The sequence below is a fragment of the Pistacia vera genome, unplaced genomic scaffold (genome assembly GCF_008641045.1).
Source record: "Pistacia vera cultivar Batoury unplaced genomic scaffold, PisVer_v2 Contig820, whole genome shotgun sequence".
NCBI lineage: Eukaryota > Viridiplantae > Streptophyta > Magnoliopsida > Sapindales > Anacardiaceae > Pistacia > Pistacia vera.
In genome coordinates this window covers 544,688-615,725 of record NW_022196691.1, presented here as the reverse complement: position 1 = coordinate 615,725, position 71,038 = coordinate 544,688, and the positions used below count along the sequence as shown (strand labels likewise).

Below are 71,038 nucleotides of genomic sequence, written 5' to 3'. Positions count from 1 at the left end.
ATGTGGTGGTTGAGCATGGGTGGTTGACGAATATATTTCATTTGCCTACACTCAAACATCGAATCGGAATCTCGTAGTGGCTTGTCAGAGCTAGATAGTCATTGTTGGCTTCAACAGTGATTGCCATAGTGCAATCCAATTTTTATAATGTAAAAAAATAATAATTAACTTAATTTATTTGTTTAATTTGATTTTTTAATAAGATTACCTTATAATTTGACCTTATTTGTCAGTCTTTTTTTCAAAATCAGTTTTTAAAATATCTTACAAAGGGCTTTATTTGCGATGGTATACAACGACGACTGAGGAAAAAAAATACGGTTGAAAAGACTTCAATTCAAAGACATTCTCTGTAGAGGGACTGAAGACCAACATTCTTAGATCCAATCCATCTCTCTGCAATCATCAAATTAAATCAACATTTCTTCAACATTCAGTGGCGATGAAACTGCTCTTTTCTTTGGCTTCCTCGGCGCTGCTACTGCCCTCGTCATCTCCTGTAAGAACCAAACACATATCAAATTAATCCAGTTTTTTAGTGATTGATTTGGCTTTTCGATCTGGGGTTTTAATTGGGTGTATCGCAGGTATGGGAGTTGCATATGAAACAACGAAAAGTGGAGTAGGTGTGGCGGTGATGAGGCCAGAACTGGTGATGAAGTCTATTGTGCCGGTGGTCATGGCTGGAGTGTTGGGTGTTTACGGATTGATTATTGCTGTTATTATTAGTACTAGGATTAACCCTATCTTATTGCCTCTTTGATGGCTATGCCCATCTTTCTTCTGGTCTCGCTCATGGCCTCACTGGTGTCTCTACGGGTATGGCGATCGGAATCGTTGGTGATGCTGGTGTTAGGTGTAATCATTCTTTCCAATCTCCGTCATCTACCTGAAAAATTAAATTGGTAAATTTCTTTAATTTGGATTGCTTATAGTGTAGAATGGTTGATTTTTTGTAGCACTGTAACTTTGATTAGATATTATGTATTGATTAAATATGTGTCGTGTTTCACTTCCTTTGTGAACTCAATGACTTTCTATTTAGAATTATCTCATTGTGATCCGAATGCTTTGTGCTATGAGTAAACATAGCTATTTAAGTACCGTTTGGTGCGGCTTAAAGAACCACCAAAAATGGCCACAAAAGATCAGGTCACTATTTTGATATGTCTTCTGTAAAGTTTTGCTTGTTTGGTTCATGAGTTGCAATGCTTAAAATGTGAATTTCATTTAGTAAATTATAGAGGCTAGAGGGTGAGTACTTCATGTCATTTTACAAGCTTTGCATTTCTGCTCTTCATTTATTGTTTTATTTGTTTTGTTTTTCTTTTCTTTTCCATGTTGTAATAAGGCTTTATGGGAAAATTTTTAATCTTTTCAGAGGTTTAACCAAAGACATGAGTGGGTGAAAGGGGACCTGGAGGCTATTGCATAGATACATCACATATTCCTTCAATGCATGGAAGAGATCAAATGGTCAAATTACAACCAATGATGCGCTATTAATGGAAGCAGCATACACAGGAATAAAAGTAAATACAACAATTCTCTTGATAAGAAAGCTTGAAGAGATTCAGAAGGATTTGGGGGAAATCCCGATGGGAATGCTGATTACCCTCTTCTGTCATAAACTGAACCTGCAATTGACAGAACTAGATGATGAATAGAAGGTCAAGTTTGATGATTCAAACTTGTTTACTAAGAATGTTTTACAAAGAATGGAGATGATTGGAGCAAGGAAAAACGGGAAGTGGGAGTTAATTCCTCCTAAAGGTCAATTAAAAGAGGATGCAACTGAATCATCAAGTGGGGATCCTTTGGACTTTAGAAAGAGGATTAGAATGGAGGCTGGATCGAGTTTGTTGCCTCCATGACTGGCTAATGAGATATTTGAGAGAGTTGCATCACAGTTTGATGCAAAGTTTGATAGGCTGGACAAGGCAGTTACAGACAAATTCCTCCTCCTAACTAATCATATATCCGAAATCTCAAATGACCTTCAAACCTTCCAAGCCTCTATGCCATCCTTTCCTCAACTCAACCTTAGTCAAACGTACTTTGAGTCAATCTTTTTTATATATTGATTTCTATTTTTTTATGCACATGGGAAACATATGTGTCCTTTTGGACACTTGAACTTATGGTTTACTTTTGTTTTTGTTCTCATGTTTGTGAATGTTATAATGAATTTCTTTTCATCACTCTTACCTGTCATTGTGTGCTATCTTTTTGCTTCAGAACAAAAAAGGGGAGAGACAAGATAAAATTGAGAAATTGTTTTTGAACTACTTGTGGTCGTTCTTCTTTGTCGTTGTGTTGATGTGTTGGTATTTGCTATCTTTTTGCTTAATGACAAAAAAGAGGAGAGATAAGATAAAATTGAGAAATTGTTTGTGATCTTGTTGTGGTTGTTCTTCTATGATCTTCAAAGTGAGCTTTATGCTCTTATTTGAGAAGAAGAATAATGGTTGTGTGTTAGGAGTATGCTTGGTGTAAGGAGAAGCAATTATGATCACTCTATTTTGGAATATGCATGTTTTAAGAGGAAGCTTTTCAATTTTTGTTTTTGGCATTGTTTATGAATTTGTACTTTCATGTGAAACTCAATTTTTGTTCAGTTTTATCATCAATAAAAAATGGGGAGATTGTGGAGCCTTCATGTGTTTTGATGTGAAAAACTAATCAAAAATTGAGTAGTATTTTATCAAACATGTAAAGGTATGACAAGAAGTCATAACCAAAAACAAAAATGCAATTTTTTCCAGTTGGTATGACGGTGCAGGACGAAAGAACAACTATTCCTACTTTCATAGAATTGCCCGGATGATGTTCCTCATAGCACAACCACATTCCATATGATCATGTACTCTTCTACCCAAAATGATATCAAGTCACTCGCAATGGCACGATCAAACTGCACTCTCGTTCTAACTAGGTCAAAAGCTAAAGTACTCAAATTCAAACGATTTCATGCCTTTGACAAAAGTCATAGTTCACACAATGTTTAGCTAAGATATAAACTGAAATTTTTATTACCATTAATTCAAGATAAAAATTGGAAAAACAAAGTGAAAGAATTTGTTAACTCATCACCAAAATTAATCTCCATGTTACAGTAATAAAAAAACTGCTGCAATTTGTTAATCCCTCTACGAGGTACCTAAAATTGCGAAAACACCATCTCCTAATTGTTCTTTCCTTATCAAGGATTCTCGAGGACTTCAGCGTTGTCTCATTGTCTGGTGCCAAAATTGGACTCTGCTGAATATACCAGCAAGCTTAAGTTGCGCTCACTTTCTTCCGGACAATCCTCTTCCTTTGAGATTTTGGAGCCCGTGCTTCACCATCATCAACAATTCCTTGTTTGATTCCAAGGAGACCGAGCCCAGAAACGATGGCATTCTTCGATATAAACCATTTTGATGATGACCTCACAGCATCCTCAGATGGTCTGTTGTAAGCAGCCTTCAAAAGCTCGTCTGATTGAACCACAGGATCTGCCTCTACACCTAGCCAAGCCAGCCTTGATCTTTCTCCTAATTGAACGTGTAAAATCCTGCATGAAACCACACGAAAAGACAACAAAAAGATCAACAGAAGTAGCAGGTAAATAAGATATCCTATTCGCCTGTTATAGCACCCTAAAACTGGGTTTGTCAAAGCCTACCAAATAGTAAAATCAATTCCACTACTCAAGCAATTCCAAACCAAGTTAGGATTTTGCACCATTTTTTAAACAATTTAGCGTTAATAACAGTAACCAAGAAAAAATCTAACTACATACTGCGTCCTTTAATTACCAAAGAAGTCAGGAATTTGATGAGGACTACTTTAAGTCTACAAATTTTAAGATACCTAGAAGGGAGTTTAATACCTAAAACCTTAGCTAAGAAGATATGGTTTCATACAAAACCCATTAATATCATATCCAAAGAATAAAAAAATGAATTGTTTCCCAAACACAGTATTGTATATACAAATCTAATATAAGAAAAATTTGGAATGTCAAAAAAATTATATCTATATTTATTACAATAGACATACAAATATAGATGATCAGTTAAGAGAGAGAGAGACCTCAAAGCCATGCTCAAGAACAGCGTGACTCCAATAACATCAAAATGGTTGATCACTGCTCTATCAAATCCACAAAACAGCTGATATCTCAAATTTGCATAAAGTCCAAGGAAAGCACCATAACCAAGCGCATTAGTACTCACAGTTGGGATTGTCACGGATAACCTGTCACAATTTGAAGGATGCCAAACTTAAACAAAAATCTGACTGACATACACAGTAAAGAAACAACTTCTAACTTTTCATTGTTTTACAAAAATATGAACACCGCAACAAAAGAGAAAGAAAAAATTACTTTTCAACATTGATTACCTTTCCTTCTTTTTACCAGCCAAAACATTCGACAAGGAACCCTGCACTGCTCCAGCAGTTAATCCCACCATACATAACTCTGCAGCCTTAAAGAAAAGGGAGTGGATTCTCTTTTGCAAATCAAATTCTCTAAGTGGGTAACTATTTTCAAATATATTGTTTGGGAGCTTCTGCAATGTATTTTGCAAGTCAAACCGGAATGTGTTTCCATAAGAACGACAAGGGGCAAGTGACCAAACAACAAAAGCATTGCATGCTGATACTGTTAGCACATTAATAAGGGCAAGATCCCATTCTTGCTTTATCCTGCAATTCCCAAAAGAAAAAAAAAAAAAAAACATTTATAAGTTCAATTATATATAAAACAGAAGCACAGGCAAACTGGATAGTGTTACAAGCAAAACAAAAGAATACCTCTCCTTACGATTCTGGAACTCCCACCAAGCAGTGCAACCAATAGTAGCAGCCTGCTCTAAAAGAAGCTTATATAAAAAGGCAGGATCTGCAATCATCCTGTGGCAACAATAATTTACAAAAGAAATCTGATGACAAACCAAAAATATACTAATTTAATACTCATTACTGAACTGGAAAAGATATACATATGCATATACCTATGTTATAAATATCTTACATTTTGGAAAAGAAAGATCAGAATTCAGGACAGCAAAATCCACACTAGAGTTCAAATGTATTATCAAAGAAACAAGTGTTCTTAGGACATAACAAAGTTCAATGTTCTTGACTAAATAGAAGACAAATTGAAACTTTAATTCACGGTACAAGAATAGAATGAAAGAAGTCCAATATTTTCCAAGTTTAGTCAAAAAGAGAAACAAATCAATTCTGTTCCTAGACTAAGTTTTAACTGTTCGAACTTCAAGCTTTTCAGTCTTATCATTGATTCAAAACACATCCTAGATTATTTAAAAACCAAAAGGAAAGAGAGGGATGGGGAGAGATAAGGAACAATTTAATAGATAGTTCACATGAATAACTTGGTTGATTAAAAAGAAAATAATGTGAAGCAGAAAATTCACAAAAATGTTCAAGACATAAGTCATAATGCAATCCCGAAGAAAATACAGAAAATTATAAATAAATAGCTCTAGGAAACTATTCCAAATAATTCTAGGGCAAACCAAGACATTACCTGCCAATAAATGCCCTGGAAATTCCTTCAGGAAGTGCTCGCGAAATAAATCTGGTACTGGTTGGTCTAGCATTGATTGCTAGGAATTTTACCAATTGAGCAAAGCTGACTAATCCCTAGAAGCAATATTATAAAAAGTTTCCAGCCATAAGAGCCAACAGACAAATAAATAAATGATCGGAGAGAGACTACACCATTTCATAAGCTTGTCGGAAACCAGTAGGTAGATCCATCATTGTCTTCTGCCATTCATTCAACACCGCTTCTAAGAATTTTCGATCAAAGAGCTGGTAGAAATTAAATAAATTAGTGACATCTAGGAACTTAAGTAAAAAACATTTGAGGAGGAGAGATTTATTTATTTATAAGTGAGAATTATTTAATCAACAATTCTTCAGTAAGTTTAATTGGGCCTATAGGGCTCCAACGTCTTCAAGAAGCATCCGCCTCCGGAAAAGTCCATTCTCATCTCCCTCATCACCATCATCAAAATCATCAAAGTAGTCATCATCATCACCATCATCATCACCTCCATCACCACCACCATGGTTGATTTTCTTTCCAATATCACCACCACCTCCACCAACTGCAAGCTATAATTTGAAATGAGTTAGCCACTTTGCTCAAACCGTTCAACAGTATAGAAGAAAATAATGAAATAATCCAACTTGAAGATGAAATAATTAAGTTTAGATGTTACATAAAAACAAAACTCTGAACCTTAGTTCTGTGAATTTTTTAAGTGTCCAACTCACAAATTAATGATGAAGGTCCAAGGATATGAACACTACACCTAAGATATTGTAAGTATAAAAAACAGAACATTGGACGATAAATTAAAGTATGAAACATATTATTTTCAGGATATAAATTTTAAACCCCAAAAAGTACAATAAATATTACTACACGTGTTCATGACAATTAGTAAGGAAAAAGGAATTAGAATGTCAGCAACATTAATTCTTTTTTTAAAAATGATATAGCTGGAGAGTAGGAAAAAGTGAACCACTAAGTATTCACAACCTCGCAATTACAGTCAATGGCCTCCACTATTGCTTATCTTGCTGTTGAACTTCAATCATAGGACCTATAATTCCAAAAATGGTGTGACTGGTCGGTGTTTCAAATTGTAGAGATATTATCCCACACCTTCAGACTGACTGCACTTTTATATTCCAGAGAGCATTGTTAGACAGTTGAGGCCTTTGAGGCATTTCATTTTTAATTTAGAAATGGAGTTGGGACTGAAAGTATTTTGGTGAAGGGAGAATAGTACAAATCTGTACAGGAAGGTGATGACTCGTAATAACTCTTGGTTGTTCAATTTCTAGAATTTCTTCTTATAGTGGGCTTATAAGGCAATAAACTGGATAGGGGCGAGTTTGTCAAAAAGGGTTAGGGCACCTTAAATAATTTTATGAGTCAGAAAACTCCGTGTAGAAGATAGAAGTATAGGATAAGGATGACAACAGTTTCAAACATGGAACAGACAGGTGCTCAATTTGTGTCTTAAGTTTGTGAAGAAAGTTCGAAATTCGGTTTTGACATGTTCTGAACCTTCAAAATGGCAAAAGTTATTCATAATTTATCAAGTATTAAAAAAAAAAAAAAATGAATTCAGAAAATCTTATAAGGCTCGTATAAGGCAAGTAAGTGTCAGAGTTGAGATTGAATGTGGCAAAAGGGATAGAAGACTGCCGAAGTATGCCTACAAGAAAGCTTGATAAAGTGGGCAGAAATGAGGGCCAAAGAATATCAAGCAAAAGAGAGAAATTTGTATTTTCGTATTATGTATTCTGTAATGTACATTGGCCAATTTATACAGTGGCTTTAAATACAATAAGGAAAGGAAATAATACTGTAAAGGAAAAAAAAAAACTCTTAATTACAAAATATTACAATCAATCAAATCAATCACTGCTTGATTCCAGCATGGATATCCTCAACATTCCATATTTCATCACTCTCCCTCAAGTTGGTGGTTTGTAGATATCGAAAACCCCAAGCTCGTGTAATAAATAAGAATGCTAACGACTAAACAAAGGCTTCGTGAATATGTCCGCTGGTTGTTCTGATGTTCATATGTGCCTAGTCTTGATAATCCCTTCCTCAATTTTCTCCCTGACAAAATGATGGTCAATTTCTATGTGTTTAGTTCTTTCATGGAAAACTGGATTTGCCGCGATATCAATAGCAGCTTTGTTATCACAGTACAAAGTGACTGGTTTTCCTGTTTTTACTCCCAAGTCTTTGACTAATCCAAGAATCCAGACAATCTCACAAGTTGTTTTTGCCATTGCTCTATATTCTGCTTTAGCTGAAGAAAGTGATATTGTTGATTGCCTTTTTGTTTTCCATGATATAAGAGATCCTCCAATTTTGATGCAAAATCCTGTAAGAGACTTTCTGGTCATGGGACAAGTACCCCAATCTGAATCGCAGTAAGCTGTGATGTCGAAATTCCCATCTCGAGGTCAGAGAAGTCCTAATTCAGGACATCCTTTTAAATATTTAAGCACCTTGATTGCTGCATCCATATGGGATTGTTTGGGTTGATGCATGAACTGACTTAGTATATAAACTGCATAACTTATGTCAGGCCTTGTCATGGTGAGACAGATAAGTCTTCCTACGAGTCTCTGGTAGGGAGTTGGATCTTATAACAGAGGGTCATTTTCTGAAGAGGCTGTCTCACAGTCATATTGCTGTGATGTGAGTTTGATGTTTTGTTCCACAGGAATGATGCTGGGTTTGCATGCTGATAAACTAGAGTCGGATACAAGTTCTAAAACAAATTTCCGTTAACTTAGAGAAATACCTGTCGGGGATCGTGCAATCTCAATGCCTAAGAAATATTTTGGTTCCCCCAAATCTTTTATACAGAAATGTTTGTTGAGATGTTCTTTTAGGGTGCAAATGCTACTCTCATCGTTCCTAGTGAATAAGATATCATCAACATAAATAATAAGAGCAATGACAGTGGTACCTTTGTGCCATGTGAAGAGAGAGTAGTCATGCTTGGATTGAGTGAATCCCATATTAGTTAGAGCCTCTGTGAACTTTGCATTCCATTGCCATGATGCTTGCTTCAAACCATATAAGGACTTGCGGAGACGACATACCATATTCTCCCCCTGTCTACGAAGTCCGGGAGGAGGGTCCATATAAATTTCTTCATGAAGATCTTCGTGAAGAAAGGCATTATGGACATCCATTTGGTGAAGGGACCAATCACGGAGGGCAACAATGGACAAGAAGGTCCGAACAGTGACATGCTTGGCTACGGGAGAAAATGTGTCTTGGTAATCAAAACCTTCTCTCTGGGTGAAACCTTTGGCAACGAGACGAGCCTTGTAACACTCAATGGAGCCATCAGCACGGTGCTTGACCTTGTAAACCCATTTGCAACCAATGGGTTTCCTATGAGAGGGACGAGGAACAAGATTCCAGGTGTGATTCTGAGAGAGGGCACTGAGCTCATCGGCCATGGCCTGACGCCAATGTGAATGGGAAATAGCTTCAGAGTAACATGATGGTTCTTGGTGTGTGGAAATCTGACTAATGCAAATCCTATGGGCAGGGGATAGTTGATCATAAGTAACATAGTTGGAAGTAGGGTAAGTAGTACCTGTGGTAGGTTGGAGGGTAGGATAGACATAGTCATCTGTCCAAACAGGTGGGCGAGTGACCCTTGTGGAACATCTCTAAGGGGGGGGGGGGGGGGGGGGGGGGGGGGGGGGGGGGGGGGGGGGGGGGGGGGGGGGGGGCAGGAACAATGGGTGTATTGTCCAAGGGAGGTGGATCAGAAAACTGGTTCTCTGGAGATGAAGTATGAGAAGGACCAGGAAGCTGTGTCTCTGTAGAAACTGGTTCAGAGGTGGACTGGAAGGGTCCCATGTTTGGAATGGGATGCATGGTATAAAAGGGGCTGAACAAGTCTGCTGTGGAAGTATCTTCGAAAAGAATGGAAGACTGTTGGGAGTCGTCAAAGGGAGACCTGTCTAAAAATGGAAAAGAATCTTCATGAAAAACCACATCCCTAGAAACTAGAAAGTTCTCTGCGGTGAGATCATATAGGCGATAACCTTTCTGATGCATTGGGTAACCCATAAAAACACAGGGAATAGCCTGAGGAGAAAATTTATCATTCCCCTTTAAATTTGTAGAGTAGCATAGACACCCAAATACTTGGAGATGATCAACTGTAGGTGGTTTACCAAAAAGTACCTCATAAGGTGTCTTACCATCTAGAGTTCGACTCGGCATTCTATTGATCAGGTATGTGGCCGTGACCACACATTTGCCCCAAAGGGTAGTAGGGATGTGGGCTTGGTGTTTAAGGGCACAGGCGACCTCTAAAAGATGTCGATGTTTCCGTTCAACAATGCCATTCTGTTGAGGGGTATAGACACATGAGCTTTCATGGATAATACCAAGAGAGGAAAAAAGTTCCGAACATTGGGTGTTGAAGAAATCCCTAGCATTATCTGTCCGGACTCATTGAACTGAAACATCAAATCGGGTTTTGACCACGAACATGAAATGTCTGATATGAGTGAGTGTCTGGGTTTTAGAGTGCATGAGGTAGACCTAGGTTCCCCGAGAGTAATCATCGACAATGGTAAGAAAATATCTAGAGCCATCATGATTGGCTGTGTGATATGGACCCCATATGTCCATATGAATTAAGGAAAAAATACGGTTTGTGGAAGGCGTGTGTTTGGGAAATTTTGTGCGGGACTGTTTTGCAAGAAGGCAAATGGGACAATTGGGTTGTGGAATAGATGCACTATGACCCAGGCGTTGATGCAAAATAAAAGAAGTTTTATTAATGTTAAAAAGACTGTTACAAGACATTGAAGTTTTAGCATCAGGAGCACCTATCCAGTAATAAAGGCCTTGGTGAACTTTACCCGAGCCCATCAGTTTCCCAGTCAAACGGTCCTGAAATTCACATTTGTTGGGAAAAAATTTTAAGAGACAGACATTATCTTGACAAAGTTTCGAAATAGAGATGAGATTGAACCGGAAAGCAGGAACAAACAAGACATTATGCAGAATTAAATGTTTATTTAGACGAACAGTTCCTAATTGGGTAGCTGGTGCATGTGTCCCATTTGGCATGCGGACCGATGTGTATGGTATGGGAAATGTTTTTGAAAAATGCTTGGGATCGCAAACAATGTGGTCACTGGCTCCTGAATCAATTATCCAAAAATTCTCTTTTGTAATATTGGAACAAAAGGATATACCTGCATAGGATGTGGAATTGGGCTGCAGACTTTGATTGAGCAGTTGCAGAATCTGACGATATTGTTCTTGGCTAAACATAGGGACCGTAGCGGTACTCTCAGAATTGACAGGGTGACTTACTTGATTGGCGGTGGCAGATCCCGACCGTTTGATTTTGGTTGTGGCCATGGAGTTTCCAACAAGTTTCTCTTGTGGTTCCTCCGTTTGCAAAAATCGCAATAACGATTTTTGGTTGGACTTGAATGACCCTTGGGAAGAATTAAATTTGTGAAGTGGGCCAGATTACTGCCTGAGTTTGGGTCAGTGTAAAAATGTGGCTATTTCTGGGTTTGGGCTGGGAACCAAATTTGGGCCCAAACGATTATTACCATTTGGACTTGAGCCGTTGGATGAGGGGATCACATCGGGTGTTGATTCCCCCATATAAATTATTGTTTTCACCACATTTGCCCTAGCCTCCCTTTGTCATGTCCATTGTTCGTTTCATTCTTCGCCCGTTGGGAATGGACAGAGAAGGCAGCCGCTTCAGTTTTGGATTGGGAGTCGACAAGCCGATCTCTGGCTTTCGTCTTGACGGCCATTTGATAGGTGCGCCGAAGAGATGGCACAGAGACGTAGCCAATACTGCATTCGAAAAGCCAGAAAACTTCATTTAAACCAAGTAAAAATTGTATTAACCTGTTTTGGTCTTTAGGTGTTGTCTGGTGAAGATCCGCGGATGGCCCTTCAATCGGTTCTTCAATGCATCAAGCTCATTCCAAATCGCTGAAAGGCGATTGAAATAAACCTGACTGAAGATTGTGTTGTTTGATTTCCAGGAGGTTTTTACGCAAAGTGAAAGCTTTGCTAAATGAGTTGGCCGTACATCTCACGGAGTTCGTCCATCTCATGACGTTTTCTCTGTCTGTGGCAAGCCGCAACAATCTCCTGGGTCAGGGAGTTGCTGTCTAGGCACGAACAAGGGTGTTGCATCGAATCCAGTATGGATTAGATGCTGTTCAGTGGGTTGGAGAAGGGTTCCATCGATGAACCCTTCTTTGTTTTTTGTTACCGAGCACGCTGGAAATCTCTGGCCCAAGTGGCAGTAGTTTTGAGATCGGCCAACTTGTTTGACGAGTCCAGTTCGATCCATCGGAAACGGCGAGAAAAGGGCATCCCCTGGTTCGGTCGGCCGTGGCGCTGGAAGAATTGGAACAAACGTAGGGATTTTGACCATCGGGTTAGGGCTTTGACCATAAACCTGAATGGGAATGGCCGGGTTGAAAACTGGATCCGGTTGTTGTTGGGCTCGGGTGGAGGATTTGGATCAGTGTGGTGTTTGGGCCTGGTGGAGGATTTGGACCAGTGTGGGTGTTGGGCCTGGTGGAATTTGGTTGTGGGCCTTCATTTGTGGCTATGGATGTGAGTCTGGTATGTGGGTTGGGTTCTTTGTGATAAAAAAAAAAAAAAAACTAATTTGTTGCTTGTTTTGCAGGTTTAGGAAACAGTGGTTTGGAGAGGATTGTGCGGAAGCAAAGGTTAGCTCTGATACCATGTCAAGTTTGAGATTGAATTGGCAAAAGGGACAGAAGACTGCCGAGTATGCCTACAAGAAAGCTTGATAAAGAGGTAGAAATGAGGGCCAAAGAATATCAGCAAAGAGAGAAATTTGTATTTTGTATTATGTATTCTATAATGCCATTGCCATTTATACAGTGGCTTTGAATAATAAGGAAAGGAAATAATACTGTAAAGGAAAAACAATAACTCTTAATTACAAAATATTACAATCAATCAATCAATCACTGCTGGATTTCAGATGGATATCCTCAGCATTCTATATTTCATAGAAGACCTTGATTTTCCCTGAATGGAATTTGGTTCACCTACGCACTACCTAATGTGGCTTTCTTTTTTATTTTTAGTGACAACTACTCGACATAATATAGCCGTAGACAACTTGATTATAGGAAATTTATTTAAAATTGTGATATATATATGTAAGAAGGCATCCATGGACCAGCGTTTATTACACATTCTTGGTTCCTTGGCAGTAATAGTTCAAGTTCCTCAGCATGGAGGTTATCTTTCAGTTTTCTCAATCGCTGAAAAACTGCAAGGAATATTTGGAAAGAAGAAAAGGATGGCTAGGAAAGTTCACCTTTCATCCATGTGCATTTGACAAAAGAAATAGGAAACTTCAATGGTGACGGGGAGTCTCTTGATTAGATAAATCAAAAACTTTTAGGGGCCATTCTCTTCCATAGATATTTTCTTTTCTTTTTTTCTACTTCAATTTTTTTTCTCATTATTTTCTTACAGATTATCCAGAACTTCTATCTTATTCTCTTGTTGATTCAAGAGGTAGACTTGCTAATATTTTTAACCATGTTCTCATTTCATTAATTATCTTAACTTATGTTTTCACCTAAAGAAACCATGACACCAGAGGGACTCTATTAACCATGCAGTACATCAAGTATTTAGGTGCCTTGACAATTATGGAAATTCTAAAATTGGATAAAGCATCTACCTAGAATAACCAGAAGATGCACATGATTCTTCATTCATTCACTTTGAAAATTCTGCAGCCAATAACTAAGAGCTCTGTTCCGGAAAAATATTCGATTTACCAAGCCACGAAAGGAAACCCTATAATTTAAGTGTCATCGAGACATTCGTCAGGAATCTTCTTTTAATCTCATCATATGACTAAAGCATATTCATTACCCTCTTAGTTACGAAAGCACATTCTGTGCCTATTTTGGCAATCAAAATTAACATTAAAAAAAAGCAACAAAAACAAAATTTTCTAAAGTCTCATCATAATGCATCTTCTCTGATATTTTATTAGAATTTCTAAAATATACAATACTAGTGTGCAACATGCATAATTGAACGCATTGAAAGATAAAATAAGATCAGTGGATAATATGTTAATCGTATCTGTAGGAAGTACATAATACAATGTGACAGGGAACAAAACTATAAGAAAGACATGTAACACTATAAGAAGTACAGTGCTATATTTGTCTGCATGCTTTCTGACGTTAACTAAATCCATAATCATTTAAAAGACGGAATATTCAAGTTCTTTCCATAGGAATACGCAAATGATGCAAGCCAAGGAAATAAAATGAGAAATCAACTTAGTTCAGAGATGAGGCTCGTGGTCCTTGCATTACTCTCTTCAAAAAATCATGTTTTTTATCTTTTTTCGTTGGGTCACACTTCACTATTCAGATTACATAAAATTTTAACTTTATTGGTCCAAAGTGTTAAGAAAATCATACTATTTTGGCCTAATTTTTAGTAATAGTCCATGATTTTAAATTCATGATCTTCCAAGATTTTAAATTACAATTTAGAATTAGAGCATCTAATCATGGGTTTAAAAGCTTCTCAAAGGGTCAGAAGATAAGCTCTTTTCAAGTTATATTAGTTGGTTAGAAATAATTTAAAATTATTTTTTATTCTTGAAAATTCATTTAACTTGAAACTCACAGGTATTTATAGCTTCTCTAAACAGCTTGTAATGAAATTTTAAGATACCAAAAGCACCTTAATAGCACTTACATGATTATAAATCAAACAAACACAGCTATTACTAATAATCCTTACTTGTAAAAACTCAAAAAAGAAACACATGTACTCTAAATTCTTATCAAGAGAAAAAACCTCAACTCAAAATCCATATTTGAAAATCTAGCCTCACCCCCTTGCTGATTCATTCTTCTCTCTTTTACCTCACATAGCCAACAGCAGCACCAGGAAAGTACTTTTAGGCATACTTAAATCCTCCTATTCCACTCTATTACTTGTCTATAAGCCATTCAGCATACAAATTTACCTAATCATACGTTTCTAATCAACACTTAAAACCATTCCCCTACTAGCAGAGGGTTTTCCTAACATTTTGATATCAATACTCTATAAGACTAAGTTGCCTGAAGCAGCAACTAAATATAGCTACACAAACTTTCAAACAATATTAGAATAACACATCATGAACATAACAACTGTGAACTTTTACCCCCATCCCATCCCCCCCCCCTCCCCCCCCCCCCCCCCCCCCCCCCCCCCCCCCCCCCCCCCCCCCCGCCCAAAAAAAAAAAAGAGTTGAAGTTTCAGACAGGAATTCCTAACAAAGAATTATAATATATATTAGTCCTAGGTCATTATAAATGAGATAATTTTAAGGCAATGTGGAGGTCTATAAATTCCTAAATTGCTTTTACATTTAAAACATGGCTTCAATATAAACTTCCGTGTGCGCATCCACCATGTAAACCTCCAAGAAAAGCTTTTTTAAAGTTATATTTTCAATGAAGTTATTACTGCTCACAAAACCTAATCCACAATATTCATGGTTGGCAATACTCGTGTCCTTGTTGTTTGAGTGCACTCTCCCTAAATTATAGAAAAACCATCCTTACAAAATATCTTCAACTTTAACAAATCCTCACAAGAAACATATCCCTAGATTTAAAATCCAGAATATATAAGTTTCATTTCATTAACCTGCCTTGAAATTTCTCTCTATCACAGAAAGAAAACCACTGAAAAATCTGAAGTAAACTTCTTACGGGAGACTTTAGACATAAAAAAGTAAACCAATGGAAACCTCTGCATGGTCAATGAAATTATCCCAATTAAATTAATCAAATTACCCTAACACAACACTTCCTATGAACCCTAACACAACACTTCCTATGAAATTAACATACTTCAATCAACAATAAGTAATTAAAAGTTTAAAACAAAAGAATTTAACCCGTAAAAATAAGAAATTTAGTGAGGTCCAAGTTTGGTTTATATAATTGACACCAACTAACATATTGTGGTAATAGACGACAGAATTGACGGCCCTTTATATCTTTTTATATAGACCTTTCGAATACCAATACAATGCTTATTTATTTTGCTGAATATAAAGAGACTAACTTCAATCTTTAAATCTTTTTATTTAGACATTTGGAATCCCAATGCAATGCACTTATATAAAAATCCAACATGTCAAGATGAGCAATTATGGAGGTCATTAAACCACACATCCAACGTGTCAAAATAGAGAATTTCTAGAGCTGCTTCTCAAATCCTATGTGCCAATCAACTAGGCAAGGGCTTCAAGATTATATAGATATATAGATGTTGTTTCACCATCACTCTATTATCTATTTGTTTTATGATTTTAAACTATTTTTCAAACATTAAAATTATATAAGTTTAATAATTTCCCCTTGAGATTTCCTTAATATATATATATATATTTTTAATTAGGGTGTTTGAGTTAGCTTGTGCGCACCTCAACTAATCCCCGAGGTTCATTGAACACCCACAACCTACAAGTCTAACGGGTCAAGTAAGTCACAAATGTGGTAGGTGGCCACTTTATAAGATTCAAACACAAGATATTTGGGTAACCCACCCAGATAACTAAAGTCTTGCCATCTGGCCAAAAGCAAGTGGTTATTAAAATCAGAAATAACAATTTGCCCCATTGCCATTGTTTTATTTGGATTTTCATTTAAGTGATTTGTCCATCTATAGTTAATCCGTTAAATTAAATACCTAAACCTTAAAAGAATACTAACGTTAGGGAGTAAATTGATATTTGTAACGCCCCGCTTAAGGTACGTAGTAAATTATGTTGTATGCTTGAATGTTTGTTGATGTGTTATCTTTTGAGCTTGCATGTTGTTATTTTTGGTTGGTTGGCCCTTGGTTGGATTGATGAGTTGGTTTGGTTGAGTGTTTGCCTTGATTTTGGTTAAGTCTTGGCGAATTTTGGAATTTTGGTCTTCGCCAGGGTGAAGAATAGTCTTCGCCGCGGCAACGTTGGCTCTGTAATTTTTCGCCAGGTGACGGAAAAGCTTCGCCACGGCGACGGACCGCTTGAATTGTGTAGTGAAGTTTCTAGAGGATTTTTCCATAGGGGCAAAATGACCTTTCTATCCTTAATTAGCAGGAAAAGTGGGGAGTGAAATGTAAGAGAATTTCATGGAAAATGTGTTGGAGTTGGGGGTGTGAGTGTAAGGAATTAAAGGACAAAGATGAAATTTCTAAGAAAGAGCAAGGGCAAAATGGAAGGCATGTGTTAATTGTAAGCTAATAAGGGTTTGGGTTTAGAAAACCCTTCATTCCTCTTCTCCACCGCCATTCCCATTCATCACCTCCTCTCAACTCTTCTTTCAAGATTTCAAGGATTTTAGAGAGTTTTTGAGTAGTTTGGGGTAGAAAATTAATCTAAAGCATCATAAGGTAAGGATTCTTGCTTTAGATGTGAAATTTTGCTTGTTTATGTATCTTCAAGTCTTATTATTTTATTGTGTAAAGTTGTGGAGAAGGGACAAGTTACTAAAGGAAAGGAAAGTGCTAGTGAGATCTCTCCATTACAAGGTAAGTAAATCCAACCAAGTTGAGATTTGAGAAATCTTTTGTGTAGAGATTTCTTTATGCATGTATGTATTATGCATGTATGTATTATGTTATGTTATTGAGAAATGAGATGGAGATGAATAATTGCTTTGTGGTTGTTAAATACACTTCAATTATGAGAAGTGTGATGTGTGATGAGAATGTAGTTTGAGATGAAATTGCAGGAGATTGAGAAATCTCTTTGGAAGCGTTATGTTATGACAAGAATTATAGCTTTGTGAGGGAGTTTCCTCCCTTTTTGGATGGTTCAAGAGAGGAGTAGAACTATAGATAAAGTAGAGTTTATGTATGCACATTAGTTGTTTGATGAAATGCCTAAGAGAATCATGAGCATGAGTAATAAACCTTAATTCTTGCAACATTGCATGTTGGCATTTCATGAGTGCATTAGTGGAGATGAACCATCCATATGCATTAATTGGGCATTGAGAAGTGGCTTGAGAAAGAGTAGAGAACTGTGTGAATGAGCTACTCTAAGAGTAGAGAGAATGAGAAGAGCACTAAAAGCGGGTTGGTACTTTTTGATCTCCACCCGGTAGTCATTAAGGGCGGGTTGGTGCTTTGTGATCTCCAACCGGCAGTTACTAAGGGCGGGTCGGTGCTTTGTGATCTCCACCCGGTAGTCATTAAGAGCGGGTTGGTGCTTTGTGAACTCCACCCGACAGTCACGAAGAGTGGAATGGTGCTTTGTGAACTCCACCCAACCGTGCCTCCGGTAAGATGAGGCCGTGACATCAAGTGAAAAGGAATGAGTAAACATGAGAAAGAACAAATAGAGAACGAGTAAAGTCACGAAGAGTGGGTTGGTGCTATGTGAACTCCACGCGGCCGTGCCTCCGGTAAGATGAGGCCGTGACATATAGCAGAAGTTAATAAAAGAAAGCTGTGTGAAAGAGAAACAGAAACAGAAAAGTGTGAGGAAAGAATTAAGAGAAAGAGTTACGGGGACAGACGAGTAAAGGATTTACTTACTGAGCATTATTTTGTGCTCACCTTGTTGTTTTCTTTATGGTTGTAGGATCTTGGTGAGGATGTAGTCAGATGGGCGTCGGCAAGTGGGGAGCAATAGCTATATTGTCCACTGTTTTTGAATGGCATTTTGTAAATGATACTCTCTTTTGTACAAAGAATGATCATATGTAATAAAAAGAAAATTTTGGGCCCATTTACTTTTATTATAATACATGTATTTTACTAGTATACAACAGTTATTACAATATTTACAACTTGAGGGGAGAAAATGTTATTAGAAAAAAATTTGGAGAAAATATTAACCTCAAATTATATTTGAAAAATAGTTTTAAAAATATTCAATCCATTTTGATTAATCATAGTTCTTAAACTTTCTTACATCTTTGTTTCCAGAAACAGAACACAATTTAAATTTTATGTTGAAGAAGCTTCTGATTCTTAATCTATATTAGATACCGAGAAATGTGGGTGTCCTTAATAACTAGGTGAAGTGAACTCAGACCAATCATTTATAAATCACGAACTAAAATATAAGCCCAACTAAAGCCCAAAAAATAGATAAATATAAAAACTCGGGCCGGGCCAAATAGAATTCTGGTGAATATCCAACCCAAAGCGAAAAGAGTCCTCAACGCACTTGGCTCTTGTCGTCGCTCTCTACAAAACCCTAGCTCGCTTCTCTCATCTCTCTCTCTCTTTTAACTCGCACAAACAAAAAAATGCTCACACTCATAGGTCCTTCTCTCTCTTTCTCTTTTCCCATCCAATTCTCAATATTTAATTCTTCACAAAAGAGAATTGTGAAATATTTTGCAATTTTTTTTAGTTCGTTAGTTAGTTGGATTTGATTTGCTGTTTTGTGATGTTTGTGTGTGCAGATCTCAAATTTGAACGGAACTTTTCTTCGTTAAGCCATGGCTCTGGTGAGGTTCTACGCGACTTTGCTCAATTTTTATGTGTTCTTTGTAAAATATAAGCTTAAAGGATTAGACTTAGATTGAAACTAGACCAAAGTGAAAGTATTTCTATTTGTTAATAATTGAGTGTAAATTGTGAAAACAGATTCATATGTGTAATGTTGTTCGTTTAATGTGTTTCATTTCATTGATTGAATGTTGGATCGGATTGGATTAAGAGTGAGTATTGAAATATATCAATGCATAGAATGATTTTATTAAGAACTGTGCAGTTAAAAGCTTTGGAGGAGACCATGTAGGCTTTGAAAATACCATTAATTGTGATTTTTGTTTTGATATTTATGCATGCAAATAGGCTTATTTTCTGATACTGTTGTATCGGGTTAGACCATGGCTAAAAAAATTGTATAGATCAATAATAATTAATTTCAAAGTAGGTAAAGTGATTTGGAAATATTTATTTGAACTATCAACCAATTATTTGTAGGTTTAGATTTTCAGAATGTGTTTTGTTGCATAGTTGCACATTGAAAAGAGAAAGGAAACCTCATTTTCCTATTTGATTCACTCTGCAGGTCTTGCATGGTTTGAAAGGACACAAAAGTCCATTCAAGGCACTCATTGTTGCAGAGTACAATGGTGTGCAAGTCAAATTGGTCGATAATTTTAAGTTGGGTGTCACAAATAAGAGCCCTGAGTTTCTCAAATTGAACCCAATTGGGAAGGTAATGTGTAGATTACAGTGTATAGTTGCTGTAGACAATGGGTTTTGTGAATTTCCTGATTTTGTTTTAACCTTTGAGTAATGATATTTGATTTTCAAGTTCCTGTGTTGGAGACTCCTGATGGTCCTGTATTTGAGAGCAATGCCATAGCACGTTATGGTTAGACCTCTCTCATTCACTCCTTTTCAGTTTCTCTGCTGTAATGCTTGTAATGCATATTCTATTGCTATTGCAAAATTTAGTTTTCTGACTTTAGATCTGTGTTGTACTTGTTTTTATAGATGAAGTGAAATCTCATTTTTATTTCCAGGATTGACTCTTTTTGTTTTTGCTCTCTGACTTGATTTGTTTTTCAACAGGTCTACCCAAGTTCCATTTCTATTGAAGGAACATTGGGAAATTTCAGACTTCGTGATATGTCTCTTGGTGCAGATCACTGTTGGGGTTGGCTTTGTGATATACGCAATCCTGGGGTTGAATCCCTTATCAAGGTAAATTTGTCAATTTTTTGATGGCCAGTTGATGTGGAAGGATTAAAGATTTTTTAAACTATTTGAGCTTTGCCGTGCTAATGCAGTTTTGAACAAATTGAACTCTAGCTTTATTATAGGGACATTCAATTATCGGGTTTGAACTCAAACAATGTAGTGTTTGTCTTGATGCTTGTTGATGAGCAACCAAGGGGAAAGGTTTACCGTAGGAAGAAGTGGGGTAAGAAGCAGGGGAATAATTGACAATTAGGAGGTTAGAAGAATTTGTTATGAAGGGACAGGTGGCCTGAGGAGATTGGAGAGAGGAGAAATTCTGTTAGGAGTAAACGTAGGTGCCAGGAGGGAATAAAAGGGGAAGAAGGGAAAAGGGAGAGGCATTGAAGAAGTTGATTAAGGAAGGGGAGGTTACTGACCCTCGAAGTCAGTATTATCGTTTTGTTTTCTCTTTTATACTTAGCTTATTTGTTGGTTTCTCAATTGTGGAATATTGTAACAGGGTCTGGATATATTTTCGGATGTACTGTTTTGCTGCTGTTAATATAGAGATTCCTTGTTTTGATTGTGATTTGGATTGGAACTGTAGCTAGATTGTTGTGTATTTGATAAGTTGCAGGTCAGGATCTCATCAAGTGGTATCAGAGCACTGAGTTCTGGGTTATGGTCTTGACAAGAATGGAGTCCAGAATTGATAACGTGGAAAAAGAAGTTACGAAGTTAGGATTTGAGATGGGTACCATTTGAGAATGTTTGGTTGAGATACAGTCATGGGTGCGAAGAAAGGATGAGGAAGAAGCAGGGAGAACTGAGATGCGTTCATCGGAGAATCTTCGGTCCTAGCAAGAAGAAAATACAAATGGAGCAAGTGGGTCTGGCAACAGTAACCAAAACCATAATGAAGTGACAGGAAGAAAGTTGGAAATGTCGATATTTTCCTGTGAAGATCCTTACGGATGGATCTTTAGAGTAGAGCGCTACTTCCACCTCAATGGAATTACTGAGGAAGGAAAATTGACAGCAGCAGTTGTCTGTATGGAGGGTGAAGCTATTAATTGGTTCCAGTGGATGGAATCCAGAGCTCCGGCAAGTTCATGGGCTATGTTTAAACTGGCACTACTTCAAAGATTTATTAGATCTCAAGAGCTTAACCCGTACGAGTCATTAATGGCATGAAGCAGACTGGTTTAGTTATGGAGTTTTGACGTCAATTTGAAGCTGTCGTGGCACTGCTGGTAGGGGAGAAGGAAGAGATACTGCAAGCAGCATTTATCAATGGGTTAAAAATTGAACTAAGGGCTGAAGTCCGTTTAGCCCAGCCCACAACATTAATGCAAATAATAGACCTGGCCCAACGAATTGAAGAAAGGAATCAAGCAATAGAGGAGGCCCAAATGGGAACAATTAAACCCACACACATTATGGGGCTTGGACCTTCAAATGGACCCAGACCCACGACCCGAGTGGATAGCCCTAACTTGACCCGATTTGAAAGTAGCTCAAACCCAAAATTCCCTAACACGAACAGATTCAAAAATCATCTAAACCCAAAATTCCCTAACACGTCTGAATCCTTAAAATCACACCAATCTTCCAACTTCATTCGACGCTCACCGGAAACCTCAGTACAAGGCTCATCGGCGCAGTTCCCTAGTCGCGACTTCAACCCATCGTCTTTTCGCCCCTATGAACGACCAAACTTCCAGAGAAGAGACTTCCTATTTCGAAAAATGACAGACGCAGAGATCCAAAGGAAAAAAGAGAAAGGTCTTTGCTTTAGATGTGATGGTAAGTTTTCGTTTGGGCACAAATGTGGTGAGAAGCAATTTCAAATCATTTTAGTGGATGAAGAGGAGGATGATTCAGACCCGATTGGTGGTGGGGAGTCTGTGGAATCTGAAATGGAGCAACGGCAGGAATAAGTTGAGCTTTCTCTGAGCTTGGTGGTGGGGATTCATGGCCCAAAAACAATGAAACTCAAGGGAAGAATCCAAGGTAAGGAACTAATTGTGTTGATTGATAGTGGGGCTTCCCACAATTTTATTAGTTCAAAGGTGGTTGCAGGCTTGGGAATTTCTGTGATGGGAACTCAATCTTTTGGGGTCAGAGTAGGTGATGGTTATAGCGTGAGATGTGAAGGGGAATGTAGAAATGTTTGTATAGAGCTACAAGGGATAACGATTATTCATAATTTTTTTCCATTTGATATGAGCAGTGTAGATGTTGTTCTGGGAATCGCATGGTTGGAAACGTTAGGGGAGACCACCACAGACTGGAGGAAGCAGATCATGAGATTTAAGCTGGACGATCAGATTGTATGTCTGCGTGGGGACCCATCTCTGAATAAGACCATGGTTTCGTTCAAGGCTATGATCAAGGCATTACGGAGTGAGGGACAAGGGTGTTTGATAGAGTTCGGTCAGATTCAAAAACAGTGTGATGACAGTGGGGATGTGATGATCAGGTGCTGAAGGTGTTACAGATATTTAGTCGGGTGTTCGAGCCACTTTTGGGGTTACCACCTGCCGGGTCCAGAGACCATGCCATTCAGTTAGTTCCAGGGGCTCAACCACCAAAGTTGCGGTCGTATCGGTACCCTTACTATCAAAAGAACGAAATCGAACATCTCGTCAAGGAAATGTCAGCGTCAGGAATTATTAAACCCAGTATCAGCCCCTTCTCGAGCCCAGTTTTGTTGGTTAAAAAAAAGATGGTGGGTGGAGATTCTGTGTGGATTATAGGGCAGTTAACTAGGTGACCATTCCGGACAAGTTCCCCATTCCAGCCATTGATGAATTATTTGATGAATTGGCAGGCGCGACAGTGTTTTCGAAACTTGATTTGAAGTCCGGTTATCACCAAATCTGAGTGAAACTAGAGGATACACACAAAACTGTATTTAGGACACATGAGGGGCACTATAAGTTTGTGGTAATGCCATTCGGCCTCACCAATGCACCAGCTACTTTCCAAGCAGTGATGAATGACGTGTTCAAACCGTATTTACGAAAATTTCTGCTGGTTTTCTTTAATGATATACTCATATATAGTAAAGAGATGGGCGACCATGTGAAGCACCTCAGCCTTACTCTACAGATCCTCTTAGACAATCAATTGGTGGTCAATAAAAAAAAAAATGTAAGTTTGGGCAGTCACAGTTGGAATACTTGGGGCATGTGGTCTCAGCTCAAGGTGTCTCGGTTGATCCTTCTAAGATTGAGAGTATCATCAAATGGCCGGAACCGAGAGACATCAGGGCACTCAGAGGGTTTTTGGGATTGACGGGGTGTTACCGTCGATTCGTTCAAGATTACGAAAAAATTACCTTGCCACTCACTGCCCTATTAAAGAAAGATTCGTTTGTGTGGAATACAGCAGCTAAGGGGCTTTTGAGGAATTAAAACGAGTCATGACCAGTGTTCTTGTTCTTCGGATGCCTAACTTTACGCAAGAATTTGTCTTGGAGACCAATGCTTCCGGAAGTGGATTAGGGGCTGTGCTGATGCAAGAAGGACATCCGATTGCTTTCCTTAGCAAAGGTTTGTTTTTAAACTCTAAGTTGAAGTCAGTTTATGAAAGGGAATTAATGGCGATTGTACTGGCTGTGCAAAAGTGGCGGCATTACTTGTTGTGTAGACGTTTTATGATTCGGACGGACCAACGTAGTCTTCACTTCCTCACTGAGCAGAAATTACTGAGTGAAAATCAGCAACAATGGGTTATCAAATTGTTGGGGTTAGACTTCATCATTCAGTATAAACCAGGTGCTCAGAACAAGGCAGTAGATGCCCTTTCGCGGATGCCAGACACGGTAGACCTTCATGCTGTTTCTGTGAGTTACTTTTCGGGACTAGAGTGTTTGGAAGATGCCATTCAAGGTGATGATAAGTTACAGGGTATAATACAGCAGCTCCTAATAGACCCCAATAGTCATCATCCTTTTAGGTTACTGGGCCGCCATCTGCTATACCATAACAGATTGGTACTGCCGAAATTTGGACCTCACATCCATAAAATTTTACAAGAATTTCATGCATCGCCCATCGAGGGCCATTCGGGATTCTTCCGGACATATAAGCGGCTAACAAGTGTGGTATTTTGGGAAGGAATGAAGCATGATATCAAAGAATTTGTGGCCGCTTGCCTGGTTTGCCAACAAAATAAGTATGATGGCATGAGTCCAGCGGGTTTGCTTCAGTCGCTGCCGATTCCTAACCAAGTGTGGGAAGACATATCTATGGATTTCATCATGGGGCTCCCGAAAGCTAATGGGGTTGATACCATTTTGGTCGTAGTGGATTGTTTGACTAAATATAGTCACTTTTTAACCCTCAAACATCCCTACACAGCCAAGATAGTCGCTGATTTGTTTATCAAAGAGGTGGTTCGCCTACATGGGTTTCCTCGTACTATTGTCTCCGATCGAGATAGATTCTTCATGAGCAGCTTTTGGAGTGAACTGTTTAAACAATCAACGACCCAATTACACATGACTTCGGCATACCACCCACAGACAGACAGTCAGACAAAGGTAGTAAACCGTTGCTTGGAAACGTATCTCAAATGTTTTGTCAATGGTCAACACCGATCATGGCCAAAATGGGTTCTATGGGCAGAATTTTGGTTCAACACTACGTATAACCGCTCCACCGGCATGTGTCCTTTTAAGGCTCTCTATGGCCGAGAAACCCCAATAGTGTTGCGTTATTCAGACCACACTTCCGTTGTCAATGAAGTTGACTAGCAACTCCAGCAGCGTAACCAGGTTCTTGACGAGTTAAAAGACTATCTCATCAAGGCCCAACATCGCATGAAGACTGCCGCGGACATTCATCGTTGAGAAGTTACATTTGAGGTAGGGGAATCTGTGTATTTAAAGTTATAGCCATACCGATTACGGTCCCTAGCCCGTCGATATAATGAGAAGCTCAATCCGCGGTTTTATGGTCCATTTGTCATCATAGAAAAAATTGGGGCAGTTGCATATAGGCTGGCACTCCCATCCTCAGCACGTATTCATGATGTCTTTCATGTTTCGCAGCTAAAAAAGGCTACGTTCCCTATAACCAATAGTCAGCCTTTGCTAGTAGGCCTCAATGAAGACCTCATTCTACAACTTGAACCTGAAGCTGTTCTTCAGAAAAGGAAACTCCTAAATGGACAGTGGGAGGTGCTGATTCAATGGAAAGGTTTACCTTCCTTTGAAAACACTTGGGAAGATTTTGAAACTATTCTCAACCAGTTTCCTTCCTTCCACCTTGAGGACAAGGTGGTTCTACTTGGGGAGGGTAACGATGAGCAACCAAGGGGAAAGGTTTACCGTAGGAAGAAGTAGGGTAAGAAGAAGGGGAATAATTGACAATTAGGAGGTTAGAAGAATTTGTTATGAAGGGACAGGTGGCCTGAGGAGATTGGAGAGAGGAGAAATTCTGTTAGAAGTAAACGTAGGTGCCAGGAGGGAATAAAAGGGGAAGAAGGGAAAAGAGAAAGGCATTGAAGAAGTTGATTAAGAATGGGAAGGGGAGGTTACTGACCCTCGAAGTCAGTATTATCATTTTGTTTTCTCTTTTATACTTAGCTTATTTATTGGATTCTCAATTGTGGAATATTGTAACAGGGTCTGGATATATTTTCGGATGTACTGTTTTGCTACTGTTAATATAGAGATTCCTTGTTTTGATTGTGATTTGGATTGGAACTGTAGCTAGATTGTTGTGTATTTGATAAGTTGCAGGTCAGGATCTCATCACTTGTTAAGAATATCAAGTTATATACTCCATCCTTCTGAAATTGTTTGACCCTTAGAGAAATATAACTTTCTAAGGGAATTCATATATTGCGTTTCCGCAGATCCTTCTGAAATTGTTTGACCCTTTTAGAAATATAATTTTCTAAGACAATTCATATATTGCATTTCCGCAGATCTTAATTGGTGTTGATTTTTGCCGTTAGATGAATGTTTTGTAAATTAAAAAAAAAAAAAAAAAAGAAAGACAGTGAGGCAAATTTAGTATACATATAAGATATCATGCTTTGACTTCAAAAGTGAGTAAACAATTTGGAACCGAGGGAGTGTACATATGTATACACACACATATTTTAATAATATTATACATAGTATTTGTAGATAAAATAATTATGTTTTATTTATGGATGCTTGAGTTTACGTTTGAAGTTTACTTACATTATTTCAATACAAGCTTGATAATAATTTTTGATGCTCTATTGAACTTGATATGCTTGGGCTCGACTTGTTTGAATCATTAGATGCAAACTTCTTATATCTTATATAGTTGTTTGCCTTTCTATTGTACTTTGACATGTCCTTTATCTCTTTTCTTTTTCTTTCAGTTCAAATTTGACTCTTATAATGCTGAAGATGACGATTATGACGGATATGACTACAGCTTGTCTGGTCGGCTTTCAGGTGTTCGCATTGTTTTCCTCTATAGGTTTGTCCAGGAGGTATGTAAGCAGACAACTTGTAAATATTTTAACTAGCATCAAAGAAAAATCTATGCTACTCTGTTGGGTCGTGGGGAATGGAGAGAGAGAGAGAGAGAGCTGCTGTTAGGCTTTTTGAATAACAGTCAACTATCTAAACAACATGGTTAATAGTTTATGTTTTCTAATTATTTTAATTCTCTAATGATTGCTCAACTGATATATGCAGTTTGAGTTGTTTCTTATTTTTAAATGGTTTCTTGTAATTTTAAGATTTGGTGTTTTGACTGCTGGAGCTTAAATACTACTGATTACTTTTCTTGTATCTTTTGTTTACTTAAAACTGAGTTTATGACTAACTTGGTTGAAACATACTTCTCCAGATATCTGCTTACTTCATGGAACTTGCTACCCCACATTCTGAAGAAGTTATAAAACTTGTTGATAAAGTTGGAGGCTTTGAGTGGTTAATTAAAAAATATGAGATGGATGGAGCTACTGCATTGAAGCTGGACCTCTCGCTTGACACTCCTATAATTATTGTTCCTAGGAATTCATTGAGCAAAGAGTTAGTGCATTTGCCCTCTGATTCTTATTATATGATGCAATTCTTTTTTTTTTTTTTAAAAAAAAATAAGAAACTGAAAATTATAGATGATACCTATTTGATTGTCTTAGAATTTCACAGTTTCACTTCTTAGCAATAACTCTTCCTACAGATCTTGCAGATAAAGACATTTTTACGTCTTGAAAACTTGAAACTTCCAAAGAAGCTTTACTTGATTTTATTAACTTCAAGCTAATTTCTTCTTGTTTACTGTATAATAACCTCTTCTATCTTGTGTCAAGTAAATAATTAGATACAAAGTAATAATTGGAATTTGCAGCAAACTTTAATGGATGTGTATATCTGATATGGATATAAATAATTCGCATGTTTTTTTACATCTGCTTTTACTTCTTGCACTTTATTGTAGAAAACCTTCTTATCTAATATCCAGTTTCCTCCATTGATTGGTGTTCATTATTTTCCCCTGGTCAAGTAACAATCCTCCCTCTAATTCAATGTAATGATGATTGGTCTTCCTTTCTTCAAAACAAATAGGTTCATTTATTTGACCTCAGTGGTAGGCTTCTGATACGACCCCTACTACTCGTGTTTACAAAAGGAACAAGAAGGCCAGTCAGTGGGTGCGCGCAATGGGGAGTTAGTTATCCACGTGGCAGGAAACATGCTTTGGGCGTGACGTTGCAGATATAAATTGGGGAATTTCAATTGTAAAAGCATGTCAATATTTGAGTATGATTTTGGGAGGAACTAGCCCCTCGAAGAGCTAGATATCGTTGTGTTTACCATACTGGGTTTTTATACCTTTTCTTTACTGTAATTTCTGTTCTAGTCAAGCAATCAATACAACAATATTTCTATAAGCATTGTTATATTTCTTTTCTGTTTGGAGTTTGAACATTGTGGTTGAGTGCCGAATTACAATCCATTGAGGGTGTTGCGTTGAGGGCCCAGGTTCTCAACAAATTGGTATCAGAGCAGGTGGGTTATGGTGAATAGAATAATGGAGGTGAGAATGGAAGGGATTGAGAGAGAAGTGGGGAGTGTTAAGGAAGATATCAGTGGAGTTAAGGAGGACGTCGGTAACATCAAGGAATACCTACTGGAGTTAAGGGAATGGATTAGGATGAAGGATGAGAAAGAGGGAAGTGTGAACCCAGGAAAAGAGAAGGGAGAGTTGTCCGAGATCTAAGCAAATCGAGACGATCGTAACCAGAGTTCATCAAAATCAAACGAGGGAGGTGGAGGGGAAGATCGGAGAGTGAGGAAATTGGAACTACATGTGTTTAACGGAGAGGATCCTCATGGGTGGATCTTCAGAGGCGATAGGTATTTTCAGATCAACAAGTTTGATGAAGGGGAAAAACTGGAAGCCGCGGCAGTGTGCACGGAGGGGTGCCCCTTGAACTGGTTCCAATGGGTGGATTCTCGGGTTCCGTTTATAGACCAGCGCACCTACAAGAAAGCGCTGATTAAGCAATTTTGACCCTCGTACAAGGGGTCAGCTTTTGAATCATTGGTGACGTTGAAACAAACCACCACCGTGACCGACTACCGAGAGCAGTTTGAGCTGCTGGTTGCACCCATGCAGCAGGTTGAAGAAGAGCTCTTAATGGGCACTTTTATCAGTGGGCTGAAAGAAGAGATACGGGCTGAATTGAGGTTAGCCAGGCCCAAAAACCTTTTTGAACTAATGGACCAAGCCCATAGGATTGAGGAAAGGAATTGGGTGTTAGACAAAAATAAATGGAAAGTGGGCCGAGCCCAATGGACCAATAAGGGAGGGGAATACACTAGATTCGCACCAGGCCCAGAACCACTTAAAATTGGGTGGGTACCCAACTCCTTCAAACCTTTAGATCGCATCCTACCATTTCAAATGAAAAATGGAAAACAGGAGAGGGGGCATGAGTTAACGGCGACGATCTCCAAAGACAACCATTTCCGGCGACTTACCGATGTAGAGCTATAGTACAAGAGGGAGAGAGGGCTTTGTTACAAGTGCGATGAGAAGTTCGGGCCAGCTCACCGATGCAAAAATCGCACCCTCCAGGTTTTGTTAGTCACGGATGCAGAGGAAGAACAGAGGGAAGCTGAAACAATGGTGATAACTGAAGAAGAAAGTCATACCGAAGAAGATCTGGTAGCTCTATCTATGCACTCTATAGTGGGTTTGATGTCATCCACCACTCTGAAGCTTCGGGGAGATTTGCAAGGCTCTGAAGTCATCGTGATGGTAGACAGCGGGGCTTCACACAACTTCATCTCTCACGATCTAGTTCGACAGCTAGGTTTAAGGGTACAAGAAACATGGGCTTTTGTGTTATGGTTGGGAATGGGTATACAATGCAGAGTATAGGGGTGTGTAAGGGGTTAGAGTTAGTCATGCCAAGACTTACAGTGGTACAGGATTTTTTTCCTTTTGATTTGGGAGGGGCTGACGTTGTACTCGGGGTTACTTGGTTAAGTACGTTAGGCGATGTTTGTGCAAATTGGAAGTGTCTTACCATGAAGTTCGAGGTGGAAGGGAAACCGGTAGTACTCAGGGGTGATCCGTCATTGGTGAAAGCTGTTGTGTCATTAAAGGCTATGCAGAAGTCGTTACACCAAGAGGACTAGGGGTTTATGGTGGAGTTTTGCTCCATTGTACAGCAGGGGGTTGAGGAAGTAATGATCGTGAACCCTGGAGTTGAAACTCTCTTAACTGAATTTGCACCCATTTTCGATCAACCCGCGAGACTTCCTCCACTTAGGCGTCAGGACCATTCAATCATCTTGAAGGATGGGGTCTCCATTCCGAATATCCAGCCTTATCGTTATTCATATACTCAGAAAAATGAAATTGAAAGGTTAGTTGGGGAAATGTTGGCCGCCGACATTATTCAGCCTAGTATTAGTCCTTTCTCTAGTCTGGTGTAGTTAGTTCGGAAGAAAGACAACAGCTGGCGTTTCTATGTGGATTACAGGGCCTTGAACGACATCACAGTGCCCGATAAATTCCCAATACCTGCCATCGACGAACTGCTGGATGAATTGGGAAATGCCGCCATATTCTCTAAATTGGATCTCAAATCGGGATATCATCAGATTCGGGTTTGTGAGATAGATGTCCCTAAAACAGCCTTTGGGACACACGAAAGGCATTACAAATTCTTAGTGATGCCTTTCGGGTTGACTAATGCACCATCAACCTTCCAAGCTCTTATGAATGACATCTTCAGGCCATTTCTCCGCAAATTTGTGTTGGTATTTTTTGATGATATATTAATTCACAGTCCTAACTTTTCTGTTCATCTCCTGCAATTGCGCCAGGTTTTTTAAATTTTCTGACAGCATAAGTTAGTGGTCAATAAAAAGAAATGCCAGTTCGCTTAAGCTAAACTGGAATATTTGGGCCACATCATATCCGGAAACGGCATCGAAGCTGATCTTGCTAAGATTGACTGCATGTTGTCTTGGCCTATTCCAACGACAGTGAAGAGTTTACGTGGCTTCCTGGGTCTTACCGGATACTACAGAAAATTTGTTCAGAATTATGGTTAGATCGCCCAGCCATTAACACAATTACTGAAGAAAGACTCCTTCAAATAGAACCTTGCGGCATAGCAGGCTTTCGAGTCTTTGCAGCAAGCGATGGTTTTGGTTCCAGTGTTGGCTACTCCCAATTTTAATGAGCCTTTTGAAATACAGACTGACGCATCCGGCGTCGGTATGGGAGCTGTCTTGGTGCAACACGGACGCCCCATTGCTTTTCTCAGTAAAGCCTTTTCTTCCTCTACCAGACAAAAATCCGTATACGAGAGGGAGCTCATGGCTATTGTGTTTGCATTACATAAATGGAGCCACTACCTGATCGGCAGCAAATTCATCGTTAAGACAGACCAGCGGAGTTTACAGTTCTTGACAAGACAAAGGCCAATCACTCCGGAACAGCATAAATGGATTTCAAAGTTACTCGGGTATAAGTTTGAGATTCAGTACAACCCAGGCAGCTCTAACAAAGTAGCAGATGCTCTCTCTCAACGTGAATCTGAACCTAAATTGCATGCCTTATCTACAGTTATTTTTCCTGGATATGAAGACTTGGCCTCTGAAGCCTTCCAAGATGCTAAACTCAAACAGATTATACAAGACCTCATTGCAAAGCCTACTTCTCGAGCTCACTATACATTACATCGTGGCTGTCTCTTGTACAAAGGCCGGTTGGTTCTCCCAAAACATCTAAATTCGTTCCCCGAATACTGGAGGAATTCCACAGCACACCCAGCGGCGGCCATTCCAGTTTTTTTTTTTTTTGCATATATAAACGAATTTCTGGTGTTATTTTCTGGGAGGGAATCAAGCAAGATATCAAGGAGTTTGTCAATGCATGTGGGGTGTGTCAGCAAAACAAACACCTATCCTTAAAACCTGTCGGGTTGCTACAGCCCTTACCAATTCCAGATTTGGCTTTCGATGACCTCTCCATGGATTTCATTGACACCATCCTGGTGGTTATGGACCGATTGACGAAGTACAGTCATTTTATGCTATTGTGTCATCCTTATACGGCAACTGAAGTTGCGGCCCTATTTGTAACGGAAGTGGTCCACTTGCATGGCTTTCCTAAGTCTATTGTTTCTGACCGGGACTGTCTATTCTTGAGTAAATTTTGGACAGAATTGTTTCGCTTGGCAGGTACCACTCTCAAATTCAGCTCCGCATACCACCCCCAAACGGATGGTCAAACAGAGGTGGTTAATCATTGTATCGAGACCTATCTTTGTTGTTTCACAAGAAACAAACCCAAGCAGTGGCCGAAATGGATTCATTGGGCTGAATTTTGGTTTAACACGTCCTACCGCAACTCTACCAAAATGTCCCCTTTCCAAGCTCTTTATGGTCGGCCCCTTCCCACACTCTTGAAATTTACAGAGGTCCATTCCTCGGTGGAGACAGTTAATCAACAAATGATCAACCGAAATGCACTGTTGGATGAATTGAAAGCCAATCTCACTGCCGCACAGGACCGTATGCACACCCAAGCCAATGCTCATCGCCGGGATGTGTCTTTTGATCCAGGTGATTTTGTTTACTTGAAACTTCAACCTTATAAATTTCGCTCCTTGGCTCTCAAGCTCAATGAAAAACTCAGCCCTTGCTTTTACGAATCCTTTCAAATTCTGGAAAAGATTGGTGCTGTAGCCTATCGCCTCGCCTTACCTAACACTTCCGGGATTCACCCAGTCTTCCATGTTTCTCAATTGAAGCGGAGCCTTCATCCTTCTGTCCCAGTTCAACCCCTGCCGGACTGCCTTACTGATGAATTAGAGCTGATGGTCCAGCCTGCTGCCGTACGTTTTGTTCGAACCTTGCTGGATGGCTCTCGCGAGGTCTTAATCCACTGGAAGGATTTACCTTCTCATGAGGCCACATGGGAATCCTTTGACATTATTGATCGGCAGTTCCCTCACTTCCACCTTGAGGACAAGGTGAGTCTTTTTGGGGAGTTAGTTATCCACGTGGCAGGAAACATGCTTTGGGCGTGACGTTGCAGATATAAATTGGGGAATTTCAATTGTAAAAGCATGTCAATATTTGAGTATGAATTTGGGAGGAACTAGCCCCTCGAAGAGCTAGATATCGTTGTGTTTACCATACTGGGTTTTTATACCTTTTCTTTACTGTAATTTATGTTCCAGTCAAGCAATCAATACAGCAATATTTCTATAAGCATTGTTAAATTTCTTTTCTGTTTGGAGTTTGAACATTGTGGTTGAGTGCCGAATTACAATCCATTGAGGGTGTTGCCTTGAGGGCCCAGGTTCTCAACAGCTTCATTTGTTATATATATGAGTTAACTAAGGGTGTTCCCATCTTTTTGAAAACAGAGAAGGGTTCTTTTTCTTAGTGTTATTTTCAGAGAGGCTTTTATTTAACTGCTTCGAGGCTGTTAAATCCTTGCATCTTTCTGTTCAGTTTTTCTACCCCTAAAAAGTTGTTAGATTTGTTGTTTCCTTAACTGGAATTAATTTGTGCATCTGATTTAAACTTGAAAAATTGTAATTGCCTTTTTTATGCTTTGATTGTTCATGCAGTTTCATTCAACTTGATTTGGGCCACCTAAAGGTGACAAATGAAATAAATTGGCATGGAAGCTCAGAGAAGGATCCTTCAGCTGTCCATATTGATGTTCTTCATGCTGAGGTAGATCTTTCCAGGACTTTTTTTGGAATTTCATTATTCTAATTAAGAATTCTAGTTGACTTCAGGTTATATTTGCAGATTATGGGGATCAACATGTCTGTAGGAATCAATGGTTCTGTCGGTAAACCAATGATACAGGATGGGCAAGGACTTGATATTTTTGTTCGTCGGAGTTTGAGGGATGTTTTCAGGAAAGTCCCAACATTTTCTCTCGAAGTTAAGGTATTTTATGTGATTGAAAATTTTTGCAATCTGTAATTATATACTTCTGAATTTCAAATTGAAGGAATTTTAATCGCACCTTTGGTGGGTGGTGCTGATGTTTGTGATGGTTGTGTGCTTGAAAATTAGGAGCTGCATGATGGTCTTATTATATATGAATGAACTTTATTGTTCCTTCCTTTGTCCGTAGTAATTTTAATTTTTTTTGGACTAGAGTCTAGACAGTTTTCTTTTCTAATTTAGAAAGATTTGGTTTGCTTAATTGTTTTGGGCTTTCTTTTGAGCAGGTGGGTTCATTGCATGGTGTGATGTCTGACAAAGAATATGATGTTATTTTAAATTGTACATTTATGAATTTAAATGAAGCACCCAATCTTCCTCCAAGTTTTCGTGGCAGCAAGTCTGATTCCAATGACACAATGCGCTTGTTGGTCCATAAGTTCAATTTGAATAGTCAGATGCTACTGTCCCATAGTGTTACCATAATAGCAGTTGAAGTTGACTATGCCCTCTTGGAGCTGTGCACTGGCATTATTGAGGAGTCACCTTTAGCTCATGTTGCTGTGAGTATCTTTGTTTGTTCTAGCTCAGTTGTTATTGCTTTTGGTCAATGTTACGATTTAAATCACAACTAACTAGCTTATTTTTGGTCACTATTACATATTTAAATTACAAATAACTAGCTTATTTAATTTGCTTTTTATTTCAAATAATTTTTCTTCTTAAATGAGAATGACACTGTTTATTTAAAGTATTATTTGGGTTTACTTATATTTTTATCTCTTAACTCTTTCAGCTGGAAGGACTTTGGGTGTCATATCGGATGACTTCATCATCTGAAATAGATCTCTATGTTACAATTCCTAAGTTTTCAATCATGGACATTCGCCCTAGTACAAAACCTGAAATGCGTCTGATGCTTGGATCATCCACTGATGCTTCCAAGCAACCTTCTAGCGGAAAATCACCCCTTTTCTTAAATGAGGGAAGTTTTAAGAGACCAAATTCTGAAGTCGGCCTGGACATAGATGTACCTGTTTCGACAATGTTCTTGATGGACTACAGATGGCGAGCATCCTCTCAGTCATATGTGGTTTGGGTTCAGCAGCCTCGTGTCCTGGTTGTTCCAGATTTCCTACTCGCTATTGGTGAGTTTTTTGTGCCAGCTTTGGGAGCAATAATTGGAAGAGATGAAACAATGGATCCTAAGAATGACCCTATAAGTAGAAACAATAGCATAGTACTCTCTGGACCTGTTTACACGCAGAGTGAAGATGTGGTGCATTTGTCTCCTGGTAGACAGTTAATCGCTGATGCTGTTGGTGTGGATGAATATACATATGATGGTTGTGGAAAGATTATCTGTTTAAGTGAAGAGAAACATATGAAGGATTTCCAGTTAGCAAAATATTGACCAATTATAATCATTGGACGTGGCAAGAGATTGCGGTTTGTAAATGTCAAAATTGAGGCACGCATTCGTTCTTCTTTCTGAGTTTGTTTATATTGTTTCTTGCTGTTGGCTTATATCTTTATAAATTGTTTGGACAATATCTTCGTCTGCTCTTATCTTCACCCATATATTCTAGATTTTTTTTTTCTTTTTTTTCCAAAACAAGATCACCTATTTTTTATCCATACTTAAACTGGCATTAGCAACATTTCCTTAGTACTAGTTGTATTTTCTGGCTATCTAACTGTTTGTATTTTTATTTGTGATATTTTTCTGTCAGAATGGTTCCCTTATAAGGAGGTATACCTACTTGAGTAATGATAGCAGCTACTCGGTTGCAGTAGAAAATGGTGTTGACATCTTGGTTCTGGATAATGTGTCATCTGATGATGACAAGAAGGATCTGGATCACATGCATGAATTTTCTGATACCTCTAATGTGTCTTCACATTCCCAAAGTGTTAGCAAAAGAGTGCATTTGTAAGTTTTGAGAACAGAACTGAGTTAGTTTGTAATAATAGAAATCTCCTATACGGTGCATTTTGAGCACTCTAACTACAAAAGTGTTTCTCTCCTGTAAAAAACTTTTCACTTAATAAAAATTCCCAGTTTTTTCGTGTTTATGTCTGATACTTTCCTCTCTACTGTTCCTTAATTTGTTTCTTTAATTCAAGAAAAATCTTCATGGTATCAGAGCTGTAGACCAACGTCCATGGCTAATCCGAGTCCTAAACTGTCAAATTCAACTCCAAGACCAGAGATTGAACAAGATCAGAGCACAAACGTGCTGAGTTCAGCTCTTCACTCAACACTTCTGATGAGCTCAGTGAAGCTATCGGAGAAGAATTATAGCTACTGGCGATCGCAAATTCTTCCAGCATTGATATCTCACGATCTTGATGGATTTGTTACTGGTGAGAATCTATGTCCTCCTATGTTTCATTTTGATAAATCAGGAGAATCAAATGAGTTGACTAAGAAACCAAACCCTAGGTATTTCATTTGGAAAAAGACAGACCAATTCCTAGTAAGCTGGTTGTTCTCAGCTATATCAGAGTCCATGTTTAGACATGTTGCTAAGTGTACTAGTGCCTATGAGATCTGGAATACCTTAGAACTTCATTTTCAGTCTTTCTCAAAAGCAAGAACATTGCACTTAAGAAATCTGTTACAGACTACTAAGAAAGAGTCTTTGAGTATTAATGACTATATTTTGAAGATGAAAGAATTAGGTGATGAGCTAACAACAAATGGAGTCAAAATTGGTGATGAAGAGTTGCTGCTGTACATATTAGATGGTCTAGGTCCTGAATACGATGCTGTAGTTGCAAATTTGACATTTAATAGTAGTACTGCAACTCTTCAAGAAGCTCAATTTGTGTTACATAAGCATGAAATGAGACTTGAAAGACAGAACAATGCCCTGTTAAGCTTTCATGAACAGTTAAGGTCTACTCTAATAGCCACTAAACAAGGACCTATTGACTCTGTAACTTCACAAAATTCAGGAGCTGGTTTTCAACATGCCTCACATATGTTGAAACCAGGAGTACTAAATAGTCAGTCCCCCGAAATGATCTTTCAACAAGGACAAAATGTCTTAGCCAATGTACCTTCACAAGCTGTCTTTGGGGCTTTTGATCTTGGTAATGCTGGATATTCAGGAAGTGGTACTAACAGGTTGTCTTATCCAAATGGTTCTCAGTTTATGCCTACTGGTTTTAATCAATTTAATAACAATATAATGAGAGGAAGAGGGAGAGGCCGAGGCTACTTCAAGCCTAAATTGATCTGTCAGGTTTGTGGCAAGATAGGTCACTCTGCCCTGCAATGCTACCATAGATTTGATCAAGATTTTCAGGGTTTCAACTACAATCACTCAGTTCAGGCCTCTACTTATAATCCTTCTGTTTCCTCTCAAACTAACCTTGCTGGTGTTCCTGATGGCTTTGTTCAGGCATTGTTTGCTGGTTAGTTTGTTCCTAACACTGGCTTGCATCCCAATTATGGCTTCCATAACTCAGTTCTGGGCTTACATGATTAGTCAGCTACCTAGGATCACAGATGCCTCAATATCCTACTGCAAACTTTCAAACTCCTGATTATAGACATAGAATGAGTCCACAACCTCAACCTACCACTGTAGGAGTAGTTGGAGCTAATCCTACCAAGGCTGAAACTGGAATACTGTCATCCTCAGGCACTTCCTACCAAGCTGTAGCTACTCCACAAACTGTACATGATCAGTCTTGGTATATGGATTCTGGAGCATCTAACCACATGACAACAGATGCTTCCAATCTGATGCACAAGTCTAGTTATCCAGGGAACTCTAAAGTTCAAGTTGGCAATGGGGATGCTATTCCTATCACTCACACAGGTATGTTACTTGTTCCTTCACATGCCTCACAAAGAATACTTCAACTTAAGAATATTTTATGTGTTTCGAAAATTGCAAAGAATCTAGTTAGTATTTCTCAAATTACCAAGGATAATAATGTCATAGTTGAATTTCATTTTGATCATTGCTTGGTAAAGGATAAGAGCAGCAAAGCTGTCTTGTTGCAAGGCTCAGTGAAAGGTGGCCTGTATCAACTGGAATTATCAAGCAATGTCTCTCCTTATGCATCATCCATTCCTTCTGCTTCACATCATGTAACTGGGAATGTGGTTCATGAAGCTAATGTTTCTACTTCAGATAGTATTACTAATGTTGTTCATGGGAATTCTGATGTTAAGACTAATAATGTACCTTCAGATTCTGCATTGTTGTGGCATGCCCGATTAGGACATCCAAATGTTAAAACTCTTCAGTATGTTTTGAATAAGTTGCATGTAAAACAATCTGCTGCTAGTAATAAAAGTTCCTTTTGTGAGGCTTGTCAATTTGGAAAATTGAAGCAATGTAGTTTTCCTATTTCATCCTCAAGAGCTAGTTGTCCATTAGAATTGGTGCATTCTGATCTGTGGGGACCAGCCCTTGTTATGTCTAGAGAAGGGTATAGATACTATGTGATTTTTGTTGATGATTTTAGTAGATACACATGGATATATCCTTTGAAACTCAAGTCTGAAGCATATACTGTTTTTGTGCAATTTCATAAGTTTGTGGAAAGACAATTGGATATCAAATTAAAGTGCTTGCAAACTGATTGGGGTTGAGAGTTTAGGTCCTTTTCAAGTTATCTTCAGGAAAATGGAATCATGTTTAGACATCCTTGTCCCTACCTTCACCAACAAAATGGAAGAGTAGAGCGAAAACATAGGTCCATCACAGAATATGGGTTGTCAATATTAGCTCATGCCACTATGCCTTTAAATTTTTGGTGGTCAGCTTTTAGCACAGCAACCTTTCTCCTGAATAGGTTACCTTCAGCACCTCTTGAGTTTGAGTCACCATATTACACTTTGTTTCATAAAGAGCCTAAGTATACTGATTTTAAAGTATTTGGATATAGTTGATATCCATATCTCAGGCCATATCAAAGACACAAACTGTCATATCATACAGAAAAGTGTATTTTTCTGGGATACAGTCTTTCCCATAAAGGTTATTTATGCCTAGCGTCTTGTGGTCGATTATATATTGCTCAGCAGGTGAAATTTAATGAAACAAATTTTCCATTCAAGAATGAGAAGAATGAATCTGAAAATTCTGCAAATAATAGTGACAATTCTGTTCAGTCTTCTCTTGATAAATCCTGGTGCATTCCTACCTCTGTATTATCTTCAAGAATTGATCCTGGCACAACAGTATTATCTTCAAGAATTGATCCTGGCACAACAGTATTATCTTCAAGAATTGATCTTAGCACAGCCTCATTTGAGCTCACATTGAATGATACTCCTAACTTACCATCAGCAAGAGTAGCACACAACCTTAGTCCAACCAATGTAATCCCACACACTGATATTCAGGCCTCAAATAGATCTACATCTAGCTCCTCTACTCACACTCTATCCAGCTTTCCTGATGAGTTCACTAATCAAGAATGTGACCATCCTATCACCTCTATTGATCCTGATAGTCACCAGGAAGCTTTACTACCTTGTACAACCCAACAATCCACAAATACTCACCCTATGATTACTAGAGCTAAGGCTGATTACTCTGCAAAAGCTAAAGTTGATCCTGATTTTACTTATCAGGCTTTATTGACCACGAATACCATTCTTAGTGAACCAAAAAATATAACTGAAGCTCTACTTATACCTGAATGGAAGCAGGCTATGGAGAGTGAATACCAAGCTCTTTTGAAGAATCAGACTTGGGAATTAGTAACTTATAAAGAAGGTATGCATATAGTTGGAAGTAAATGGGTTTTCAGGACTACGTTAAACTCAGATGGGACTCTATAAAAATACAAAGCCAGGCTGGTAGCCAAAGACTTTCAACAGACACCTGGATTGGACTACTTTGACACTTTTTCTCGAGTTGTGAAGGCTGCAACAATTCAAATTATGATTTCTTTGGCAGTCCATCAAAGGTTGGCAAATTCAGCAACTTGATGTAAATAACGCATTCTTGAATGGAGAGCTATCAGAGAAAGTTTTTATGTTGCCCCCTGAAGGTTTCTCTCCTGCCTCTTCTTCTTTTAATTCAAGGCTGGTGTGCAAATTACATAAGGCTCTCTATGGTCTTAAGCAAGCTCCAAGAGCTTGGTTCGATAAACTGAAAAATGCATTATTAGAATGGGGATTTGTTAACACTACCGCAGATATTAGTTTGTTCTTTTACAAGAGAGAATCCCAAGTGATGTATCTTCTAGTATATGTGGATGACATCTTGGTGACAGGAAATGATAGTCATCTTATTTCACAGCTTATAGCTGATCTTAACAGCAAGTTTGCTCTAAAAACTTTGGGAGAAGTTCAGTATTTTCTTGGTTTTGAGGTTAAAAGAAATTCTTCTGGTTTACTGCTTACACAAACCAAGTATGCCCAGGAGCTTTTGTGTAAAGCTGGTATGGAGGATTCTAAACCATGTTCTACCCCTATGGCCACTGGTTTAAAACTTGGAAAAGAAGACAGTGAGCAATTTAATCAGCCTTCTCTTTACATGAGTATCATTGGGGGATTGCAATATTTGACTTTGTCTAGACCTGATTTGGCTTTCTCAGTGAATAAACTAAGTCAATTCTTGCAGAATCCTACTACAACTCACTGGACAGCCTGCAAAAGAGTGTTGCGGTATGTTAAAGGTACTTTATCCCATGGGATTCTCTTCACAAAAAGGAAACCATTTACTCTAGAAGCCTTTGTTGATGCTGACTGGGCAGGAGACACAATTGATAGAAAATCCACTAGTGCTTGTAGCGTTTTTCTTGGTGGTAATCTAATCCAATGGGCTTCAAGGAAACAAAAGGTTGTTTCTTTGTCATCAACAGAGGCGGAGTATAGGTCTCTTAGCCAAGCTGCAACTGAAGTAGTTTGGGTCCAGAATTTGTTTAAAGAACTTGATATTCACATTAAAAACAACTCTGTTATCTGGTGTGATAACATGAGTGCTGGTGCTTTGTCCTCAAACCCTGTTTTCCATGCAAGGACAAAGCACATTGAGATTGATGTCCATTATGTGAGGGAACTTGTTGCAAATAAAACATTAAATGTCCAATACATAGCTACTGAATATCAGATAGCTGACATTCTTACTAAAGCTCTTCCTAGCTCAAGGTTTGCTTTATTAAGAGAAAAATTGTGTGTTGCAGCTGAACTTCCTGAATCACTATCTGATTGATCAAGTAAACTGTGCAGACTGTAGTAGTTGCAAGAGCTGTGTGTGTAGACTGGCAGAATACATGACTGAAGCAGTAGTTGTTCTGTTTTCTGTAATCTGTAAAGAGTAGAATTGAGATGATTGTAAGCAAGAGTTTAAGTAATTCTAAATGGAAGTAAAATGTGCAGACTGCAGTAGTTTCAAGTAAAGTGTGTAGCCTGGCAGACTACACAACTGCAGCAGTAGTTTTTTTTTTTTTAATGATCTGTGCTGTTAGTAAAGTGTGCATGTTGATCTGTTCTGTTAGTAAAATGTGCAGGCTGGCAGACTACACAACTGTAGCATTATCGTGATCTATTTTTTTTTTTTTATTATTGTAATCTATTAAGAGTAAAAATTGAGATGGATGTAAGCAGGAGATGAAGTAGTTCTGAATGGAAGTGGTGCAGTTTAGTTCTGAATGGAATTGAATGGAATTGGTGCAGCTTAGTTCTGAATGGAATTGAATGGAATTGGTGCAACTTAGTTTTGAATGGAATTGAATGGAATTGGTGCAGCTTGCATTGGAAATGGTGCAGCTTGCAGGGAATGTGCAGCACAGGTGGTGTACAAGTGGTCCAGCTTAAGGGGAAATTTTAGACAAAGGATGTAATTGTAACGTGGTTTAGCTTAAAGGGAAATGTTAGGAAAAGAGTGTAGTTGTAAGTTTTGAGAGTTGAACTAAGTTAGTTTGTAATATTAGAAATCTCCTATACGGTGGGTTTTGAGCACTCTAACTACAAAAGTGTTTCTCTCCTGTAAAAAACTTTTCACTTAATAAAAATTCCCAGTTTTTTCGTGTTTATGTTTGATACTTTCCTCTCTACTGTTCCTTAGTTTGTTTCTTTAATTCAAGAAAAATCTTCATAAAGTGATTCAGATGTGATCCAAAGTTTAACTTTTGAAGCCCAGGTAGGTGAACTCTCATGGACGAATATTATTTGTTGCTAACCTATATTTTTAAGTAAAATAGGCTTATTTTCTGATACTGTTGTATCGGGTTAGACCATGGTTAAAAAAATTGTATAGATCAATAATAATTAAGTTCAAAGTGGGTAAAGTGATTTGGAAATATTTATTTGAACTATCAACCAATTATTTGTCGGTTTAGATTTTCAGAATGTGTTTTGTTCCATAGTTGCACATTGAAAAGAGAAAATAAACCTCATTTTCCTATTTGATTCACTTTGCAGGTCTTGCATGGTTTGAAAGGACACAAAAGTCCATTCAAGGCACTCATTGCTGCAGAGTACAATGGTGTGCAAGTCAAATTGGTCAATAATTTTAAGTTGGGTGTCACAAATAAGAGCCCTAAGTTTCTCAAATTGAACCCAATTGGGAAGGTAATGTGTAGATTACAATGTATAGTTGCTGTAGACAATGGGTTTTGTGAATTTCCTGATTTTGTTTTAACCTTTGAGCAATGATATTTGATTTTCAGGTTCCTGTGTTGGAGACTCCTGATGGTCTTGTATTTGAGAGCAATGCCATAGCACGTTATGGTTAGACCTCTCTCATTCAGTTACTCCCCTTTCCTTATTTGATAGGGCTCACACAAGGTGACTCTATCTTTATAATGAAACTCATGGTTTATATTGTTGTTTGCAGTTGCCCGCTCCAATGCTGGCAATTCTCTCCATGGTTCTTCTCTGATTGATTATGTAAGACACTTCTGTTAGTTTTGCACTGTGACTCTAATCTTTATTTTCTTTCCCTCAACCTTGAATGACTGTTATGGTTATCCATCTGCTTGTTTCATTAGGCCCATGTTGGTAGTGGATTGATTTTTCTACTCTGGAGATTGATGCTAATATCTTCATTTGGTTTGAACTGAGAATGGGAAGTGGTGTATACCTTCCACCAGTGAGTATTCTCCGTAATTTTTGTCATATTGTTGTCCTACTTGTCACATGTGAAAGTGTTTTTTTTTTTTTTTTAATCTCCAGAAATAATTAGGGCCCTTTTGGTACACAATTTTTTACTACTCTATTCCCTTTTCTATCCATAATACACAATTATTTCCTTATTCTCAAAATATTATTCTACTTTATTCAATTCTTTTTAAAACCCCTAGGTTTGTTAATTTAACTAAACACCCCTCAAATTTTTTTTTTTTTTTGGAAATTGAGAAAAACACCCTACCAACCCACATTTGCCAGATTCCTGCCACCACCGTCAGAAGGTGGTCGAAATTTGGTATAATGATGCATTACTGGCTGGATTTGGTCGGTAGTGTATTGATTTAGCCTTTTTCGGCCAGATCCACCATGGATCCAGTCGAAAAAGGCCATATCTACGGCCAAAAGATCTAGCCGTAGCCAGTCGTCATTGATGGCCATATCTTTGGCAGTCATTGACGATCAAATGCAGCCAGATTTGCCGTCAATGGCTAGATCTAGCTATAGATCTGACCTTTTTCAACCAGATACACCTTTTTCAACCAGATACACCGTGGATCTGTTCGGAAAAGGTCAGATCGGCACACGTCTGGCCAAATCCAACCTGTTGTGCGTCGATACGGCCACCCTCTGATAGTGGTGGTGGGCTGTCGGTATTTAATGCATGGGTCGGGATGTTTTTGTTAATTTTCAAAATTTTATTATAAGAGTGTTTTGTAAATAAACAAACCTAGGGGGTATTTCTGTTAATTTTCAAATCTTACATCGTAATAACCACTCAATTTTACCTTTTTTAAAATATTATTCTAAAAAGTATCAGAATAATGAACCAAGTGCACCCTTATTTCTTATGTGTTTAATTTAGTTTTTTAAATTGTGCCATTCTTTGTTCTCCCTCCCCCCTTTCTCTCTCTCTTATTTCTTATTGGAATTTTAGTTGACCATATTTCTTTTCCTTGGGTGCCATAAAATGTTTTATGGGCATGTTTTGTATTATTTTTGTCTCTTAAAAGTATCCAAGCGAAAAAACTTGGGCGTCGCTTTTTTTATTTTCGTCAGCAAAAACATTGTATGATGAATTATGTCGTCGCTAAGTTCGCCGCCAATTTGCTTCTCGCCATCTTGTGAGAGGATTAGAAATTTCGCGAAACTATTGGCAACCAATTTCATATTTCGTCGCTAATAGTTACCTTTGGCGACGAATTTTGAAATCGTCGCTAACAAAATTGTAGCTAAAAGCCCATTTTGTTGTAGTGTATCCTATCAAGATTAACCTTGGAACCTGTAATTTTAAGGGCATCAAAAGCTTAACTAGAATAGTGAATAGTTTAAAGAATTAAGTATCAAATAAATATGTTTTTGCATCACTGATCCTACCATGATTCTACAATATAAAGAAATTAAAAGTTGGCAAAATTTCTGATAAATTTTATGAAACTTCAGAAGAAAACTATTGAAGAGGTGTATGGTGAATTGTAAAACTAAATAGAGTCTGTTTCATGGAAAACTTTTAGTCATCAAAAAGTTGAAATATAGCTATGACATCCTCCAAGAAATTAACATCCGACGAACAGATGAAATTTTTAAGTGTATGTTTTAGTTGTTCTTACCTACAGACTAGAAGAGCTATACAAATGTTAAAAGCTTTTATTTAAATATTTTATATTGTTTGGTTGCAACACAAAAAGAGTTTACGAACAAGGCAAACTTAATGTAGATGGCATCGCAATTTTTTCTGTGTGCAGTCACTTGTTCGAGGCTTTCGCTTATTCTCACTGTTGCAATTAACAGTTGGACAGATAGACTTCAATTTGGAGGTTGAAGGTTGTATACAAGATGAAAAAAATGCCTAAATTGTTAGATTATGCTACAGGATATGAGAATAATCTTGTCTTTTCTAAAACTTGTAGGAGTGTAAAAGATACTTACAGAAACATCATTTGCCTTCTCGGAAGAAACTACTAAAACATTTAGATCTTAGCAAATTATTAACCTCTAGCAGAATTCTAAATTCGTCTCATTCACTAACTAATATAAGCTCAACTTTATTACCTGGTGTTGATGGAGCTGGTAAATTGCTCTGGTTAGTGCTCAAATTTTTTACTTCAGGTACAGCAACTTGAACTCTGGACTTGGAATTGATTATTTGTTGGAGGATTCCTGAATCAGATTCTGAAAAATAATGCAGGTTAGTTGGAGAGAAGACAAACTTGCTATTAGAAAGAAGATTCATAAACTTTAAATGAAGCATGCAAATGTACCAAGGAGTGATCGAATGGCAACGCGTGCAACTAGCTGTTTTGCTATCTTCTTGCTTCTGGCTTCTTCGCCTTTGTAAACTTTACCATCAAAAACCAGAGTAGACATGAAAATTGGACGCATCTGTTCTCCACCGGTCGTTGAATATTCAGGTATTTTCAGGTTCATTTTGATAGCATATTCAAATAGGATCAATTTGCAATATGTTGGATCCTAAAAAACATGAAGTGAACATAATTTATATGAATAAACAAGACTACCAGATCCTAGATGAGTTGATCTCTGAATCTATTTCTCTTAACATCTTAATAGAGTGTACAAGCACAAATATGTCTACTAAACCTTGGAGTAAAACTATCTAAAAGATAAACATGAAGTCCACCATCAATGCCCTTTTACATTAAGGAAAATTAATGTGAGGCAATATAAGCATATACAGAGCCAGAATTTTCAATTTTAAACGAAATCATGTTTTTAAAATTCAGACTCCCGTTCAATGACATCGAATTAGTATTAAAAGACAAAATTTTACATCAAGTGAGCTGAAAGTGCAGCAGAGCACCTAAATACGAGGTTTTCCTCCAACATTTCTGGTTTCAGTTATGTTCTCAAGAGCAACTTTTGTAGCATCCTACTCAGCTTCTTTTCGCTTCGGAAATGTTCCTCTAGATACATAATTTTTTTCATTTACCAGAACACATGATCTAAACTTTGGTACATGTGTACATCCTTCATTTCTAATTCGATATTCCGGTAGTGATATGCCTAATTTTTGTGTATATTTTTGCAATATGTTTTTATAAATCACTGGTCTGGGTAAACTTAAACAAATATAAAATAGATGGCTTTCTCAATATGAAATCTTGCATCAAAAATCAGAAATCACATGAAGGACCAAACTTATTGAGATATTTGGAAAAGTTACAATTTTTCTTAGGTTTACTTGGAAAGTCATCTATTTTATATTTGTTTAGGTTTACTTGGACTAGTGATGTATACAAACAGATTGCAAGAATATACACAAAAATTAGGCATATCACTGTCGGAATATCGAAATAGAAATGAAGGATTTACACATGCACCAAAGTTTAGGTCATGTGTTCTGTTAAATGGAAAAAATTATGTATCTAGAGGAACATTTGTGAAGCGAAAAGAAGCTGAGCAGGATGCTGCAAAAGTTGCTCTTGAGAACATAACTGAAACCAGAAATGTTAGAGGAAAACCTCGTATTCAGGTGCTCTGCTGAACTTTCAGCTCACTTGATGTAAAATTGTCTTTTAATATTAATTCAGTGTCATTGAACGGGAGTCTGAATTTTAAAAACATGATGTCGTTTAAACTTGAAAATTTTGGCTCTGTATATGCTTATATTGCCCCACATTAGTTTTCCTTAATGTGAAAGGGCATTGATGGTGGACTTCATGTTTATCTTTCAGATAGTTTTACTCCGAGGTTTAGTAGACATATTTATGCTTGTACACTCTATTAAGATGTTAAGAGAAATAGATTCAGAGATCAACTCATCTGGGATCTGGTAGTCTTGTTTATTCATATAAATTATGTTCACTTCATGTTTTTTAGGATCCAACATATTGTAAATATATCCTGTTTGACTATGCTGTCAAAATGTACCTGAAAATACCTGAATATTCAACGACTGGTGGGGAACAGATGCGTCCAGTTTTTGTGTCTACTCTGGATTTTGATGGTAAAGTTTACAAAGGCGAAGAAGCCAGAAGCAAGAAGATAGCAGAACAGCTAGCTGCACGCGTTGCTATTCGATCACTCCTTGATACATTTGCATGCTTCATTTAAAGTTTATGAATCTTCTTTCTAATAGCAAGTTCGTCTCCTCTTCAATAACTTGCATTATTTTTCAGAATCTGATTCAGGAATCCTCCAGCAAATAATCAATTCCAAGTCCAGAGTTTAAGTTGTTGTACCTGAAGTAAAGAATCCGAGCGCTAACCAGAGCAACTTACCAACTCCATCAACACCAGGTAATAAAGTTGAGCTTATATTAGTTAGCGAATGAGACAAATTTAGGATTCTACTGGAGGTTAATAATTTGCTAACATCTAAATGTTTCAATAGTTTCTTTCGGGAAGACAAATGATGTTTCTATAAGTATCTTTTACATTCTTACCGTAGATTAAGCAAACGCTCGAGATAGGTTTAGCGTTCTATGAAATCTAGATATAATTCCATCAAGCTTAAAAGACTTTGAACTAATAATCTTCATTTTGTTGGGTGCGGAAGCTTAATAGGGATAAGTAGGGAAATGTAGCCTGAGAAGGTATGTTTTACAACTTAGGGAATTCGATTTTCAATCAAGAAATTATAACTTGGGTAATAGATTCTATGATTTGGGTTAGCATATCTAGGTGAAATCAACACCCTAGCATTTTTTAGCATTGTTTAATTAGTTAAGTTGTTGGGTTTTGCTTTAATTTCATTATCATTCATTTATATTTTGTTAATTTGTATTTAGTTTGTTAATTTTCCATCAATCCAGTTATTGTTTCTCAATTAGGATTTAAACTAGAAAGATGGTACTTAGTAACACTATCTCGGGAACGATACTCACTTATCACTTTATTACTTTTGCGACTAGTGTACTGCTACACATTGCATCTTGAATTACAACCGCATCAAATGGTTGCCAAAAGCTTCAAACAAATTCATGTATTGACTTGAAGAAACCTTTTCACCGGTTGCCATGTAAATCCATTTGGATTATGCTTGCGATTGTAGCATAACATGATTATGAGATTTGGCAAATGGATGTCAAAACGGCTTGTTTTTGTTATTTTATTTCATTTTTGAGTATGAATTGAGTTGTTTAGTTAGGGTTTGATGTAACCTTGATACAATGATTCAAATTTATATGAATTAATTTACTTTGAGTTTTAATTTCATGATTGAGTGTTTATCTCTTTGCTTAATGACTTTTGGATGCTTGATCACCATTCAAATGTATGTTGTTCACAATGAGACTGAGAAGTAATTTGTGATTGTGCCTCTTGGGATAAATACAGTAGATTAAGCAAACGTTAGAGATAGATTTAGCGTTCTATGAAATCTAGATAGAATTCTATAAAGCTTAAAAGACTTTGAACTAATAATCTTCATTTTGTTGGGTGCGGAAGCTTAATAGGGATAAGTAGGGAAACGTAGCCTGAGAAGGTATGCTTTAAAACTTAGGGAATTCGATTTTCAATCAAGAAATTATAACTTGGGTAATAGATTCTATGATTTGGGTTAGCATATCTAGGTGAAATCAACACCCTAGCATTTTTTAGCATTGTTTAATTAGTTAAGTTGTTGGGTTTTGCTTTAATTTCATTATCATTCATTTATATTTTGTTAATTTGTATTTAGTTTGTTAATTTTCCATCAATCCAGTTTATTGTCTCTTCAATTAGGATTTAAACTAGAGAAATCGGTACTTAGTAACACTATCCTCGTGGGAACGATACTCACTTATCACTTTATTACTTTTTGCGACTAGTGCACTTGCTACACATTACATCTTGTAATTACAACCGCATCAAATGGTTGCCAAAAGTTTCAAACAAATTCATTATATTGACTATGAAGAAACCTTTTCACCGGTTGCCATGATTAAATCCATCCGGATTATGCTTGAGATTGTAGCATAACATGATTATGAGATTTGGCAAATGGATGTCAAAACGGCTTTCCTGAATGGAAACCTTGAACAGGATGTGTCTATGACACAACCTAATGGTTTCGTTTTTGATGGGAAAACTGAGAAGGTATGCAAGTTGCAAAGATCCATTTATGGACTCAACAAGCGTCAAGGAGCTGGAACATTCGTTTCATGAAGCCGTAAAAGAATTCAGTTTTATCAAGAATGAAGATGAGCCCTGTATTTGCAAGAAAGTGAGTGGGAGCATAGTGGCATTCCTAGTGTTGTATGTCGATGACATACTTTTAATTAGGAATGATATACCGAACTTGCAGTCAGTAAAGACTTGGTTATCCAAGTGCTTCTCCATGAAGGACTCATGAAAAGCAGCCTACATCATTGGAATTAAGATCTACCAAGATAGATCACGTAGGTTGCTTGGCCTAAGTCAGAGTACATACATTGACAAGGTACTGAAGAGATTCAGTATGGAAGAATTCAAGAAGGGATTTCTTCCGATGTCACATGGTGTTTATCTCTCTAAGGATATGTGTCCTAAAACACACGATGAGAGAGATGGAATGAAGAGGATCCCATATGCGTCAACAATTAGATCCATAATTTATGCCATGTTGTGTACTCAAATTGATATCTCATGTGCGTTAAGCACTTGTAGTAGATATCAATCAGATCCAGGTGAGCGTCACTAGATAGCTATTAAGAATATCCTTAAGTACCTAAAGAGGACTAAGGACATGTTCTTGGTTTATGGAGGGGAAGATGAGCTCACTGTAAGAGGAAAGAGTGATGCTAGTTTCCAAACGGATAAAGATAATTATCAATCGCAATCAGGGTTTGTATTTTGTCTCAATGGGGGTGAAGTGAGTTGGAAGAGCTCCAAGCAAAGCACTGTAGCTGACTTTACAATGGAGGCTGAGTATATTGCATTATCTGATGTAGTCTAGATTAAGAAGTTCATCATTGAACTTGGTGTGGTTTCCACAATTTGTTGATCCGATAGATGTCTATTGTGACAACAATAGAACAATCGCTCAAGCAAAGGAACTACGGTTTCACCAGAAGTCCAAACACAGACTCATACATTTTAATCTCATCAGAGAAATGGTTGAGAGGAAAGATGTACATATCAGTTAAGTGCATACTAATAACAATCTCGCGATCCACTGACGAAGCCTCTGTTGTAGCAGAAGCATGAAAAACACTTAAGGTCATTCGGTATTAAATATATGAATGATTGGCTATAGTGCAAGTGGGAGATTGTTAGAGTATGTGCCCTAGAGTCAGTCTATTATTGTGAGTTTGACTTTGCAATAACTGTTTATTCATCAATAAGAAAGGCATATCCTTCTATATCATGTAAATCATAGTTATATGTAATGATATATGTCCTTAGAATGGTAGAACCGTGATGAGGGTGTCAAGTGTTTTAAATCTTGATAGTGAGAACCCTATGATCACATATGGTGGCCATTCTAGAAATGTCCATAGCCCTAGTATTATTCTGATTAAGGACACAGATAATACGGTAAGGCTATCATAGCGTTGAACGACCTTGTGGAAAGGCAGTGATTGATCTCACTTGTTAAAGTTGTTGGCGGACAACCTGGTTTAACACATGGGTGCTTGCTGGAGGCAAGTTCATTGGACAGACCCACCAGAGGATTCCATATGCGTGGTAGCCCCAGTGTCTACGGAATAAATCCTCTAATGAATGGTGGTGCATGTGATCCATAGACTTGAGATCACCGGAGCACCTTGTGCATCGATTGGTGTAGTTTGACACTAGCCCAACGTAGTTTTATTCAGAGTTATCAATATAGTAGTGATTGGTTGCATTAAGGAGTGTATCGACAAAGGATTCATCACTCCTGGGTATTGGAGAAGTTATCTCATAATTCAGTAAATGGCAATGACACTAAATATGTGGCCACAGTGGGATTGAGTTGTTGCTCAATGTAATTTAATATTCCTGTCATTGGTCTATTAACTGAATACAAACATATCGAGGATATCTAAGGTTGACACTAATTATGTACCTCAGTTTCGATAAGATGACAGTTGATGAAAGGATTTGATTGCACGATAACCATACCATTGACAGGCTGTAGTTTCACTGAATCCGAATCTATTGGGTGGCCATGATGCCTTGCATCTTGGTCTGCGTGTAGTGAGACGATTAATTGGTGTTAAGAGACTTGTTAAAATAGAGCCAATGCCAAAGACTCTTCCTTTTGGGTTATCACGAAAGTGGATGTTTCCTCCATTCTTTGGTTTCAATGAGATGAATATATACATACCTTTTGGTACCCAAATGGTCTTGGTCCGTGGGAGTTAGTTTCAACCATTCCCTTAGGAATCTAAACCCTTTTTACTACAAAAGGCTTGCCTTTCCTAATAGGACATTTCTGTGTGCTATGACCAACATACTTGCAAAAACCACATTTACTAAAAGATGCCTTTGGTTTAATGGATGGCTTATGCGTTTTGGTAAAAGGTTTTTCACTTGAAAACATGTTATAGCCTAAACCTTCTTTGTTAAAAGCACATCTTTGTGAAGCAAGCATTTCAACAAGTCTTTTGTTTCCTAAAGTGAGCTTACTCAAAATCCCTTTAGTATTTTCAAGCTCCTTTTTGAAACTAATTCTTTCATTTTGAAAATCCATACAAGATAATTTCAAACATCAATTTCTTTACTCAAGAGGATTTTATCACATGTTGCACAATCAAAATCATCTTTGAGTTGCTCATGTTCACTTAAAAGCTTTTCATGATCACTCAAAAGTTTTTCATGCTCATTTTTCAAAGTACTTGCTTTTTTCTTTAAAACATGATTTCTCAAAGACACTTTTTAATATTCTTCCATTAATGATTCAAAAGCACATTGTAATTCCATGAAACAATAGTGTATAGAGTCATTTACCTCAAATTCAGAGTCTCCTTTTGAATTGCATCCGTTGGCCATGAAGCAAATGTTGGCTTGCTCTTCATTTGACTCATTTTCATCGCTTGAGTCATCACTTCCACTCTATGTGGCTGCAAGAACCTTCTTCTTGTAGAATTTGTCCTTTTTGTCATTCTTCTTCCATTTGGCTTTGGGACAATCTTGATGAATATGGCCCGATTTCTTACACTCATGGCAAATGCTATCTGATTTACCCTTTTTCTCTTCATTTCTTGGTTTGAACCTTTGGAAATTTCTTCCTTTGAATCTTTTGTTCCTTCCAAGAAATTTAGTGAACTTTCTTGTCAAGAAGTTGATTTCATCTTCTTCCATAGAAGAATCAACTTCATCTTCTTCATTTATCGTCTTGAGGGCAATCTCTCCCTTTGGTTTGCTTTCATCTTCTTTGGCTTTTTCTTCATCTCAATAGTGAACAAGCTACCGATGAGCTCATCCATTTTCATTTGGTGAGATCTTTGGATTCTTCAATCGCGGTCACCGTCTTTGTCCAAATTTCTGGCAATGAAGGAAGGATTTTCTTCACAAGCTCAAGAGTTTCAAAACTCTTTCCAAGACCATTGAGGTTGTTTATCAAGTTGGACAACCTTTTGTATATGTCGATGATGCTTTCTCTGGTTTTCATCTCAAATAGTTCATAGTCACAAAATAGAATCTCGATATTTGATTCCTTCACTTGACTTGTTCCTTCATGAGTTGTTTGAAGAATTTCCCATGTATCTTTGGTAGTTTTACATGCCGAAACTCTTCCAAACTCTGTAGAATCAGGAGAACAAAACATTATGTTAAGAACTTTGTCATTTATACTTAATTTCTTTTTATCTTCAATGGTGTAGTAATCTTCCCTTTTTGGAAGACTTGTATTAGGGTCCATGGAACGTAGTTCCCTTATACTACTATTTTCCATAAATTGTAATCTATGGACCTAATATGAAGTCTCATCCTAATTCTCCATTGTGTGTAGTTTACATTACAAAACAATAGGGGTCTTGCAGTGTAATGATCTTCATTAAACATAGGTGTTGATGTACTAGTCATATTTAGATCAATTAACTCTTGAAACCATTAAGTTTTCTACACAAAAGCTCAAGCTCTATTACAAATTGTGAAACCCTATGTGGCAAACTATTCTTAGAGGGGGTGAATAGGAACTTATAAAATAATTGCAGAATAAAAGCTTTCACCAACCAACCAAGCTAAGAGCTCAAAACAACAACAAAGATAGACAATAAATGAGAATGATGTTGAACAGTAAGGATAAACAATGTTAAGCAATAAATGAAAGAGAGTTATAAATATGAGCAATGAATGAGTGCAAATGATGATAATGCTTCAAGTAAATACGAAAGGAATAATAAATGAGTTTAGAGAGAAGAAATGCTCAAAGATTTATAGTGGTTCAAAGCTATATCCATAAGCCTCCTACGTCCACTTCTTCAAGGCAACCTCCTTGAAGTTCCACTAGAATTAGATTTCGCCCTTTACATTAGATTGATAGGATTTGCCCTTTTACAATAGTTTGATAGGATTTCACCTCTAAATTTATAGGATTTTGCCTACAAGATATTTGAAAAAAAGTATGTGAATGATTGTCTCTTAATCTAGCCTCAAACACACAATAAGAACAATACACTCAAAGGTTTACAAATGAGTACAAAAGAGTGATGTTTTGATTTGGATTTTTAGCTCAATGGATTATGTGAGAATTTTTTTTCATAAGACTTTTGTTTCTCTGATATTCTCTCTGTCTTTCTTTGCCCTTGAAGCAAAGAGTCATTGCTACTATAAACCCCAAAGAAACGGGTGTTCCACCATCATGAACGGCCAGTCCTTTCATAATGGTTGCTCTTATATAGCTTTAGGGTTTCTACAATGATCGTTCCACCATTGCTAATGGTCATTCCAGCACGGGGAATGGTTGGTTCATTGGCTCCTTAGAAAATCCATAAAATTCCATAAGCATGCATGACTTCCTAGAATGATGACGTTCTACCAAGAACAATCTTTGAGTGGGAATAGTTATTCCACCATGAGGAATGACTGTTCCACTTTAAATACATGAACTTCAACTTGATCTACAAGGCTTGTCTTCCAAGATTTGTCTAAGACGTGAAACGATTGAATTCTGAGTACTTCAAACTTTGACTTTTAACTTGAATGGAACGGGCGTACTACTTGGTCATGACGTTGTGAGCGACTTGACTTCATTTTAGGCAGAAGCGTGCATGATTAGGGCTATGACTAGAGCCAAGTCATCCATGAGTGGCTCGGGCTCAGGTCGGGTCAAGCTCGAGATCAGATTGATATTGCTTAAGCCAATCTTGAACTCGAGCAGCTTGAGTAACAAATCGAGCTCATCTCGAGCTAGTTATGGCTCTGCTCGAGAGCCTACATAAGCTTGAAAGGATATATATGTAATTTTTTGCAATTATGAGGGGCTTTATGTAATTTTTTATTTTGCATATAAAATTGAAAAAATTGTAGAAACCTAACTTCTTCTTCTTGCTGTGCCAACTCATTCTTCTTTTTCACTTTCTTTTTTCTTCTTTATTCTGTTAGAGTAGATGCCCTAGAGCCAATCAATTATTGTAGAATTGACTATTTGTAATAATGTTCATTAATCAATAAAAGGCATTTTATTCTATATCGCGTAAATCATTATTATTGCAATATGTATTGATATATGTCTTTAGAATGGTAGAACTGTGACAAGGGTATCAAGTGTTTCAAATCTTGATAGTGAGAACCCTATGAACACATATGGTGGCCATTCTAGAAACGTTCGTAGCCCCAGTATTATTCTGAAGTAAGGGCACAGATAATACGGTAAGGCTATCATAGTGTTGAACTACCTTGTCGAAAGGCAGTGACAGATCTCACTTGTCAAGGTTGTTTGGTAACAACCTGGTACAACACATGGGTGCTTGCTGTAGGCGATTACACCGCAGCAAGTTCACTGGACTGACCCACCAAAGGATTCCATGTAGATGGTAACCCCAGTGTGTATGGAACAAATCCTCTAACGAATGGTGGTGCATGTGATCCTTAGACTTAAGATCACCAGAGTACCTTGTGCATCGATTGGTGTAGTTTGACACTAGCCTAATGCAGTTCTTTTCAGAGCTGTCAATACGGTGGTGATTGGCTGCATCGAGGAGTGTACCAAGACTATGGTGGATCGATAGAGGATTCATCACTCCTGGGTATGGGAGAAGTTATCTCACGGCGCAATTCAGTATATGGCAATGACACTAAAACTGTGGCCACGGTGGGATTGAGTTGTTGCTCTATCCGGTTTATATTACGGGTCATTGGGCCAGAAACTGAATACTTAATATCGAGTAACCGAAGGTTGACACATTTCTATGCCTTCGTCTCGTCGAGATAACACATGGTGAAAGGATCAAATTGCACGGTAACCATATCGTTGACAGGTAGCTACTTTGCTGAATTCAAATCTATCGAGTGGCCATGATACCTTGTTAGGGGCTAATCTTGGTATGTGTATTAGTGAGACGATTAATTGGTGTTAATCGCGATACTATACACTGCCGGTATGATGAGGAGCCTATGGGTCACACACATAGAAGACAATTTAAGAGCCAAGAACGATGAAGGGCGTTTTCGTCTTTTTGGGCAAAAGGATATTTTGGTAATTTCACAGTGCAATTAAATTTGCTGGGGTCGTAGCCTTTATTTAATTTGTTAGAAAAATTAAATAAGTGAAATTACGGTTAAATGTGTGTTCACACATATTTAATTAATCATCATTATTGTTAAATGTTAATTAAATATTAATTGATTTTAATTGAGATAATAATGAATTAAATTAAAATATCTAATTGGCAGTGTTTGGAAACATGGGGTGTTTAGGTTGGGGCTCAAGCCCATTCCATGTGGGAATAGGGCAACTAGGTTTGCCTATAAAAGAGAATGTGTGTGTGAAATTAACAGGGTGATTTTTAGTTCATCAGATTAAAAAGAAAAACACACACAACCCATATCTCTCTTTCTCCCACGCCAACTTGGTTTGTGCCAAAAACAAAGTTTTTCTTTTTGATTTCTTAAGGCCAAGGAGGATCTAGCAAATCCCTCCTTGGTTCCTTGTGATTGTCTTTGTGTGACTTCTACAGTTCGATCTTACACTTGGATCAGTAGCAAACACGTTCAAAGACAATATTTGGTGGAGCCTCCAACGTGGGTATGAATCTAAACTTTAGATCTACTTTTTCTGCAGATTCTTGATATAATACATAAACTGTAAAATTTATGCTTTGATTTTAGGTTCTAAGGAACGATCTATGGTTGTAAAAATTTTGTTTTCCGCTGCGCAATCGGATCGTTTCCTAACATCTTCTTTCTTCTCCTTCTCTTTTTTTTCTCTTCTTTGAAAAAATGCAACAAAGTTGATTGATGACACCTTAGATCTATTGGTTTTATTTCCTTCTTCACGTTTTTTTCCCCTAAATGACTTTTTGTGTTGATTAATGGTGTTAGGGGGCTGTGGACATTTGGTTCTTTGGTTGTGAACTATTGTGGTGTTTTGCTTGATAGATTGTTCTGTATTTGTTGGTTTTTATGGGTTGGGAAGGTGGGGTATTGGTGGTCGATGTCTTGAAGAGGTTGGTTAAGGGTGGTTCAAGAAGGACAACATGAAATGGTTTGGGAGCTACCCACTAACTGTTTGGGAAAATGCCTCACCCACTTCCCAATTTTCTTTTATGTTTTGGTTTCTTTTGGGCTATTGATTGTTGTGTACATGCTGAGCCGAGTTTGATTAGCCCAAAGCTTAGCTCAGCTCGACTCGATAATAGCCCTATGCATGATCATATGGAACGTTATCGTGCTAAGAGGAAAATGTATCTGGGCAACTCTTTGAAGCTAGGAACAGTCTTTCCATCATCTTGCACGATCGTACCAACTGGGAAAATTGCATTTTGTTTTTGGTTGACTTCTTGTCATACCTTTGCATATTTGTTAAAAATAAATCAACTCTTTGGTTAGGTTTAGCACATCAAAACACATGAGGGTTCAACAAAGACTTTTAATTGTGTCAATTTCAATAGATGGTTGGAAAGGATTTTTGACACCTTGTATGTCATAAACCTTATAGAATACCTCACATATCCAAAACCTGAGTCAGCTACTAAACATCATCAACAATTGCTACACATTTTGAAAAAAGGAACAAGGTATGCCACCATACCATTCTAAGTACATTATCAAATGAGTACTATGAAATCTACCGCCCTTTTAAAAAGGTGCTTGAAATATAGGAAAGCATGATAAAGAAATACGTTACAAATGAAAATGGTGTCAAATCATTTTAAGTAGGAGTTAGGGCAACTATGCCCTACAAGATGTGATGAAGTGATCATGATAAACAAGTGAAAATAATTGATCTAGTATAATATTACCTTGAAGAAAAGACAATTGAGTGTTTGATGATTATTTATGATCTCATCTCACTAATGCTTTCGTATAATTATATAGAATCTTTTATTATTATTATTATTATTATTATTATTATTATTATTATTTAATCACTTTCATTAGTTGAACATTGTTCAAAGTTATGAATTTTAAAGAAAATTCTCATGCACAACGTTTTGGTTTAAATCTAGAATTTTGTTGGATCACATATTTTGCTATTCAAAAATTTAGATTAAAATATTTTAATTGAATTTTTGTCTTTTATTATTAATCGACATTGAACAATTGATCTAATTAGGTCTTAATGAGTTTATTTTGATAAGGTCTCTACTAGGTTTTCATGAGTTTGTTTTACTCGGGTCTCCATGAAGACACAAACAAAACAACTTGATTAAATAATTTATCAAACACCTTCGTCCATTAAGCTTGCTTAGAATAGACATATAGCTACCTTTACAGCCTCATCTTAGGTAAAGTTTTTACTGCTTCAACATAACACCTACGTAATTAAGCCTCAATAAAATAGAGATCTATAATAGATTCCTACATTCGTGAAATCTAATCTCAATAATGGTTTTTTTTTTTTTTTTTTTTTTGTGATCGGGGTGTCCGTATTAGCTTGCTCGCTCCTCAACTAATCCCTCAGAACCCTGAAGTTAACAACCAGGTAAGCCACTTAATGACCACCCATATTAGAGCCTGTGGAGACTTGAACTTGTAAGTAAGTGATCAGGTTCATGCAGCAGAAAAAACTTAATGTTAAAACGAAAAAGATCACTTACACAAACCAAGATCTAAGTACAGATTATAACGTTTTCATGCATAAACTAAAATGTGAAATAAAATTTGTGTAAAAAAAAATCCATACAAGGATTTAGTTCATGCCCACATTTGGAGGCTCCTCCGAATATCTCTGTCTTCGCTCACAAACACTGTTCACAGTACTGTTCATCGACACTGTTCACCGGCTACTGTTCATAGACATTGTTCACCGTATTTCTTCGCTAATCAATCCAATGTAGGATCGCACTTAAGGAAATCTACGTGAAGATAATCCGAAGAATCAACAATTGTTTTGCTAGAACAATTGCCGGCTTCAAGAAACAAAGATAATAAAAATTGAAAATTTTTCTTCTTCACTTGAAGAAGAAAATGTGAGAGAGAGAGAGCTATAGGGTGGCTAGGGTTTTATTTTATAAAAGCTCTTCTTATGTTTTAATTAAGTTACACTTATATAGTGCAACTAATTAAAACCCTATTCCAATAAGGAATACCCATTGGCACCAACCCAAGCTTACCCTTGCAACCAAACACCATGTAATTGGTATTTTAAATTAATTAATTATTATTATAATTAAAATCAATTAATATATATAATAATATATTAACATTTAATTAATAATAAAAATTCATTTAAATATATGCATACATATATTTAAATATAATCTCACATATTTAATTTTAATATCAAATTGAATACAGGCAACAACCTTAGCAAATTTAATTGCACTGTGAGATTGCCAAAATACCCTTTCGTCCTGAAAGGCAAAAATACTCTTCTCCCAAATTGATTCTTAAATTATCTTCTAAGTGTGTGACCCATAGGTTCCTCATCATATCGGCTGTGTGTAGTATTACGATTAACACCAATTAATCATCTCACCACACATAGACCAAGATTGGCCCCTAACAAGGCATCATGGCCATCCAATAGATTCGGATTCAATGAAATCGTAGCCCATCAACGACATGGTTACCATGCAACCAAATCCCTTCATCATCTGTTGTCTCATCGAGGTTGAGGTACATAAATAGTTTCAACCTCAATTATCCTTGATATCTTTGTATTCAGTTACTAGACCAATGACCAGAATAATAAATTGGATTAAGCAACAACTCAATCCCATTGTGGCCATAGCTTTAGTGTCATTTCCATTTACTGAATTGCGCCATGAGATAAATTCTCCCCTACCCAGGAGTGATTAATCCTTTGTCAATCCACCATAGTCTCGATACACTTCTCAATGTAGCCAATCACTACCGTATTGATAGCTCTTAATAGAATTACATTGGGCTAGTGCCAAACTACACCAATTGGTGCACAAGGTGCTTCGGTGATCTCAAGTCTAAGGATCACATGCACCACCATCCATTAGAGGATTTATTCCATAGACACTAGGGTTGCCATGCATATGGAATCCTCTAGTGGATCTGTTCAGTAAACCTACCTACAACAAGCACCCATGTGTTGCACCAGGTTGTTGATAAACAACCTTGATAAGTGAGATAAGTCACTGTCTTTCGATAGGGTCGATCAACATTATGATAGCCTTACTGTAATATTTGTGTCCTTGGTCAGAATAATACAGAGGCTATAGATATTTCTAGAATGGCCACCATATGTGATCATAGGGTTCTCACTATCAAGATTTGATACACTTGATATCCTCGTTACGGTTCTACCATCCTAAGGACATATATCAATACATATAATATGATTTATGAGATATAGTGGATAATGCCTATTATTGATTAAAAAACATTATTATAAAGAGTCAATTCCATAATAATTGATTGGCTCTAGGGCACCTACTCCAACAATCTCCCACTTGCACTATAGCCAATCATTCATGTATTTAACATTGAATGACAAGTGCCCATCATTCTTCTGCTCCAACAGAAACAACAACAGTAGGTTAGTAGGTGCTTTGCAAATTTGCACATTATCTTTCTGATTGACTACTCAAATTAGATTGAATCAACTAAGTGTTTGGATTACAGGTAAGACCATGGTTCCTTAGCCACAATGATGGCTCCATTGTTATCCTAGTAAAACTTTATTGGATCACCAATGCTTGGAACCACATCAAGTTCAATAATGAACTTCTTGATCCAAACCGCCTATACGGTTGCATTAAACAATGCGATATACTTAGCATCAGTTGTAGAATCTACTACACTACTTAGTTTCGAGCTCTTCTAGCTCACTGCAGCTCTGTTAAGACAAATTATTAACCCAGATTGCAAGTGAAAATCATCTTTACCCATTTTGGAGATTAGCATCACTATATCTTCTTACACTGAGCTCATCTACCCTCCATAAACCAAGAACAAATCCTTATTCCTCTTTAAGTACTTAAGAATGTTTGTTGACACTCATTCAGTGTCACTCACTTGGATCTGATCGATATCTTCTACAAGTACTGAATGCACATAAGGCATCAATCCAAGTACATGACATCACATTGCTCACTTGGATCTAATCGATATCTACTACAAGTACTCCATGCACATGAAATATTAGTTCGAGCATGCAATTAGAGCATTGCTCACTTGGATCCGCTTGATATCCCTTACAAGTGCTTAATGCACATGAGATATCAATATGAACATACAAGATGGATCCAATTGCTGACGCATATGGGATCCTCTTCATTCTATCTCTTTTAATGTGTGGTATAGGACACATACCCTTAGAGAGATAGACACCATGTGCCATCGGAGAAGATCCCTTCTTGGATTCTTCCACACTGAATCTCTTTAGTACCTTGTCTATGTACTCCAACTTGGGCTGAGCAAACTTCCTGATCTATCACGATAGATCTTTATTCCGAGTATGTAAGCTGTTTCTCCTAAGTCCTTTATGGAGAATCACTTAAATAACCAAGTGTTTACCGACTACAAACTCGGTATATCATTCCTAATCAAAAGCATGTCGTTGACCTATAACACTAGGAATGCCACTATACTTACACTTACTTTCTTGTAAACACAAGCCTCGTCTTCTTTCTTAATGAAACCAAAGTATTTTATGGCTTCATTGAAACGAATGTTCTAGCTTCTTAAAGCTTGCTTGAGTCGATGTATGGACCTCTATAACTTGCATATCCTTTTAGCTTGTCTGTCTATTAGGCTATGTCATGTACATATCCTCTTCAAGGTTTCCATTTAGGAAAGCCGTTTTGACATTCATTTGCCAAATTTCATAGTCAAGATATGCAACAATCACAAGCATAATCGAGATAGATTTCATTATGGCAACTGGAAAAAGGTTTCTTCATAGTCAATACCATGAATTTGTATGAAACCTTTGGCAACCAATCGTGCCTTATAGGTATGCACCTTGCCATCCTTGTTAGTCTTCTTCTTGAAGACCCATTTACAGCCTTTGGGTTTTACCCCTTTAGGTGGATTCACCATAAACCATGACTGGTTCTGGTACATGGAGTCCATCTCAAATTTTATGGCTTTAAGCCATTTAATGGAATCTGGATCCGTACAGCTTCATCGTAGGTTTTGGGTTCATTGTCTTGGTAGACCATTATGTCACTATGTTAAGTCACAAGAAAACCATATCTCTCGGGCTCACGACGTACTCCCCCAAATCTACGTAGCTCCTGTGCTACTTGAGGTGGTTCAGAGTGATCCATAAGTTGTGGAGTAACCTCCTCCTGCTGTTCAACTACTTCCTGTGGCACATCTTGTGGTACGAGAACTTCATCGAGTTCTACTTTTTTCTTCCACTAGTACTTCTTAGGAAAAATTCCTTTTCTAGGAAGACACTAGTACGAGCAATAAAAAGTTTTGTGCTCTTCTGGATGGTAGAAATAGTATCATTTGGTCTCCTCAAGATACCCCACAAATATACTTTCGTAGTATTTTGAGCCCAGCTTGTTCGAAGTTAATTTCTTGACATAAGCTTCGCAACCCCAAATCCTTAGATAAGACAAGTTGGGCTTTCGCCCACTGCATTGTTCATATGAAGTCTCATCTACAAACCTTGGCAATACATGGTCTAGTGTGTTAGTCATAGTCTCTAGGGCATAACCCTAGAATTATGTGGATAAATCACAAAAAAAACTCATTATAGACCTAACTCGCACATACCTTCAGGTATGTTTATCTCAATTTGCCACATTTGGTGCAGTTGTGGCTTTGAGAATATTCTTATTGTCTATGTTTGAAAACATATTATTATGAAACAGTTTGACATAATATTATTTATACTAAAAGACAACAATCCATTACTAAAGCAATATTCTTATTTGTCCAAAGTGGGCACAGAAAAATTATTTCTAGAAACTGAACAAATATCATAATAATCCACAAGTTCCAAGTAACAAGCCTGTAGGCAAAATCAAACAATAAGATCCTACAGCTAATTCAGCATCATATGCTCCATCTCTAATTGGTAGGTCCACCTTTCCCTCGGCCAGCAATCTACTATGTCGTAGTCCTTGCACATTAGAACAAATCTGAGTACCACATCCTGTTTCAATGACCTAAGATGTTGACGGGAGAAGTTAATCTTAACCAAGAACATACCTGAGGAAGAAGTAATATTCTTCTTCCTTTTTGCTAGAAAGGCCTTGTAATGTTTCCTCCAGTGGTTAGGCTTCCCATAGTGAGGACAAACACCCTTTCTATCTATAACAGTTCCTTCCAATGACTTCTGAGCCCTTACCTTCTCACTTGAGTTGGCTTCAACCAATGTCAATGTTTCTAACATTCTCATGTCTGACTCAATAGCATTCAACATATCCAGAAGCTTGGAAAAGGGTATTCTTCTTATCATCCTCAATGAAGTCATAGACAAATTGAGAGTAAGAATCTAGCAAAGACTGTAATATTAGGTCTATTGCTAAACCTTCATTAAGTTTGCATCCCAAAATCTCAAGCTTGTTCATATACTCGGTCAGCTTGAGTATATGATTGCCAATTTTGGTACCCTCTTCCATCCTACATCTGAATAATGACTGAGACACCATATGCCTCTCATTTCTTTGAAGAAAATGAAGAATAAAAGCCAAGTCCATTTTTTTGGCACTGTTGTCGCAATAATGGTGTCATTGATACAAGCACAATGTATCTAGTCATTTCTGCTTTCGCATCATGTGTATGCTTCACATATATATACCCAGACTCATGGATAGAACTATCAGTAGACTCTGGTGACAAAGCTTGCTCAATGGTGTATAATTTGTCGCTTAACTGAAGTATATCATTTATACTTTTATACTAGTCAACAAAATTCTCAACATTCTATTTCTCTCCCAATTTGATGATTTGTCGCGGTGATGTTGAGATTATTTTGCTCAATTAAAGTGAATCCACAAGTGCAAAATAAAGTAAAATTATCATTTTTATTTTAATATGATCTTTTATTAAAAACGCTCCCACTATTTTCCTCAAGCCAATAGCCCTCACAATTAACTCAGGAAAGCCCATCAGCTTTCCTAGTGGACTAAGATCCCATCTGACTCATTTCAAACCTTCGCTTTGGCAAATGAGCCAAAATGGGTTGATTAGGTAGGCTAACAAACTTATTTCACACCAATTGATAACTCCCACTACCAACCTCAAATGTGAAGTAAGCCAGCAAGCCAATCACACAATACAATGACCAAAACCATTAACCTCAAGTGTGATTCTCAGTATCAGTAGAGCGGACACTACATGTCGCCACGTACACATAACAAGTGTACTTCTCTTCTATGCCTATGACATGTTTATTAACCTTCGTTTTGGCGAACAAGCAAAACAGTCATTTTAAGTCAACCCATCACCATTAAGGAAAACTCTAACGAGCTGTAAGCTCCAACTAGTAGAAGTGTACACTTCGCTTTGGCGAACAAGGTTCTGACAAATAGTGGTTTGATTAAAACCATGGTGATGGAAGGTATACGTGACTTAATATACTTTATTTAAGGGTTTTATCTTATGTCTCACCAATTTATTATCTTTGTTAGAATGTCATTTTATCAGCATGTTATTAAACATTCAACTTGAGCATGCATTCTAAACAAAATTAAACGTGCCGGTACATGGCCCACTAAAACCAATTTCCTCGAGCCTAGAGGAATTAGTAGGTCAACCTAGGGTTTAAAAGTTAATCTTGGGTCTTCAAGTTATTCCTCTTCATAGCTCTTTCGTTTCTTCTACTCGATTATTACAAAGAATTTAATTATAAAAATCCTATTCTAATTTACATCAACAAAATAAAAACTTCGCGTTACATACGAAGGGAGTGCGATGAGAAGAAGAAATACATGGAGATATGAGAGAGAGAGGCAGGACAGCAGGTCCTATTTGTTTATAAAATTGCAAACAAAACCCAATAAACAATAAACAATAGGTTTAAGGCTCATGTACCGGGCACCATGCAATTATCAAACAAGAACATTGCATGCATTCAAAAGCAATCAATTTTTGAATAGGGTGGTTGAAATATCAAGTTACCCTCTTAAATGTGTAGAATGAATATTGGCTTTAAAGGTTCAAAAACTATAATTTAGCCCTTGTGTGAAAAACAAAAGCAAAAATGGAACAGTAGGTCTTGTAATGCCCACATCGAGGTACGTAGCTTTACTTATGCCCTTATACCCTTAGTTGAATTTTGTTAAAGTTATTTTGAAAAAAAGTGTGAAGAAAATGCCTTAAAATTTCATTAGGGGTAAAATAGTCTTTTCACTCAAAATTAGTTGAAATTGTGGGGAGTGAAAAGAGATAGAATTTCATGGTGAATGCAATAAAATGAGGGCATTATGGTAATTGAATAAGGGACATAGATGGAATTTCATAGAAAGTGCAAGGGCAAAATGGAAACTATAAATAATATTATGTTATATCAAGAATTGAAGAGTGAAACCCTAGCCACTTTTTCTCCTCTTTCACGCCACTTACCACCCAAATTCTCTCAATTTCTTCAATTCTTTTTCAAGGGAAATTCATAGATTTTGGGTAATTTTTAGTGGAGTTTCAATCCCAACCATCCTTAGGTAAGATCCTTGTACTAAGAAGTGAGTTTTAATTTTTAAAGTGTTGAATTTTGATGATTTATGTTCATAGGATTTAAGAGTAAGAGAGTTGGATCAAAGAAGATTATTAGAGTGTTGGAGTGCTCACATCTAAGGTAAGTAAATCCTACCCTAGTTATGATTTTAAGTAATATTGTGTAGAGAATTTCTTTTATGCATATATGTGTTTTATATGAAGAATTGTTGATGGATTTGGTGTTGAATGATGATTAGAACTTATCCATGAGAAGTAGTGTTGGTGTATTTGATATTTGATGTGAGTTTGGATGAAGTTTGGAAGAATTGGAGTAGAAATTTTGGAGTGTATATTTTGGACAGGTTTGGCGGTAAAGATAAAAGATTTTATACCAAATTTTTGGTGGCCTAGAAAAGAGGTAGAAGTGTAGCCAAATTAGAGTTGATTTGTGCACGTGAATTGTTTGATGAAATGTCAAAGAGAAGAGCATGTCTGAGTATGGTTATGGGTTACTTTGGATTGAGTTTGTAGATGGTAGAGAATGACATGTTTGCATTCCATATTGCATTATTGCATCTAAACATGTGAATTTAGAAAGAATTATAAGCATGAAACCATGTATACGCAATCATACTCATAAGAGCATGAAAAAGCAATAAAGAATGTTAAAAGAGTAAATGGAAAGAAATGAGAATATTAAAGAAGTTCAAATTTGAATTTTTATTTAAAGAAGTGCAAAAAGATAAAAAGAAGAAAAGGTTGTTGCGATGGGGAGCCCGTGAGTGACATAGCCCCACATGCACGCCGCTTTTAGTGAGCGGCCTTAAAATTCAGAAAAAAGAATTGTACAGTCCGTTAGAAGTACGTGTGGATGAGGATTGCACCCAAAATTAGAGAATACACTCACATGGCTAGGGTTCCAAATCTACGCCTCATTTGAGTCCGATCGGCAAGAAAGAAAGAAAGAAAGAATAGAAAGAAAGAAAGATAGAAAAGAATAGAAAAGAAAGAAAAGAAAGAAAAGAAAAAATAAAAAGAAAGAAAGAAAAGAAAAGAAACAACATAATAGGAAGAAAAGAAAGAATAGAAAGAAAGCATAGAAAGAAAGCATAGAAAGAAAGAATAAAAAGAAAGCATAGAAAGAAAAGAAATAGAAAAGAAAATGCACATTTTATGCATTTGTGCATTTGCATCATATATATGCATAATACCATGCCCATTATCTTGAGTAGTGGGAATTAGAATAGAGAAAGAACAGAGCAAAACAGAGAAAGACTAGAGAAAGAACAGAGAAAGGATAGAGGAAAAAATATAGGAAGAACAAAGAGAAAAACGGAGTAAGAGTAGAGAAAGAATAGAGAAGAATGGGGAAATATGAAGTAAGGAAAGAAATTCAGAATTTAAGCAACGGAGAGAGAAGGGTAGCATAGCAGGTTTACTTACTGAGCAATTAGTGCTCATAATGCGTGTTTCCTACAACATGCAATATGTAGCAAGTATACTAATCGCTCAAGTAATAAAGTGATGAGTGAGTATCGTTCCCACGAGGACTGCTAGCTAAGCACTAATTATTCTACTGTTTTCAAGTTGGAGCATCGATTTCTTTGGATTGATGGGAGCTATTTCTAATTAAAACTGAACAATAAATTTTAAACTAAAATTAACTATGAATGCAAGATGAAAAACACGGATAGTAATCAATTCAAGTAAAACGGGTAGGGTTTTGACTTCATTCGGATTTTATGGGTTAAACCTAAAAATTCAACTACCTTCACAATCATATGCATTAGTTGTAAATCGAACTCACTAAAGTGTTAAACATACCTTCTCAGGCTATGTTTTCCTATTCTTCCTTATTAATTTTTCGCACCCAACAATTTGAAAGTTAACAATTCCAAACTCATTAAGTACAAGAATTCTACAATGATTTCATTAATTCTTGAATCTATCTCTAGCATCCAATACTATAATGGCATTTACCCAAGAAGCCTAACATGATTCATTTCTCAATCTCATCATGTTCATCACATAAAGCATTAAAACTCAGAGCAAACACACAATCAAAGCATAGTCATATGAACATAACACAATCAATAACTTAACCCATTAAAAATCCGAATTACAATCAAAACCCTAACCCAAAATGGGTTAGTTCATAGCTAAATTAACACTACAAAAATGAAAAAACAATAATATTCAAGTTCAACATAATGAAAAGTAAGAGAAAGGACAAGAAATCTCCCCAAATGATGAATCCCTTGGTTCAAAATCGAATCTTCACCCTTTTAATTGCTGAATCTCTCCAAGCTTAATCAAAGAAAATGCAAAAGATGCTAACCCTAATTCCTAGACGCCCAAAAGTAAATCCAAAAAAATGTAAATAGCTGCTAAAAACCCTATTCGAACCCCCTACCAAAAAGGCTAAGTGTTTCTTTTATACCTCGCCCCAAGTTTCTCAGAAAAACATGCACAAAGTAAAACTGTGCGTTTTACAAAACTGGAAATTACGACTGTCGCCGCGGCGAAGAACCAACAGATCTGGTGCGTGACTGGCTCACTTCGCCATGGCGACGTACAAATCTTCGCCATGGCGAAGCTTCTTGAAAAGCTCTGAAATTTACAGAATTGCCACTATGCTTGCATCTTCGCTCGATTCTTCGATTCTCTCTCTCTCCCTTTGGAACAAGCCTCATCATGCTTTTTCCTGCTTCAAAACTCTCCTAACTTCTAAGATCTGCTAAATTCTGAGTCAAAAATTTTCAATTTTTTCCTTATTTGTTCAAAATGTCCTTTTTAACCTGAAACACGAAATGTAAAGAATTAAGCAACAATTCAGGTCAAAATGCACTAGAAAGTACCTGAAATCCGATTAAAAAGTCTAATGAAAACTGTATAATCCACGGATTATCAGCTCACCCCATTTTTTTCAATGTTTTTGTAGGTAATAGGTGAGATGCGATCACTTGGAACATCACGCAGCGGAAGGGTTGGGCAAAACTGTCGAGTTACTATTTTGAGACTTTATTATATTATGTAAAGATTTGTATATAAAGAAAAATTAAATATGGGCCCATAATTTTATACAGTTTATATGTATTTTTTTACATATATATATATACTAATATATATATATATATATATAGTGGGTTTTACTGTTATTTTACGAGTATACTAGCTAGAAAGAAAGTATTGCAGGTTTCTTGTCGTGGTGAAGAAATTCTTCGGCCTGGTGAAGTTCATATACACATGGTTGCTGCGGCAAAGTTTTATTTCACCGCGGTGACCATGAACTTCCAGAAAACACAAAATGTTCTAGAGAGTTTTGTGCCATGGCGAAGTTTTATTTCACCACGGTGTGATCTACTTTTCAACGCGTAGCGGCGACGAAGATTTATTTCGCACGGCGAGCACTGCAAAACTATGAATCACACATGACGCCTTTTTGCAGTTTTTCACGTAATGACACGGATCCAAATTGAATCAAATGCTCAAGCATTCAACCAGCAAACCTACCAACCAATATATCATTCAATCAACACACTATTAATTCAATTAATCATTCGAATAAAGTAATTAACAGAATTTTACAAATTTAAAAATAACCAATTTACACATCAACATGTTATCAATCAAATATACATGTTATCAATCATCGATTAAACATTATAATCTGGTACCCGAGGCTCTGATACCACTTAAGTAAGTGATTAGGTTCGTGCAATGGAAAAAACATAATGTTAAAACGAAAAAGATCACTTCCACGAACCAAGATCCAAGTGCAGATTATAATGTTTTCATTCATAAACTAAAACGTGAAATAAAATTTGTGTAAAAACAAATCTATACAAGGATTTAGTTCATACCCACGTTTGGAGGCTCCTCCGAATATCTTTGTCTTCGCTCACAAACACTATTCACAGCACTGTTCACCGATACTATTCATCAACACTATTCACTATATTTCTTCACTAGTCAATCCAATGTAGGATTGCACTCATGGAAATCCACACGAAGATAATCCGAAGAACCAACAATTGTTTTGCTAGAACAATTGCCGGCTTCAAGAATCAAAGATAATGAAAATTGAAAATTTTTCTTCTTCACTTGAAGAAGAAAACATGAAAGAAAGAGCTATAGGGTAGCTAGGATATTATTTTATAAAAACTCTTCTTATGTTTTAATTAAGTTGCACTTATATAGTGCAACTAATTAAAACCCTATTCCAATAAGGAATACCCATGGACACCAACCCAAGCTTATCCTTGCAACCAAACACCATATAATTGGTATTTTAAATTAATTAATTATTATTATTATTATTAAAATCAATTAATATATATAATAATATATCAACATTTAATTAAAATAACAATTCATTTAAATATATGCATACATATATTTAAATATAATCTCACATATTTAATTTCAATATCATAATTAAATACAGGCAACAACCTCAGCAAATTTAATTACACTGCGAGACTACCAAAATACCATTTCATCCTGAAAGACAAAAATACCCTTTCCACAAATTGATTCTTAAATTATCTTCTAAGTGTGTAACCCATAGGCTCCTCATCATATAGGCAGTGTGTAGTATTGCGATTAACACCAATTAACCGTCTCACTACACACAAGCCAAGATTAACCCCTAGCAAGACATCATGGCCACCCGATAGATTCGAGGATTCAGTGAAATTGCAGCCTGTAAGCGATATGGTTACCATGCAATCAAATCCTTTCATCATATGTCGTCTCATTGAGGCTGAGGTACAAAAATAGTGTCAACCTTAGTTATCCTTGATATATTTGTATTCAGTTACTAGATCAATGACCAGAATAATAAATTGGATTAAGCAACAACTCAATCTCATTGTAGCCACAACTTTAGTGTCATTACCATTCACTGAATTGCGTCGTGAGATAACTTCTCCCATACCTAAGAGTGATGAATCCTTTGTTGATCCACCATGGTCTCGATACACTTCTCAATGTAGCCAATCACTACTTTATTGATAGCTCTGAATAGAACTACGTTGGGCTAGTGTCAAACTAAATCAATTGTTGCACAAGGAGCTCCGGTGATCTCAAGTCTAAGGATCACATGCACCATCATCCGTTAGAGGATTCATTCCATAGACACTAGGGTTACCATCCATATGGAATCCTCTAGTGGGTCTGTCCAATAAACTTGCCTACAACAAGCAACCATGTGTCGCACCAGGTTGTTGGCAAATAACCTTGATAAGTAAGATCAATCACTACTTTTCGATAGGGTCATTCAACACTATGATAGTCTTACTGTATTATCTGTATTCTTGGTTAGAATAATACTGGGGCTACGGACATTTCTAGAATGACCACCATATGTGATCATAGGGTTCTCACTATTAAGATTTGATATACTTGATACTCTCATCACGATTCTACCATTCTAAGGACATATATCAATACATATAATATGATTTACGTGATATTATTGATTAATAAACATTATTACAAATAGTCAATTCCACAATAATTGATTGGCTCTACGGCACTTACTCCAATAGAATTCAGGAGCTCATGGAACCTCCTTTTACTCTTTAACTATCAGGCCACCCAGTAATAGTTCTCATTAATAGTTTTCCCTTTACATATAATATTTGTGCTTTACTCATTTAACTCAAATACCTTTTACACTATCATTTAATTTATTGGCTTTATTAATGAGAGATTGTTGCTCATAGTTACCTTGGACTTTGGTTTCGAAGCTTAAACAAGATATAAAACCAACCGAGAGATAACATCGAGTTATTTCAAGGAAACTCAATACTCCCTCTTTTATCTCTAATAATTTTTTCCTTCTTTTATCTCTAAAAACGTGTATTTATAATGAATACAATTACTAGAGATATATACTAATAAGGAAGCATAATATACATCATAATTAAGATAAAACCCATTAGTATCCTAATCTAATATGATTTATTAAACTATTTATATTAACATAATAATAAATTAAAAAAAAAAAAAACCAAACACAAAATCAACAAACAGATAAAATAAGGTTATCTCAAGGGAACCCAATACCAACATTATAAATCATGGATACTTTCTCTGAT

General features: G+C 37.1%; 6 protein-coding genes and 1 pseudogene across 9 annotated transcripts; 4 read left to right on the top strand and 3 right to left on the bottom strand.

The window, feature by feature from the left end:
- Positions 1-417: 417 nt before the first annotated feature.
- On the top strand, positions 418-1,701 carry LOC116117699 (annotated as a pseudogene).
- A 1,302-nt stretch (positions 1,702-3,003) lies between these two features.
- LOC116117698 lies at positions 3,004-9,808 on the bottom strand. Its single transcript, XM_031403713.1, has 9 exons — positions 9,317-9,808; positions 8,665-9,033; positions 5,971-6,135; positions 5,737-5,829; positions 5,543-5,658; positions 4,804-4,902; positions 4,390-4,695; positions 4,078-4,242; positions 3,004-3,556 (listed from the first exon to the last, which is right to left on the bottom strand). The coding sequence occupies exons 1-9, from the start codon at positions 9,806-9,808 to the stop codon at positions 3,280-3,282; spliced, it is 2,082 nt and encodes a 693-aa protein (XP_031259573.1). The 3' UTR covers positions 3,004-3,279.
- Positions 9,809-19,081: 9,273 nt separating this feature from the next.
- On the top strand, positions 19,082-42,819 carry LOC116117732 (elongation factor 1-gamma 2-like). Of its 3 annotated transcripts, XM_031403745.1 has the most exons (5): positions 35,541-35,642; positions 41,811-41,851; positions 42,133-42,282; positions 42,381-42,441; positions 42,548-42,819. In XM_031403745.1, exons 1-5 carry the CDS (start codon positions 35,597-35,599, stop codon positions 42,616-42,618), a joined length of 369 nt encoding a protein of 122 aa, XP_031259605.1. In that variant the 5' UTR covers positions 35,541-35,596; the 3' UTR covers positions 42,619-42,819. The 3 variants fall into 3 exon arrangements, with proteins under 3 accessions (XP_031259607.1, XP_031259606.1, XP_031259605.1); XM_031403747.1 differs by lacking the exons at positions 35,541-35,642; positions 41,811-41,851; positions 42,133-42,282 and adding exons at positions 19,082-19,107; positions 19,677-19,826; XM_031403746.1 differs by lacking the exons at positions 35,541-35,642; positions 41,811-41,851; positions 42,133-42,282; positions 42,381-42,441 and adding exons at positions 19,082-19,107; positions 19,677-19,826; positions 19,925-19,985 and having other exon boundaries at positions 42,548-42,675.
- Positions 20,123-35,593, top strand: LOC116117731 (vacuolar protein sorting-associated protein 13-like). Of its 2 annotated transcripts, none has more exons than XM_031403744.1 (8): positions 20,123-20,317; positions 26,663-26,776; positions 27,139-27,323; positions 33,401-33,509; positions 33,588-33,731; positions 34,019-34,294; positions 34,528-35,146; positions 35,280-35,458. In XM_031403744.1, the coding sequence occupies exons 1-7, from the start codon at positions 20,243-20,245 to the stop codon at positions 35,143-35,145; spliced, it is 1,521 nt and encodes a 506-aa protein (XP_031259604.1). In that variant the 5' UTR covers positions 20,123-20,242; the 3' UTR covers position 35,146; positions 35,280-35,458. The 2 variants fall into 2 exon arrangements, 1 of the variants encoding a protein (XP_031259604.1); XR_004126000.1 differs by lacking the exon at positions 35,280-35,458 and adding an exon at positions 35,465-35,593 and having other exon boundaries at positions 20,124-20,317; positions 34,528-35,202.
- A 2,035-nt stretch (positions 42,820-44,854) lies between the features above and the next one.
- On the bottom strand, positions 44,855-45,264 carry LOC116117697 (double-stranded RNA-binding protein 4-like). Its single transcript, XM_031403712.1, has 2 exons — positions 45,099-45,264; positions 44,855-45,009 (listed from the first exon to the last, which is right to left on the bottom strand). Exons 1-2 carry the CDS (start codon positions 45,262-45,264, stop codon positions 44,855-44,857), a joined length of 321 nt encoding a protein of 106 aa, XP_031259572.1.
- Positions 45,265-46,087: 823 nt separating this feature from the next.
- On the top strand, positions 46,088-46,911 carry LOC116117696 (double-stranded RNA-binding protein 8-like). Its single transcript, XM_031403711.1, has 2 exons — positions 46,088-46,330; positions 46,678-46,911. The coding sequence occupies exons 1-2, from the start codon at positions 46,088-46,090 to the stop codon at positions 46,909-46,911; spliced, it is 477 nt and encodes a 158-aa protein (XP_031259571.1).
- A 5,259-nt stretch (positions 46,912-52,170) lies between these two features.
- Positions 52,171-52,602, bottom strand: LOC116117695. The gene has a single exon (XM_031403710.1). The coding sequence runs from the start codon at positions 52,600-52,602 to the stop codon at positions 52,171-52,173; it is 432 nt and encodes a 143-aa protein (XP_031259570.1).
- Positions 52,603-71,038: the final 18,436 nt, after the last annotated feature.

What these genes read in the sequence shown, in the direction of transcription:
- LOC116117698 (XM_031403713.1), bottom strand. Translation starts at nt 9,808, where the DNA reads ATGCCGAGTCGAACTCTAGATGGTAAGACACCTTATGAGGTACTTTTT. An exon ending in TTCCAGAATCGTAAGGAGAG is followed by an intron (nt 4,696 to 4,803) that starts GTATTCTTTTGT and finishes TGGGAATTGCAG; the next exon opens with GATAAAGCAAGAATGGGATC. An exon ending in TTCTTGAGCATGGCTTTGAG is followed by an intron (nt 3,557 to 4,077) that starts GTCTCTCTCTCT and finishes GGTTTCATGCAG; the next exon opens with GATTTTACACGTTCAATTAG.
- LOC116117731 (XM_031403744.1), top strand. Translation starts at nt 20,243, where the DNA reads ATGTCTCTTGGTGCAGATCACTGTTGGGGTTGGCTTTGTGATATACGC. An exon ending in GGGTTGAATCCCTTATCAAG is followed by an intron (nt 20,318 to 26,662) that starts GTAAATTTGTCA and finishes TTTTTCTTTCAG; the next exon opens with TTCAAATTTGACTCTTATAA. An exon ending in TCTATAGGTTTGTCCAGGAG is followed by an intron (nt 26,777 to 27,138) that starts GTATGTAAGCAG and finishes ATACTTCTCCAG; the next exon opens with ATATCTGCTTACTTCATGGA.
- LOC116117732 (XM_031403745.1), top strand. Translation starts at nt 35,597, where the DNA reads ATGCATGAATTTTCTGATACCTCTAATGTGTCTTCACATTCCCAAA. An exon ending in AATTGAACCCAATTGGGAAG is followed by an intron (nt 42,283 to 42,380) that starts GTAATGTGTAGA and finishes TTTGATTTTCAG; the next exon opens with GTTCCTGTGTTGGAGACTCC. An exon ending in CAATGCCATAGCACGTTATG is followed by an intron (nt 42,442 to 42,547) that starts GTTAGACCTCTC and finishes TGTTGTTTGCAG; the next exon opens with TTGCCCGCTCCAATGCTGGC.
- LOC116117695 (XM_031403710.1), bottom strand. Translation starts at nt 52,602, where the DNA reads ATGGACCCTAATACAAGTCTTCCAAAAAGGGAAGATTACTACACCATT.
- LOC116117696 (XM_031403711.1), top strand. Translation starts at nt 46,088, where the DNA reads ATGTATACAAACAGATTGCAAGAATATACACAAAAATTAGGCATATCA. An exon ending in GAGGAAAACCTCGTATTCAG is followed by an intron (nt 46,331 to 46,677) that starts GTGCTCTGCTGA and finishes CATGTTTTTTAG; the next exon opens with GATCCAACATATTGTAAATA.
- LOC116117697 (XM_031403712.1), bottom strand. Translation starts at nt 45,264, where the DNA reads ATGAACCTGAAAATACCTGAATATTCAACGACCGGTGGAGAACAGATG. An exon ending in TGCCATTCGATCACTCCTTG is followed by an intron (nt 45,010 to 45,098) that starts GTACATTTGCAT and finishes ATTATTTTTCAG; the next exon opens with AATCTGATTCAGGAATCCTC.